Source organism: Falco biarmicus, chromosome 5 (genome assembly GCF_023638135.1).
Source record: "Falco biarmicus isolate bFalBia1 chromosome 5, bFalBia1.pri, whole genome shotgun sequence".
NCBI classification, from domain to species: domain Eukaryota; kingdom Metazoa; phylum Chordata; class Aves; order Falconiformes; family Falconidae; genus Falco; species Falco biarmicus.
Genome location: NC_079292.1, coordinates 82,850,738 through 82,922,543, shown reverse-complemented (window position 1 = coordinate 82,922,543; position 71,806 = coordinate 82,850,738). Strand labels below are relative to the sequence as shown.

The following is a 71,806-nucleotide window of genomic DNA, read 5'->3' as shown; positions in this document are numbered from 1 at the left end:
AGGCTGACACAGCTACAGCTACCTATTTAAGCAGATTAGCCTGATTTTATTTGCATAAGAATTTAAAGCAACAAAACCACTTACCACACCCAGGAAATGATCATTAAAAGTGAATTACTGCACATTCTTTTATTAGCTGTGTGGTTAACTTCTGAATGCTACAGTAAATGCCAAATCCGAAGGGAGATGCCCTGGAATATTTCCCCCTAGGTTTTCTAGGTTCTTGGACGTGCAGAGAAAATGTCTTATTATTCATTCTGGCAAAAAAGGGATCTTTTTGTATAACGTACATATGCATCCTTCAGTGCGCATTCCCTAGCTAAGATGACAAGTAAATCTTTGCGTGCCTTGTGTTACTCATACGTGATTCCAGCCGTTCTGCGTGTCCGGGTTGGCCTGTCGGGAATGCCAGCTGGTACTCTGAGACACCAGGCTAAAGCAGCCCTAAACCGGTGGGGTTTGCTCTGTGCTACAGTCCCCCCTGTCCCGCTGGCAGCAGAGGGGAGCCCTGCAGGAGAGGGGAGCCATGCTATGGGGCAGCCTGCTCCGGAGGGAGGCTGGCTGCAGGGCAGAAGCCATCTCAGCAGCGCCCGTTTCAGCAGGTAAGTGAAAGCAGAGAAGGAGCGACAGCAGAGGGAAAAGAGAACTCGGAAAACTTGTCTCTCTAAATATAAGGTCTCAGCTGCAGGCTGCTCTCCTCGCTGGTGTGTTTTGGTGCCACAGTGGTAGCCAGAGGTCCCTGCCCAGGCCACCGCTCAGCTGGGACGATCTGATTCTCCTTTCCAGCCGCGAAGTCCCCCGCCCGCTCCCGGGGACGATGCTCAGGCTGGCCAGGCAGCTGCAAGCCCCAGGTCCCCAGGCGCGACGGCTGGAGGCCGCCACACCGGCACCCCTCTGCCCTTCGGGCAGCACCGGGGAGCGGAGGTGCGGGGCTCCCGGCACCCCCCGCCCGCGGGACCGAGCGGCTCCGTCCCCCGGCACCGGTGAGCCGCGCCCGCCCTCTGCCGGCACCGGCACCGGCAGCGCCCGGGAGCCGAGCCCCGGGGAAGCTGCTGGGGAGAACAACGGTGACATTTCTAAACGTCAAGCACAGAATCATATTTTTTCTTTCTTGTCAATTTTCCTGCAGAATTTCATTCCAGCCATTCCCGTGTCTGTTGAAATGACCGGTCAGAGTCCCATTCTGAAACCTTTAAAATTTTTCGGTAATAATTTGGAAGATATTTTCCAAAAAAGAAAGGATGCCTGAAAGATATTTCCCCCCGCCAGCCCAAGGGGCAGCAGCGGCATTCCAGCCCAACTCCTAGCAATGACAGAGCAGGGAACAAAATGCACAATGTCCAGAGCAGAGAGGCAGTAAGAGTGACGAGAATGCCTTTTTCTCCCTGGGCTGCATGGCACTTGCATAGCTGTGTCAGAGAAGCACGGCTATGAAGCGCTAGAAGGGAAGTGGCACCTGATGCAGCCCCTGATGACGGTGAATGCACTATGTGTCCATACCTCTGAAATGCATCTTTGCAGTGAATTGTACCTCTGGACCTTCCAGCCTTCCCCAGCCAGGGACTGCGTGCCCAAACTGCAGAGCTGAAAGGAGTGTGACAGCTAAGCACACCTCGGAGAACCAGGGAAGAGGCGCCCCGGGACAAATTCAGACACGGAGCTAGGAATGGGGGCATGAGGGTCCCCGCTCCATCACGGGCTGAGGCGTGCCTGGGCCTGCGGCTCCCTCCCAAGGTGACCTAGTGGTGGTTGCTCTCACCTCTCTTGCCTTGCTACCTGCCAGAGCTAGGGGTTCAGGTTTCTCAGCTGTCCAGGTGTAATCACAGCCTTGCTGCTGGCTGAGCAGTGAAGGCAATGCTTGCAGGGCCTCGGAGCCAAAGGATGCTTACGCTCTGTGATCCCAGGCAGTGGCAGGGAATGGCAAGAGATGGCAGCATGACTTGCACAGTCCAGTTCCCAGGATACTAGCAGGTATATAATCAAACTGCCAATGCATTCAGCATCTCTTCTTGCCACTGTCACAGCAGTTAAGGGACCTAAAAGCAACTAGGTGTCTGACCTGAACAGATTTCCAATGGAGCAAAGCACCAGCATCTGTCTGAATTCTTCAAAAACACATGCCTGAATGGCCCGGGAAGGTAAAACCATTGCCACTGCAGGGAAAAGCTTCCACCCCAAGCCCAGGAAAAAGGAGATTCATCCAAGAAGCATTTCTATTTCTGTTCCCATGTTTACACTTCTTATATGGGGCTAGATGTTTGCCATATATTTACTTCCAATGCTGCCAAATTATTATTTATATGAAGCCTAAAGTCGCTGCAGAAGACTTCTTTGTCAGCTTGAGCTTCTCAGTCTATGTAATGAAAGTGGGAAAACACTTCACAGCGGCAGGCAGAGTGACACTGGAAGACCATCACATGTCCCACTACCACTGAAGCCTGCAAGTGGAAATGGTCTTGTTGCTAGTGATGCTGGCATGGGATGCACTTCTGCTGTTACAAGGAGGACAGACATTCAGGAGTTTAGGGTTCTGTACCTGTCTCGCCAGAACATTCTGCCACAAATTTAGGGAAGTCACTTAACATGAAATCTTGCTCTCACAGTAACTGACAGAAGTCTTGCCATGGAATTCAGTTCTTTAGCAAAAAAAAAAAAAAAAAAAAAAAAAAGTCCTGTTTGACATCAGAGAGAGAGGAAGTGCTTTGGAGCCAAGAGCCAAGAATCATCTTGCTTTTGATGGTTGGTGGCCCTTTAGTCCATCAGTTACACATGAAACAAGGAATAAGAGCTATATAATTGAATGAGAGAGAGAATTTAAGGCTCTGATTATGGGAAAATAGTATTTACCCTTGAAACAACTGGTATGCACCCTCATCTTGCTCAGGATTTTCACACACCATGAGTCAGAAGAAAGAAATAGAAGTGCAGATCCCTGCAAACCAAGGGGCCAGATTGGTGGCAGATAGGGCAGGCTGATTTAATGTTGCAAGGAGGTCAAAACAGAAACTTTAGCATCAAAGAAAGGAGGAGTGCTGCTAAAGCCCAGTGCTCACAAGTAGCACTTACCAGAGGTATCATATAAACTTAACCCTGCTGTCATTATTCCTATTGGAAAGAAAGGAGGTGAAGGCCACGACCTGTGAAGCAGAGGTCAGATGTTACAGACCATCAGACAAAGGAAGTGACAATGGGGCAAGGTTCTTCGCTGAAGCATTACCAGATGGTAGCTAATCTCAGTCAGGGGAGAAGGCATGGCCACCAGATCTACATGGGCTCCCTGAACCTGACACTCTGGCATTATCAAGGGAAAAGACTGTTCTTCCAACTGTTACAAGACAGATTATGCGGTGCAACCCGTGCAGTTAATCACAGTGCTGTGCTGATTTGGGACAGAATTTGCCAAGATCAGAAATATAACACATATTTACATGTTAATTACTTCTACATAAAAGCTGGAATCTGCAATAGTCTGAGAATTTCTGCCTTAATGGAAATTCTTCCTTTTGACTGACACCTCTTCCTTATTTGTGAAAATGACTTTATTTACTGATTTAAAGGACAGCACAGTCAGTCAGATCAAGGTCTGGCATGAGCTGGCATAGCTCTGTGATCTACCCTGGGGTCTGTCCTGGTGACTCCTTTTATGATAGTAGTGGTGGAAATGCTACTGTCCTTGCATTCAGCTGCAAATCTGCTCACATTTACTGAAAAATCTCTGCTAGATGAGCTCAGGTAGGATTCCAGTATATTTCCACACCTGTGACGGGGACGAGGACCACACAAACGGGCATACAGGTGGAGGTGAGCTCAGCAGTCCCAGAGTGGCATCTACTTGAGGCAGCAGGGCACAGACCTGAAAATGGAAACCTAAATGCTTCTTGCAGTGTTCGCCACTACACGGCTTGTATTTAATCTTGTCTGAGTAGCTTATGTTTTCACCATGCTTCTGTTTTCCTGCCTGGGTGAGAAGGAATAGAGCCCTCGTTGTTGTAAGCAGCTGTCACGACAGCCGCGTGCAGAATGCAGAGCTGGGGTGTTGCTGTGCCCAGCGAGAGCCTCAGGTGACAGAGACCATGATCAGGTTTGGGTCTCTTCCAGTCATTTCTTCACCAGGTAGGAACAGTGGGCTCACTAAGACTCTAGGCTAAGTGCTCTTACTCTATCTTTTGGAAACCCCAGTGGTGTGATTTGAGTCCCTCAGTTTGGCAAAGCACTCTAAAGGTTTAAAAAAATAATCCAGCCCACAGAAGGCAATGGCAATTATGCACCTTCATGAAATGCAGTCTGTGCTTAAGGGTTAAGTCTGGTCTTTCTTTGCTGTTGTGGTCAGATCTCCTCAACATTATGCACAGTGAGCAGTATGACACACTTTTCCTGGTTTTTTTCACAACGAGGAAAAGCAGTGAAGACATCATATCTGCTCATTGCCTTAATTCCTGGAACTGTTACGAACTGATTTAAGGTCCTCACTTCTTCTGGTCCTCTTGGAAACAAGACACAAAGCAACATGCACTTAAAACGATCCACTGTGCAATGCCTGTGTCTTTGTATCTACCAGTAATATCATTCTGTATGCTTGCTACATGGGATGTCCAGCTCTGAACCATGGAAGTAAGAGCTGCAACACAGGCCAGAGAGGTGCAGGGATGAAGTTCAAAGCCATGAGGTAACAAAACCCTCCCGATCCCACTGTGGTATATCCCTGAGTGACCCTGCCATGTGCTGGAAGATGTCTTCTCAGCCCGTTTTCTGGGTACCTCAGCCACCCTGTAACAAAGCAAGTTTATGAATGCAGCAGAAAAGCAGATTTTACCCATGATATAAACTGTAAAACCTCTCCGAACTTGTGCTGCTTTTGCTGTTCCTGAGAAGTTTTGCTTCATCTTTTGAGTGCTGCTAATGACATTTCAAACTGTTTTTCCTGTGCTAAATGTGCAGAGCTAACACAGGAAACAGAATAAACACTGCTTGCAAAAAGTCTTGCTCTGCCCAGTGACAGAGTTTACCAATCTTGCAGTTACCTTCAAAATTTGGGTCTGTTGAACCTGGAGCATCTTTCTGGTTTCTTTTAGGCATCTTACTGTTACTGTGTGAGATGGACTTTGCAGGGCAGGCAATCCTTTTAAAGAGAATGGACTATCCTACCCCCAAAACTGGCAGCTATTTATTAGGAAATGGCCATGAAGTGACATTATTGTAGAACTGCAGCAGTAGAGCAGAGCTGGCTGGAACTCAGAGCTTCAGTGAAAACTTTCAGCATGATTTCAGATTTTGTTGGACAACAGAGTTGGAGGTTTTGACTAAAATGTTTCTGAAAATAGCAAAACTCTCACCCACTCAGAGAGCTGAATGTGAAACTTCAAATTTTGATGAGGAGAAAAAAAGTGATGACATTTTCTTTCCAGTTTTGGATCAGCCCCAGCAATAAACTTTGCTTTATATAGGAACCAAATAGACATAATAGGAATTAAACTGTACATAGATCATAAATAGAAAATACAAGAGACTAATACAAGTATCAGCTATGCACAAGGCCGAAAGTTGAAAAACAGCAGAAAAGAAAATGAAATAAAAGGGGAAGGTATGGTTTGTATGTTGTAAAATGAGACCAGAGTAGAGATAGGAGGCACAGAGATGTGAGTTGTTGTGGTGCAGTGGGGAATGCTTTCACCCCAGCAGTGGAGAGCTTGCAGTCATGGACAAGGCAAAGAGCGCGAGGCAGGGACTCTGCACCCTTTCCAGAGTCACATCAGCGTACACGTAAATTAACCACCACGGTGCCCAAAATGCCAGTGCGTGCTCCACAGAAGAGGTTGTGGGGCAAGTGAAAAGGAGGGCCGCTGACACAGAGGGGTGAGATAATGCCAGGGAAGGTGCAGGAGTTGGGAAGGGGGACAAGAGGAGAGCTAGCTGCCAACAGCAGCCACCTGCTCAGCTTGAGTTGGAAAGTCTGATCACACGGTGCAAACTGGTGGCAAATGGCAGCTGGCTTGACCTGGCCAGGAACTGAAGACATGCCCATACTCTCCTTGAGGATGTGGGGGACCCGGCGGCTGCTCTTGACACACAGAAGCTGCTCCTCCAGAAGACTGGTCCTGCTGCAGCCCTTGGGCAGACACCTGCCCTTGCCTGCCTCGGCTCAGGCTGGGGGAATTTCAGGGAGCTGCCAGAGGTGGCTGGCAGCTGCCATGACGAGCCTTGTGCTGCAGCCAACCTCCCGCAGACTTGTCTGCCTGCCAGGCCCCGGGAAGTGCTAACAGGGAGTAGCAGCCACACACTGGAGAGGCAGGAGCTGTTTCGGGAGAGACCGATGAGCCCTTTATCCAACAGAGCCGGCTGGAACCTACAAGCTCCTGGCTCAGTTCCTGGCTCTGCCAGAGGCTTTCTGGGTGCCTTTGGTGCCACTGCCCCTGGGCCTTGCTTCTCTGACTGCAAAATGGAAAGAACAAATATCATCTCCCTCTTGTTTATCTACTCAACCCATTTGCAAGCGGTTCACGGCTTGGGCTGGGTTTTGCTCCCTGTCTCTCTGCGCTTCGTGCAGGGGATGCCGGGGGCACCAGTGCAGGACAAAACAGTGAGAACAACAATAACTGCGCGGTCCTGGCACAGGAGGGGGGAGGATTGTTTTCAGCCTTCGCAGCCCACGGGTGTTGGTACAAATGACAGATACAATCAGGCCTCAGGGTTTATTTTACATTTATATGTCTGGGGAAGGATGTCAGCGGCTGTTCTCAGCCACTCTGCCGAACTGAAGCTAAAGATTTGGGCAGGTGGGGGAGAGAGAGAGAGAAACGCATTGAATTGCCATCGAAAGAAACATGCATAATTCCTAGAAATGCTTTGTGTCAACTTCAAAGATCCTACTGGGAATGCAGCTTATTCTCTGACCAACATGTTTCTTTTGCAAAAGGCAGCAACTGTTTTTTTTTTTTTTTTTTTTTTGGTTAGTCTCCAGCAGCAGTCGGTACCTATGTTTTCTTCATCTGAAATGCCTATAAGTTCAGTCAGCTGAAATGGCTTAAATGCAGTAAGGGATGGGGCAAGTTCACAAGTTGCTGTAATAAGACCTTGAGACAAAATGTGGCCTTACTGATGTAACTGGAAGTTTTGCTTCAGACCTCTGCTTATCTGTGAAGGATGAGGAAGAAAGAAGAAAATAATTCATCCTTCTGGTAGAAAACACCATGGGAAGCACAGAAACTAAGACAATATTCCTCCACAACCCCATTGCAGAGTTGTGGCTACATCTGAATAAAGTTCTTTCTCCTCCCATTGCCTTTACAAGAGTATAAAAATGGCATTTCTGAAATTTTGCTGGTGTTAGACTTGAGGAAAAACAAACAAAAACCCTGCAAGAGTTAAGCACTGTTACTTAACAGAGCTTTAAATGCTAACCAGCATCTAGTGCAAAGGTATCAACTTAAAAACCCCATGTTTTCTCACCATGGTTAAGTCTAAGGTTTAACTTCAACCAGTGTTTTTTTGCTTAGGCCTCGATGTGTTTATGGCACACTGCTTGTGGTGACAATCCTACTTTCAATACTAGTATCGCTGCTTCAAAGCCAGCTCTGTCTTCTCTTTTGACTGAACTCAGCACTCTCCTGAAAAAATTATGTGGATTATAAAGGAAAAAAAAAGAAAAGAAACAGATAAAGAAAAAAGAAGCAGAGTAAGAAAAAAGAAAAAGAAAAAAGAAAAAGAAAAAAAAGAAAAAGAAAAAGAAAAAGAAAAAGAAAAAGAAAAAGAAAAAGAAAAAGAAAAAGAAAAAGAAAAAGAAAAAGAAAAAGAAAAAGAAAAAGAAAAAGAAAAAGAAAAAGAAAAAGAAAAAGAAAAAGAAAAAGAAAAAGAAGAAAAAGGAAAAGGGGTTGTTTTAAAAACAGCCAAGAAACAAACATATTTCTTAACATTTAAATTTTGAAACAGGAGACTATATCTTTTTTTGTATTTATCCTGGCATTATACACACCGGTGTCATCACTTCATGGCCTCTACTGAATCAGACAGGCTGTGAAGTCTAAAGTCTTTATCCAGCTTCTCTTTGATGAACACTCAGTGCCTGTTTTGGGAATTTTGTTTAATTTTTTCATTGAGGGAAATGCTGGCACCATCTGCTGGGATTTCTGTCACTGCGGCCAGTAACATCAGATTTTCAGTGTCTGTATCTATAAACATACCAAATATTCCCAGTCATACCTGTATGGCTACTTCCCCCCCCCCGATACATATTATTTGGGTTTAGGTTTGCATTCCCCAGGCCTCAGCAATTCCCTGAAGTTGTGGGCTCCTGGGTTCCCGGAGGCTCCCTTAGCAGGGATGGGGTGCCCGGGGAGCTGCCCTGCACACCATCCCGGCTCCTGCTGTCCCTCCACCTCACTCCTGCTCCCCCCAGGAGGGCTCAGAACCACTCCTGCTGTTTTTCCACTTCTCCCCTTGCCTAACAGGCTTTGGCGAGCCTGGCACACAAGGTAACGCAGGCGCAGCAGCCCAGCACCTACGGCACAGGGCGTCACAGGCAGCCAGCTACCATCGCTTAATGAGCGCTGAGTAATTAAAGACAAGGAACTGTTTCTCAAGCATTACTGAAGCAAAGACAAAATTCCAGGCAATCAAAAAATCTTCTGTACAGTTTGGTGCTGAGACTAAAAAGATTAATGAAAGTATTTTGTGATTGGAGGCAATAGTTTTAAACTTAAAGAAGGAAGATTCAGACTAGACGTAAGGAAGAAATTCTTTACAATGAGGATGATGAAACACTAGAACAAGTTGCCCAGAGAGATGGTGGTAGATGCCCCATCCCTGGAACCATTCAAGGTCAGGCTGGATGGGGCTCTGAGCAACCTGATCTGGTGGAAGATGTCCCTGCCTATGGCAGGGGCGTTGGACCAGGTGGCCTTTAAAGGCTCCTTCCAACCCAAACCATTCCACGATTCTATTGATTAGCTCTGCAGTGGCCACACAAGAAACCAATATGGCTTGAGTCCTGTTGTCCAGGTCTTGTATAAACAGATTTTATTTGCCCAGGAGGCTACTGAGTTTAAATGGAGAAGACAGAAAAAGAGCGGGATGACAAATAGCAGCAATGAAAGGCAGAAACATTTCTTTAAGTCTGCATAAGATTTGGAGCAGGAAACAGGTATCAGTCTGTGACAACATAACCAAATTCTGTAGACCTCAGAGCAAGATTTTGCTAAGTAAAGGACCGTGGGAACAGGGAATCAGCGGCAAAGAAAGGGCTTTTTTAAACATTTTCAATTTAAAATATAACCTTGTAACTGGAAATTATTGTAGTTATTAGATCTGGAAGTTACTGTAGAAGTTAGATTCACAAGCGTGTAGGGAATGCAAAAGTAGAAGAATGTGTTAAGGACCATCTACATTTGTGACATATCCCTCATATTTTTAGGAAAATAACAAATATTTATTTAAAAAGAATGCACACAAGATTATGTAGAATTCACATAGAATTGTCAGACCTTTGACTCCCAAAGATCATAATACACATATTTTAATAATTCAAAAAGGTTTTGTTAAATATATTTAGTCTGTATTTTATGGCTTGTAATAAATTAAGACATACTTAAATCCTCACGGTAGGTGGCTTATACATTAAAATCTAAATATAAACACCTGTTCTATTTTGAGGACATTTTCCCATTTGAATCTCCAGATTTATCAGGGGTAGGGTGATTTAGTTTTTGTGTGGATCCAAAATGAAATTATTCCCCTTCAGGGTTCAAAAGCAGTTTTAAAGGTGGTATGATGGAAACATCAGAAGAAAATTAATCTAATGAGGTTTTGTGCTCTGGGGTGACAAAGTCACTCCGCTCTGATTTAACATGTCATTTAAAGGAAATGAGCAGAAACTCTTCTACTGCAACTGATCACAATTGCAAGTCTTTCTGATGCTCTGTATTGACTTGAACAGTAGTGATTGCCAATTTCTGCTGAGTATTCCCATTTTAAAGTATTTTCAGGAACTTCTAAAAGGAGGCATAATAGTTGTGTGGTTAAACAAGGTATATAAGATCTTGCTTTTGGAGCTGAATTTCATCACTGATGTAAAAATGTACCCACATTTGGTTGTGGGCAATTCACGTTCAAGCTTTGCCTTCTTGCTCATTTTGTCAGTATTTCGAATGTTGCTTGGGCAAATTTTAAAGCACCAAACCCCTTGATAACAGTTGACAAAATTCAGCATTAATAATTTGAATTATGCCAAACTGAATAGATGCCAGACCTACCTGCATTCAGATCTATGCACTATGAATAGGTCTATTGGAGGGAATGGTGATGGCACCTGCCAGTTATTGGGAAAATGGTCTGGCATTGAATTTGAAGAGCCATTTCTTCAGTGCAGTCTGAGACGCTGCTCAGTGCTTCTTCCAGCCTCATCTTCAATGTACTGTGGAGCACATTGTACTGAGGAATCTGACAGCCCTGGGCAGATGGAGCGGTGATGTCATCGGGCTTTTCCATTCCTACTTCCTATGAACATTTGCCTTATTCTTACATCCCAGCTCTTTCTCGACATGTTTTAGACTAGAAACATTTTTCTTTTTTTTGGGTGCAGAGAAGGAATCAGTTCTTTTTGATTTCAGACAAGATCTGGCAAGTGAACTCTTGTTGCTAGTCAAAGAAAAAGCCTTAAAAAAATTAACACAGAATCTGTGTTTAGCAAAGTGATTTGCATAAGCTGTACACTTGGTTCTTAGAGTTGGAACAGTTCTAACCTATGACAAATTCCTCTGTCTGGGCTGTCTTCCAAAATCATTTTCATCTACCCTGGCAAAAGAACTGAAGTCTGCGTTCTGCACTAATTAACGGCCTTCAGGAGAAGGGCCCCAGTTGAAATGCTGACACACTTTGTACACGCTTTATTTGTGAAAGGGGATACTGAGCCCATTTGATGGCGCCTCCTGCTCCATCATGCCGTGCAAAATTTTAAGTGGGGAAACAAAATGGGTACAGTTATGTCTTGTTAAGATTCTAAGTTACTAAACCACTGCAGTTTTTGCCATTAAAAAGCATGATATTAGGATTTTTTAAATCTTTGAATAACATTAATAAGAAGTAAAAAGATTAAAACTGCAGCATTTCCTTAGTGAATATGAACTGACATTCACAATTTTTATGAAGCATTACAGCTTAACGCAGCTGAGTCTCTGCCTCACTAAATGTCTTCATTTTGGAAACAGCAGAATATGCACTCAATGTCCCTTTTACATAAAACTGGAAACTGCTGAAAAGACAAGGCAGGGAGAAGAGCTGCCCTGGTAACTCTGTGGAGTTCTCCTAGCATGTCTACCCAGTCCCATGAAGAAGCTTTCCATGCTAGATCCATTAAAGGATTCAGAGCTTTCAGGCACCCAAAGCATTCAATGGAATTCAAAGTCCTTGATCAAACAAGGCACTCAGAAAGAGCACATGTGGAGAGTCAGGCATACCAAAACACAGCACCCAAAAACCTAAGGGAGACACCTGTGTAGTCACCAATGAATGAGAGATGGCATAAGGTCAGTCTTCTATAGGAAAGCATCCATCCCTGTTTGGGCTTCCCACCAACGAGCTCAGTTCTGGAGCTTTGTGCTTGAGCCAAGAAAGCTCCTGCTTTGCAAGGTACAGCCTTCTACAAGAGAAGCAGCCTACGCCAGGTTCAGATTCAGCTCCCCCTCTATATGCTATGCTTAGTGCCTTTGAGCTGAACATCCAGCCACAGAGCCATCTGTGGAAGGGAAGGGAAGCTGTCCTAGTCTCCTCTTCTGGAGCGGTTGACCTGAGTGTTCACCATCTGCTTCGGAGATATGAATACACACGTGCTTGGGCTGAAGAGCGATTTGACCCTGGATGTTAACTGTTTCATCCCAGTGCCCAGCATGAGGCAAGGAAAGAAACTCCTTTTCTGACTTCTGTGTGTGGAGCCTCACCTAGGAAGCATGCTCTGAAAACATTGATTAGGCTCAACTCTGCAGCTGAGCTACACGGAGAGCTCCTGTGGAGACTAACAGAGCTTAACTAGGGTTCAATGCACTCACCCTGGTCAGGGAAAGGAGTGAAGTACATCTATCCAGCAGCAGATGTTCAGATGCTTAGTGACCTGTGGGGAAACACTTGGTAGAGGCAAGGGCGTTTAGGCAGCTGCATGGTGTTTGAGGAATTTAAGGAATCCCAGCCCATGTCTTAGACTTTTCTCCTTGCTTCTTTGCGATGAGTGCAGAAAAGAGAATAAGGAAGAACAGGAGGATTTCTCTCTCACTCTCAGATAAACTCGAAGCATTTCTCTCCTCAGGCTTTGCCCTGCTTGCTGCTGCAGCCCTTTAGTAAACGTATTTCATTGTGAAGCAGGAATGCACTGATTCTGAAGCCACTGAGACAGATCCAGGTTTTTTGCTAGCAAATAAACTAGCAAACATAACCAACATTCTTTGTGAATCCTCATCGTTGCCTTAGGAGGAGGAATTTCAAGTCTATTTTCTATGAACCTTAAATGTGAAGTTTCCGCAAGCACAAACGCTCCAATATTTTCCCTTCTTCTTGGGTACAGAGGACAATTCTGTCTTGTTTTTGTCCCTAAAAGTATTGACTGTGTTAAACACTAGGCACGTGCTTTCAAAAGAAAAGCACCATGAATGCTTACATGTCCCTGTATTATCAGCCACGTGCTCCATCACTGGGAGACAAACGGTCCACTGAAATGCGTCTGGCCTGGACGTTCCACATACCAAGCAGATGCAAGCAGAATGCCATAGGGAAAAAAGAAACACATTGTATGTGATTTAAAAGGCTTACAGCTATGGAATATCTTTCTGAAAGCCTAATGAATATCTCCAACACATACGCAATCGAAATACAAAATGCGCCCTGCATCAGAATACAAAACCACGGAACTTCAGATAATCTCTGAGGAGACCCACAAAATAAATCTACTGACAGCAGCACCTATAATCATACAGCCCCAGCATTTGGCTTGTCAAAATGTCTCCAAGCTCAGGATTTTCTGTGGAGAGGAAACCGTCCATGGAGATTCTTTCTTAATTTTATGCCTTCTGTTTGCCACTCAAATAAGCTTGTGTGCTGGGTTTGGGGTTTTTCTTTGGTTTGCTTTCTTAGATGCTAATATGGCCCACACTGACTTTGATAAAGTTACTGATTATAAATGCAGCTTGCTTTCCACAGGACTGGAGAAGGACCATTTAAACAAGCACTTGTTGAAGTGACTGAAAATGCAGGTGGTTTTTTTTTTTACCTGGTGGCTGTTGAAGTGATAATACCCTATGTTTAGATCTAGTGAGGAGAATATATAGGAAAAAGGAGGATGGAGAGGGGAAACCCTCTCAGAATTAGTCTTGTAAAGGTGCTTTTTTTGCCTGGACCTCCCTGGTTATTTCACATATGAGCTCTTGGAAGTACGCCTGCAGTGTTTCCACCAAAAGCTGAGGTGGCAAAGGTGGCAAAGGCAAGGTGAAAGAGGTTAAGAAGATAATTTCATCCTGTATTCTCAAAGGGAAACACAGCTATAAAGAAATTTATTCTAGAAATGTGTTAATGACTGAGTTTTCCCAGTTGCTGTAGTAAGTGGAGGAATGGCTGGTGTTATAGCTGTGCTGTGAGCTGAGAAGCAGGGTTAAGCAGGCCAGGCTTAGGGACTTCTATCCACAAGACTGGTTGTAGCAAGGGCTCAGAGTCTACTCGGTGGTTAAGCAAGCTGAACCCTAGGTATGTAAACAGCATAGACTGTGTTGTTTCTCCTTATACCTGTGTCATATGCCTTACATAAAGGAGCTATGACACAGCTTAAGGAACAGAAAGCATTCAGCCCCCCCCCTCCTCTAGAGAGTGCTAAAAGCTTATGAGCATGCTTGAAAAGCAGTGGAGAAGTTTGGCTTTGAGGACAGCTCAGCCTTGCTCATACAGTGCACCAGGTGTATCAAGGCTTTGGAGCAAAACCAGACACAGCATAGCACTTTTATACGCAAATCCCAGGAGATGCCTCGGCTCTGGGGACAAAGTTCTGGGAAGAGATGTGGGAAGGCAACACCATACAATAATAATGCAAAAACTCTGCCTACCATTTCCTGGGCTGGTCCTGCATGGACAGATGATCAAGACTTCCAGGAACAAAATATGTACTTTCATACACAAAAAGAGGAAGAAAAGTAACAGATGTCATAGACGGGGACTGGGCTGAGACTCAGCAAACCGAGCTGAGAGACTTCAACATTAATTTCTGCTCTGCCACTGACCTGCTGTAGGACCTTGGGAAACTCATTTTGCTTCTCTTTTCTTGCCCACTCATAGTATAAGCTCTTCAGGGTGGGGACTGTCTCTTGCTGTATATTTAAACTGTACAATAGGAACTCAGCCTTAGTTCAGGACCATTGGTGCTACTGCAGTTGAAATAACTGGTAAAGAAATAGATTATAATGAAGAAACAAATCAATTGGTGGAAGTGTGCAGATGTGCATGAAAAAAGATACTGATGAAAGCATATGAAGGAGCAGAAAAGACAGGGAGAAAGAATGGCCTGAAAGGAAGAAAGAGAGAAAAGGCAGTAAGCAAATGGTAGAAGAGAAACCGAACACAGACAGACACTGGTCATTCTGAGATCAGCTGCTGCATGCAGTTTCCCACCATCCAGAGAGGGATTTGGAAGTGGCTCAAACAGAGAAGGGGTGAAGAGGCTAAGCAAAGCTTTCCCTAGATCCCAGTAAGAGAACTAGTGCTAATGCCATCCTGCCCATCACTGACTCTCTGTCAACCCTGGTTCCCAGCCTGTGAACTCCTAAAAAGCATTTAGTAACCTGAACCTGTCACTTGGTTAAAGGCAGCGGAATCTCCCTTTAAAGATCCAGCACAACTATATCCCCAGCACACCCTTATGCCAGCATTTGTTAGTCCTCCAGGGGTCATCTTTGACCTGTGCTAATGCAGTCCTGCTAAAACCCAGTGTGTCTGGGGCCCAACTGTCTTCAGCAACACACCGGTGTGAAATATTTATGGATTAAGATAAAATTAAAATATACTTGTCATGCATTTTTGGAGGAAGTCTTTAACTTTACTTGTGGCTAAGCGACAGACTCTAAAAGGTTACAAGTAACAGCCAAGCGACTCAGAATATTGTGATAGAAGGTAAAGTCTATGGAGACAGCACAAGCTAAAGCTTTTTAAAGTCGACGGAAAGATTTCTCTGTCTCTCTGAGTGTTGAATTGGTCTGCGAGAGACTGGATGAGATCCAATTGAGGCCCATAGTTACGAGAAGTTGCTACCAACCAATGGCTATTCACTGAGTCACATTCAGCGAGCGAGGGTTGTAACGTGCTCGGTGACCAATGGCTGCAGACACAAAATATTCTTCATAGTGCTGTGGGGTCCGAAGACCAGGCAGGAAAGGGCATGAAGGCAATAATAATGAATTTATCAGTCCACGTGTGCTCCCCTCTCCCTGGTCCGAGGTCTGGAGGAACAGTCAGATGAATGCAAACCCCACTTTGTTTTCTGAAAGGTATTTGGTCCAGAGGGTTGCAGGCTGAAGTCACTGTGCCTGTCAGGCTGACTCCCTTTACCAGCAGTGAACTGCTGCTTTAAAATAAAAATCCAACAATTGTCCTACAACCACTACACTGCCAAATACAACTGAGATTTCTTAGAATCTGCTCTCACTGTATCTTTTGTGTAAAATGTTTCCTAAGATGTCTTTGTGTGGCTATTAGCTATCGCAGTTGCTGTGCTGTAAAACTTTCTTAAATGGCAAGTCAAAGCATTTCCTTGAGATCGCTCCTGAAATCCTCTTTTTTTTTTTTTTTTGTGGACCAATCTCAAGCTAAACCTGGCAAACAAACAAACAAAAGGTATAATGAGACTGTTAAGGAATGGGTGACATTCTTTCGTTTCACCCACACCAAAAATTACTCAGAAGCATCCCTTTAAGGAGGCACGGATTTTAGGTCAACCTGAAAGAAGACACTGGAATAAAAACTAGTTAAGACAAAGGATCAAAGTGGTGATTATTCAGCCGTTGCAAGTCTTTCAGGGAAAAGTTAAACTAAACACTGTGACACTTTTTCTGTTGGTAAGGCTGGTTTTAATAGAATAGGACAGAATACATTGCCTAGAGAAATAATGGAATTTTTAATTTTGGAGACTTTTAAGCAGAGACCAGGCAAAATGTTTGCTAGGACCAATGTAGGTAGTGCTGATGCTGTGGTGGAGCAGGGGAATAGATCAGAAGACCTCTTCAGGTCTCCCGTAAATTTATCTTCTTTGATTCTGTGCCTACAAACAGAAAGGAGTGTTAGCCAAGAACATGCTAAACTTGGGAAGGTGTGCAGTAATGTTTTAAATCCATTTATATACAAACTGAAGTTTAAGAAAATATACATGTGAGCTGAAGAACAGCAAATGAAAGATGACAGAGAAATAACACACAGGCATTTGAAATGTGGGCTGAAAATAAAACAGGATTCAGCTTGGAAAATGCTTGCTAACATACTTGGGGAAATATAATCTGAAATAATATCCTCAGTGGGAAAGCGAAACCTGGAAATCATTTACGTTACAAAGGAGTCTTCTGGCTGACTGAGGACAGCAAATTAGATAGATGTGTTTAAAGCACCACTGTAATGGATGGAGCTCAGCTGGGACTTTCAAATTCAGGTTTGCTCCTGCTGCAACTGAGACACACAAATAAATCCCCCAGCACTCACGGTAACAGTCTACCAGCTGATTTATACCTCCACTGAAAATTTGCCTGGAAGTGTTTAGAAACTAATGTTATTTTACAATGTGAAATTAAACTGACCACCTGCCCTGGGAAATGGCTTTGGTGTGGAGTCCCCGAAACTTCACCTGGAGGCCAACAGCCAGCCCTAGAGATACGGCCTGATGACGATCTGGCTGAACACCGTTTTCTAACAGAGTGAGTAACAGGCACCCTTCCACCCCTCCGCAATTTATTTGTAGTAAGGCAATCTGAGCAAGGTCTTGATTCACTATTAGTAAACACTAAAATACCTCTTGCTGGCTTCTATGGACACAGAATTGTATGAACACTGAATAGTCAACATTTCTGAAATTAGCTGGAAGAAAGAACTAGGCAAGTAAATGGGGAAGAATTCAGGTGATGAGATAAATCATAAAGCAGCCTGAAGACTTGGTAAAAACCCCAGAAATGCAGATGTTGACAATCTCATAGCTTTTCAATTCTTGCAAATTATTAGACATAGTCTCTTTTCCTCCTTTGGCTACCAACTGTTTCCTACCTGTCCGTTCACAAAGAGATCTAAAGCTATTGAGGAAAATCCCTTCTCCACCTGATAAGAGCAATCAATTTGAACTCCAGACCCTTGCTTATGCAAGGAACTTTAAAATGTGGGTAGACAGAGATGACAAAAATACTACACTGCACCCAGTGCACTGTTGGCAGCACCTTTTTTACCTAGTTACAGAGAAAAAGAGCATATTCATTTATTTCCTCAGAGTCCAGGAGCAATAATTTTGTTTTAGATGTTTAACACAAAGTTTTCCATTCTGTCAGCGGCACACTCAGCAGCTCCTGCAATAAGCACAAGTCCAAGCACAGTACGACTTCATGAAAAACCTTACATCAGCTGATGGCAGCAACGGGAGTCTGTGTGTGCTCTGTGTGAGACCTATGGACTCCCATAGGGAACCTGCTTGTACTTGCGGGAGTTAGATGTCCCGTCACCAGACATACAATTTACCTTGGTTCCCTTTGCCTCCAATGCTTATTTTGTGATTGTTGTCTCCTTTTTTCAACTACTGCAATTGGTTGTTCCCATGGGCTGACAGCTCTTCCTCGTCCGTTTGGAAGGAAACAGAAGGTAATGTTTCCCAAGGAACTAACCTACAATCTGAGAAATCTGTCTCCTAGCTCTGTTAAGATGATAGCCACAGTGTAAACCAATTCTTCCACTTCTCTCTGCTCTCGATACTATTTCTCCATCCAAAGGAAGCTGTAATTAGACCTCCCTGTTTTAACTACATCATGCACTGAAATGAGATCATCGCTATACTCTGGCAAATGAGGTTGATCTGTGTGGTCCTCCAGCTGTGCAGAGTGCTTTTCTCCATGAAACTTTTCCTGTTCACTGTGAAAGGAATTTTGTTATCTGATCTTTTTTCTTTCTATCACTGTATTTTATGAACACATGGAAAGGGTCTGATGTTGGGCTTCACCAGATTAAGAACAGAGAAGCTGTGTTGGACACAGTAATTTACTCAGTTCATTGTGCAGGAGGATCTCTGAGGGCCTTCGGTGGTGGAAAATACAGCATGAGTATCGGCACAAGCCATGCCAGTAGTTTCCTGCTGAGAAATACTGCGTTGGCAAAATCTGCCTATGCAGGGAGCTGAGCCATCTGGGAAGATACAGCCCAGGTCACCCAAGACTCATGCTGTGTCCTGACTACGGTCCTAGTTCTGTCGCAGGAGCCCTTTAGGGAGCGGAGGGTCAGTTTGTTTACTGAACTCAACAGAGTCATTCCAAATTTAATGCTAGCGCAAACATGATCAATAGGCTGCAAGGAACAGAAACGTGTGCGTTCTCAATTCACTGAACTTCTTTGTAAACTTAATGTATATCTGCTGGCTATGTAAGTGGTCATAAAGTAACACAAATGACTGGCCAGGATCAGCTACGAAGTACACAGTTATAAATCCTGATGAAGGGTAGCGATTACTTACTGGTATTTACTTTACCTCTGTTATTTTAGTTATGCCTTCTAGTACATTTCTAAATAAATTCCCTTCTTGCTTTAATATTTAAAGATCTTTTACACAAGCAGACATCATGTTATATGTCATCTTGTAACTCGTATAGATATATTCAATTCTTAAAAAAATCACATCTTGTAGCCCCTTATAAATGTTCTGTCTTCTAAATTTGCTCCATTATTTCAGTATTTTTGTGTTAGTTTCTTGGACTGGATTTGCTGTTCAAGGAGCAATCTTATGGGGTATATAAGTGATGAATATGGTACCTTTGCACTTTAAGTCAGGCCTTAACGTATTTCCATATAGTCTCTCTGCCTCTGTATAATGTTGTATTGAAAACACATATCACCTGATCTGCGCTGTCACTCCTTGGTCTCTTTTGGTGCTGTTTTCCTGGCTTCTGCTTTCCACTGTGTATTTGTATTTCAGTTCTTTTAACAGCTGCCTTGCATTTTTCTAAATTCTGACTTTCCTGATACTATAAATTATATTATATCATAAATATTATACTATTCTGTTATTCTGTCTCTCCTGTACAATTTTTTTCCTGGGTCATATTAAATGCCCTCAGTGGTACTTTTTGTCTTTTTCTTATTGTCATTATCTAAAAATTTCAATAATACACTATTTACTCTATTTTCCACATTATATAAAATCAGTCTTAGCCTCCAGTCCCTAAATTTGTGTCACAACATGCTCTCCCAGGGAGAATCAAGCTGTATTGCATTCAGTGTATACAGAGGAGAAACAAACCTGGTAATGACTCTGGTCCATCTCTTGGGCTTGACTCTAAGCACAGTGAAAGCTCAAGGTAAAGAGCTTAGGTCCTTCTGCACTGGGCCGAACTCTGCCAGGAGAAAGATACTCAAGAAGGATGGGAAGTCTGGTGGATGCAGCCAAGAGCACACATTTTCTTCAAGGAGGCAGGCAAAGAGTAGTTTTTGTAACCAATATTTTTTCAGACAGATTTCCCCAGCTATTTTGCATGCTTTTTTAATTCATATGTTTGCCAAGCAGGAGTAGTAGAACTAATATCAGCTCCTACAAATCACTGGTGTGTAAATGAGTCTGAGATGATGGAGTTCTGCTGCGTGCTTGGCTGGTATCTGCATGCTGTGCTTTGCTGGCCCAGCATCATGCTCCTGGTGAGGACAGGCAATGGCCCTGCTCACGAACGGAGCAGAGCTGCCTGCAGCCTCACCAGACTGCCTTTCCTTCTTGGACTTCAGCACCACTTGTAAAATTTCTCCTACTTTGTATCCCTTCTGCGCTGCTACCACTGACAGTTTCTGAAGCTGCAGAAAAGCAGAAGTGCAGCAGAAGTGTGTTATACACCAGATATAGGTGTGGTACACCAGACGTATTGATAAGATCAATTGTTTTAAAGGGGAACTGAAGAGACTGTGCACATGCATGTCTGTGTATAGGAGTGAGCACCATGTAGCAGATGCATTTAGTCATCTACTTCCATCCTGCTGTTGGAGGCTTATATCCTCCATGGGTGAATTCTGTGAGAGGCTGCCAAACAGAATGATTCCAAGAGGTGAAGATCTGCTGTCTTCTAGGTCACTAGTAAAGGGAGAAGGCTCCAAACACAACTCAGACTGCTCTTCATTGTCCAAGTTGAAAGAAATATAATAAATACAGAATGAAAAGAATTTGGGATTCTGAATTCTTTGGATACTCAGAATCCATAGCAATTCAGTAATATGGGTAAAAATGTCTGTGACCAACTCATAATGTTTATAAATATAAATATTTCTTTATTAAATGGCATTGCCATTAGAACATTCCTGAATGTAAACATCTTAATTTGCATAACAAATGTTGAACACGAATGTATTTCTTACCTTTAAAATTAGATCCACTGAATCTCTGGGAAACGCAGCATGTAAGATAATTTTGCACCACCTTTGTGCTGAGCTTCAGATACGTATTTTTCTGTACAGCTTTATTTTCTGTTTAATATTTTGTAACAACATAGTAGATTAGTAGTGGCCCACATTGATATTCAGGGAAATAGCTTAAAAAGAGAAATGTTTAGAAAAAGTTTTCTTAAGAAAAAGATTTTTGTTCTTCATAAGGCTGCAAGATTGGGGGAACCAACCAAATAACAAAGTCCAATCTAGTTCTAATTTCTGCCTTGCTTATTTATGAACTCGTTGCCATCTGAGAAGTAGAGTGCAGGCAGAGCTGCCTGAGAGGCAGTCATCATCTGCAGGAGGGCTCAGAGCTGTTACACACGTTTTCAGAAGGATTCTAGTTCACCACTACCACCCTGTGTCCTGATACAGTACCTTTACTGGATCCAACCATGGAGTCAGCAATTCCCATGCCCTTAGAGCCTACGTATTCTCCCTGCTCTCGGAGTCTGCCAGAAGTGACTCAGGGTTGCTGTATTTAACTATCATAAGACACAGCTTTCGCACTGTATCCACCAGACTGCCAGTAAATTGTGCACTGCTGCTGCCTTCTCTGCTCAGATCGAGTAGACCAGTTTTGGGTTTCATGCCAGAGGCTAAACCCTTGCTTAATAATGTGGTTACCCACTGCATCTGCACAGATAATTTCTTTTTCTTTTGGCAATGTTTCAGTCCTTGTTGCTGCAGACCTCAGTTCTGAGCCTTTGCATCTCTTCTTGAACCTGTCTTCACAGAGGCATGTGCTAGATATCTCCTCCAGGTTTTAGCACTGTCAGGGTAGAATGAAAATGATTCAGCATTGCTTGTACAATTTCTTCAGCCTTATGACTGCCTAGGGTGAACAGTGTTGGCTTCACTGAGGCAGCAAAACATGAATTACACAAGAGCTTGCCTCCTATGTCATGTCAGTTTTTCATACAGGAGTCTGTCAGTGCTTCAGTAACAACTTCTCAGCACAACACAAGCTATATTTGAGTCATTTGCCTGACCTTTCATGGTCTTCATAACTGAGACCAACATGACTGAAACTACATTATTTGCATAAATTAGTATCTCTTTGTTTAAATTATTTTCAAATTCATCTTGACCAAAATGTTTTTGTGATGGCATTTTTCCTTCTCCTGTTGTCCTAACCTTCTCTTCTGGAAAAGCTAATTTCTATTTTAAGATTGGTTTATTTCTTTATAAAACATGTCTTCTTCGAAGATGGACTCCCTTCATATGTAGTTTCTTATGTATTGACATGAATAACATTTGCTGATGGATTATTTTTATCTTTATTTGTACACAGTCCAACAGATTTATGACTAGGCTTTCCAAGAACAGCAAAACACGGCTCAGGGCCATCTAACTTTTCATTAATCTCTTTATGTGCCATTGCAATGACAAGGTTAGAGAGTCTGTCAGCATAAAAGGAAACCTCTTCTAATGCTCATTTGCCATCAAGTAGTGGCCTCATCCTCTGCGCCCTTTGGCTTCTTTGGATTTTGAGTGGTTTTCATCTTCAAATGAAAATCTGGTGGCATCCACACCAATCTGTTCACTATAGACACTGATTCCTCCTGGTGATGTACTGCACTCTTGGAAACTGCCTCTCAGCAGATGATTGTCTTGAATTTCCATCACCCTTATGCTTTTCAATGCATCGTCAATGCTGAACACACACTTTCAGGGTGTTTTTGAAACCAACTCAAGATTTTGAGTGGATCAGATTCCTGAATCAGTCTCAGGAATAAAACAAAATGGAAATGCAAAATGATCCATTACCCACACTTTTGTCCCTTGGCACAAAGGCTTTTTCCATGTCAAGAAGCTGTGTGTGAGTACCAGGTGAAATTCTGGTTGGCCTTGGTGGCTACAGAAGAATCAGTATGTGTACTGATCTCAGCAGTATCTTGTCAATGGTGGCAATTATCTCCACCAGTGGCATAAACTATGTGAACACAAATATGAATAAAGGTTATGTGGTTTTGCTATCATGCCACTAAAGCTTGTCTTAGTTTTTTCTGTTGAGGGCTACTGTTGTTCCATAAGTGATGGTTACTCCTATCTGATAGGCTCTATTGCAGCCTCATTACTGAGGACCCTTCTAATTTCAGATTAGACTAAAACCATAGACTCTAAATCACTACTCTTCTGTGGTTTCGTTTCTTACAATCAGTGTATGGTCACCCAGCTACTCCTACTGTATATCTTTCCGTAGAATGAAGGAGACACACATTTAAAAAGAAGAGAGTGATAGGAGAAGCTCAGAACAGGGATGTGGGTTTATGAACAGGTATCTTGGAATACTGGGCATTTTCTGAACTGTCTGGGGATCTGAAACGACTAGTCCTTTTATCTAGCATTGCTCCTCAGTCAGCATCTGCAGCAAGATTCTATGAAAAAAATGTGTACATGTCAGTATAAACAGTGCAGCGAGTACTGGGAAAAACGTGGGGACACAGTATGTGGACATGTCATATGTCCACTGCTCCTTCCATTTCAGCAGACAGCACTAATTCTAGTGGCAGAATTTCCTGGGCTCATCCCCTCTGAATACCTAAATTGGCTCTGGCATAAGAAGGGTTTGCATTTGGAGAACGTTGTTTACACTTAGTACTGACACAAGCATAAGTTTGTGGTAAGCTTCAAAATTGTAGGCATAACTACAGGTATGCTCCTCAAGATAGGCATGAGCTTATTTATGGATTTGTAGCTCAGTTAGGTAATGACAGAATGGCAGGGACCTGATTTAGCCTGCTAGAATTCAGGATAAGTCACTTTATCAGTGGCACTCCCATCCACACAGCCACAGCAGAAATATGAGGCAGCTTACAGCTGTGCCGCTCCTTATTGTCTGAAACCTTCAATTTTATCTGACTGCCATTAAGCAATATTTGAGTCCTTCTGACTGCACTTAAAGGCCTATGTCCGTTAGTTGGAACAGTCAGTATGTTTGGCATCCACTTCAGCAGTCAGCTGCGCCTTCTCAGCTAGATCCATTCCATGCTGCGGCTACGCTACAAATTTTTACTTTCTTCTGCCTCTACCATAGACTATAGATTTATAGGCCTACCTGGCTGTTTGAATGTTGTAGACTTTTTATTTACCCTGGCATGCACCAATGGACATAGGATAAAGAACAGCAATCCTTCACTGTTTCATTTTACTTTCTCATCTTTCCTCTTCTAGTTACTCCCTTGAACAGAGTGATCTCCATGCTCCTGCGTTCCTCAAACTCCATTCAAAGTCCATCACCTTTTCTGTTGTTTGTGAAAGGTGTATATATATTGCAAGCTGAAATACCAGAGATTATAATCAAGGTTCAGTGGAAAATACATGATTTGTCCATGTCAGCTTCTTCTTTCTACCTCTTTTTTCTCTCACCTGTTCTTTCTTCTTGAATTCATACTTAGAAATGGGATTTCCCAGTTATTCTGTGTTGAGTTTCTCTCTAAAGGCATTGCAAACAATCCACAACATAGAGTTTTGCTGTTTTTTTCCTGTAAACCTTTTTATTGGGAAGTTAAACAAAACCTAATCATTCTGTTAAACTCAGGGTATGTGGCTGCATGAATTTGAAGAGACAGAAAGTTAGTACTGTGTCAAAGAATGTTCAGTCCAAATTTTTGATATGTCATGGCTACACAGAGAATGCAGACTGAACTATACAGGCTTCTAGAAATACTCCCTGTTGACATCCAAGTCCTCATATACACAAAATGAACCTTTATAGTTCCTCTAAGAAAGCAGAGCACCTTTGCTGAGTGGTCTGAAAGAGCTAGTCTAGACGTAGCCAGGTCTAGCCTGAACTCAAAATTACTTGCTTCGGATTAACACACTAAATCTTCATTCAAATACTCCTGACTTGTGCCAAGGATAATGTTATTAAGCACTGAGGAACATGGTCTGAAAAAGTATGCAACGGTTTACTTTGGCTGATAAGAAAACATGTATATATCAGATGAGGAATTCTAAGTCTCAGTTCTCTGCATGTACTTACCCAATTTACAGTACAAGAAACTGAAGAATTTTGCTTTCCCTTATTAAGACAACAAATTCCTTACTGCAATGCAGCAGTAACTACTGTATGTAAGCAACAGCGACATTCCTACATTCAAGGGATGACCGTCCTCGAATTAAGCGGTGAGAAGAATCCAAAGTTGTGTTGCACGTGCACAAACATTTGGCAGCAGAGAGTTTCCTTTTATTAGCAAATTTAACAAGGAAAAGGTGTAACTTTCTTAAACATATTTAACTAGACACAATCCTCCTTCTTCCTTTCTTAGGTGCTTTTTCTACATGCCGATGTATATACCAAATAAATAAAAGAAACATTTCTCACTGTCCAGTTCTGTTCTGCCCTACCTCCAGGAATATAATGATCCACCTCACAGAACTCTCTGGCTCTGCAGCCCATCAATATTACCAGAAATCAATGAGAAAAAAAAAACCACCAAAACCTCAAAAAGGCATGGATATGGAAAGAAGTATTTGCAGTTTGTAGCAAATTATGGAAATATGCAGTTTTCGATTTCTCACCAGAGAAAAGTCAGAATTTAATTCAGTAGCTTTGTCCTTTATTTGAATTTATGGACAGACTCACATGGAAACTGGGCTTTTTCAGAGAAAACAAAGATATTCCAAAAATCTATGTCTGAATGAAAAAAAACAAGTATCAAAAATAAAAGAAGCTTTCGTATGCCGAGTTCGTAATGTTTTAAATTCATGCAACTTATTTTATTACACACAGATTTCTAAAGGAGCAAAAAGTTGTAATTTAATGTCTTAGCTCCAGAAATTGCCTCTTGCCTCTTCTGGAGATAAGCTGTATTTAAATGAAGTTTTTGAAATGGCTACCTTTTTGTTCCTACAACAGGCTGGAAGTTGTGATTTTCCTCAGCACTTCTAAGAAAAACTCTTGCAGGCAGCTACATATATGGTCTAAAATGGACAAAAATTGTTTTTAGGATATCTTTGTGAATGGCAACACTAGCGCTCTACTTTTGCTGATTTTTATCTTTACTAGGCATGTCACAATGCATTTGAGAACAACATAAATCAAATGCAGCAACATCATTAGTATTTGGAAGATCTCGTTAGATGCTGAAATAGTAACTGAAGAGTGTGAAAAAGAGAAAGCCAGCAAAACAAGAACCTATCATTTTCTCTCTTGTTCTCATTTGTTAAAAAGTGACAGCTTAGATGTAGATAACCTGTTGGCTTTAACGGGGCTCTCATTTAGTCCAAGGACATGAATTTGCTGAAGCAATATACTCCAGAAGCCTAGCCCTGTGCACACTGAGGCACCCATCTACCTTCCCAGGTGCATACACATGTTGTTTGAAAATAAATTTTTACAGAGAGAGCACCCACTTTGTTAAATATTATGATACTCTTGTACTATGCATAATTCAAATGCCAACTGACTTTCATGCTATATAAAATACTTTTGCCCCAATATTCTATGTTCATCTTTCTCCAAAGGAATTTTATGTTTTCGTTTGGTTTGGATTTTTTCCCCCATTTGCTATATAAACTACTCTGTAACAACTGTAATTCTGGCAAAGTATAAACAAAAATGTAATTAACTGAGCAGATATTATATCACCAGTGTTATTCAACCGTGCTGAGAAAGAGTTGGGCTCCAAAGTTTTAAATGCTCCAGACCCTTCAGAGTCTTATGCAGATGGTTAGCTTTACAATTTTGAAGATTTTCTGTTGATTTCACTGAGCCTGTCAACAAAGGGTACTTTGGTAAATGTTCATGTTTGAAAGAGAATGCTACTGCATTCACATAACACATGCTCTCTTATCCTGCTGCACTTATCTCATTTTTTAAAAATATCACAAAATGTCATAGAAATTCTAATATGAAGCACTACTGCTGCAGAATTTGGATTAATTTTGCTACAACGGCTTGGTTATTGATACAGTGAAGGTTGGCAGCTGCATAGTTGATCTCTTTTCCATGGATGTTTTTCACTTATTTAATATTAAAACCCCCACCTAATATTACTAACAGTAGCCATGACGGGAAATTGAATTCTCTACTAAGAATTTTGTGCATTTGACATAGATTTTGATGGCTTTTTCAATCATATCTTCTCATCCAATTTCCTACTTTGAGTGTTCCATAATGCTAGAGGTGGGACAAAATGCTTACAACTTGGATTACAAAATCCTGATAAGGAAATCTCGAGAATAGAGAACAGATATGATAACTATAATTCTTTTTATTCGTTTTATTTTGGAAATGACTAATTTTCAAGTTTACTGTGTCCTTTTAAATTAGAAAAAAAAAAAACCCCACCACCAAACACCCAAACCCAACCCAAAAAAGAAAGAACAGCTCAATTTAATAATTCAATCCACCCATTTTATGGTGGCATGTAGCCACCCTGCTGGAGAGCAAAAGGGACCAAGAAAAATGGTTCTGTCAGTGCAGTTCAGCAAGAGGATAAATGGGAATGGCAAGCCTCAGGGATGTCTTGCTGTCACTGAACCTAGCTGTAAAGGAAGATTCATTCCCCCCGACCTATCCAGAAAGCAAATCTCTTACCAGATAAGGCAATTGGTGCTGGCTGAAGAAGGGTTGCTGGAAATTAAGATTTATGGATTACAGACAACATTAATAGAAGCATTCTGGTAACTGTTTGAAGAGATGTTTTACACAGGTCCTGGGTGTGACTGATCACTGAACCCCAACAATGGAAAAAGCCACTGAAGAGACAAGCAAGGGCAGCATGGTGATGAAGCTCCGGGACGAACGCATGGAGTGACTGACCACAGCTGTTGCACAGAAACCTGAACTTCCCTTGACACAAAAGGGACCGGAGTGTGGCCTTTGTTCTAGATAAACGGCGACATCAGCTGCAGGAATCAACCAGCTGCAGAACTGCTCATCCCTGATGTGAACAGAACAGCACAAATGTCTTCCTGCTTTAGCCAGACCGGGATGAGGAGCGTACACATGGGAAACCTCTTTGAAATAGTTCTAGACCATTCACTTCTGAGGCTTCTCATGATAGTTTTCCTTGTCCCACGCCTGAGCTGGCTTCAAACCATTTATTACCTCCCAGCAGCAGAGGATGCTCACCATCATGATAGTGAGCATATTACAGAGACCCATGATGAGAAACACGTTTGTATTGTGAGTCACACGTCTACTGCAGTTACTATAGTCTGCCAAGTGTAATTTGTATTTGTATTGTGATTTATGTACGTTGCTGTATCTTTCTGCTAAATCAAAATCCCATGTAATATCAAACAATTTCAGGTAAGTAAAACAGGTATTAAATATTAACCCCCCTCAACTGTGGAATATCTAGAGGCACCTAATTAGAGAGTATTGGACTCTGATACTGGGTCAGATGTACCGAGTGGGATACAGGACAGGACAAATATCAACTACCCCGTAGCTTATATCCAAGATCTACTGGAAAGACAAAGGATGTAGGTGCTCACTGTTTTCCCTGGGGTTACCACTGGAGCAAAAAGTACCCACAATTTCACACTGGTGGTATGAGAAAGCTGTGAGCACCCCCTGCTCCCTCTGCACCTTGTTCTGAGTTCCAGGAGGTTTGGTTGCTTGGGTGCCCTCACCCTCCTCTTCCTATGACACTTCTGTCCCAGAGGTCCCACATGTAGATGTGACGTCAATTTCAGCCGAGGCTGAATTCAAGCTGCTGTAGATTTTAGTTTATTTAAGAACAAGCTTTTATTGTCAGAACTAAAATATTTTGTTTATGTAGGTCTTAATGTGAGATAGTCACATCTGTTTTTCTCATTTATTGTGTACTATGAGAAAGACAATTTGTGAGGAGGCTGGGATACATTAAGATACCACTCTTATGAGGATGAAGAAAACAATCAAGTACTGCAGTACTAAGAAAAGACTTAGGAAAACAAAACAGGTATAAAAGTTATAATTCTATATAAAGAGAGGAAGCTGACAAATTGGGATATTAACATAAAAATGTGCTACTTATAGGAAATAGTTACCCAATAACAATAATATTAATACTTTATTCTAATATAGTGCTTTACATTAGTATAGTTCTAAGTGTCTCACTAAGTAGGCATCATTATTTTACTTTACGGATGATGAAGTTGAGATGTGACAATGTGACATGACTTCTAAATGTCATGGAGCAGACCAGCTGCAAAACTGGGGATACACCCTTGGTCTCCTGTGTGCTAACCCTGCGGCTGATCCACCGGCAATGTTGTGATCCCCTTCTGCCATCTACAGCATGTAGTCTAGCTGTCAAATTTGTAAGTAGCATCACAGGAAATAACTGTCACGCAAAGAACTCTGCAGCATATGCCTGTTTTCTTGCACTCAGAAATGGCTTTCGTTCTGATTCACAAGGTGCCTCAACTGCAGGATGAGAAGTTAACACCTTGGGGAAATTACATAACATCTTACAAATCAAGCACTGCTCAGCGAGTTAGCAAATGGAGCAGATGCAAGGTACCCCGAGGTAGACGCAGCACAGGATGTACAGAACAGAGGTACGTCCTGCCTTCCACCCTGCACCCCTCCTGACTGCTGCCCTAAGTCACCCAGACACCTCGGCGGAGAAACCCAGCAGAAAAGGAAGGAGTTTTCAGAGGAAGAAGAATATCTGCTGCCTGTTCTTCACACACCTCTCCAAAAAGCCACATTAGGGGCAAGGGTGACTATGACGAAGGGAGGTCTCAGAAGTGAACAGTCTACAGATGTTTCTTAAACTGGTGAAACACCTGGATGAACTCAAAGGATGGTGAAATCAGAAAGAAAATGGGGTCTCCAGGCATTACCTCATGTTCTTATTTATCACTTACATGTACTGAATAATCTGAAGCATCGATAGGACTTTCCTACCTCAGCAGCACCGGTGTGTTTGTTGGCCCCAGGGAGCTTTCAAAGGATGGTTTTATAAACTAAGCTGTTTGGTTGTGCTTACCAGACTCTTTGGTCTCCTGCTTATCTTGCTCCAGCCAGAAACCAGAGTGACATCAGTATTTCCATAACAACAGTAAGGCCACAAGGAGATGAATGGTGCAGGATTGTGTGGAAACTGAGGTACGCCATTCATACCTGCCAGCCCTGAAAGCCAGCATTTGCAACTAGCCTGCTGTTCCCCGATCTGGGAGAGCTGAGAGATGCCAGAAACACTCAGTATGGGACTCTTAATAAATCCTCACACATTTTAGGTGGCCAGTGGCCCTCAGGCTGCTTTTAGATGTTTGACTAACTTCCCTGCGATTCAAATATAGTGAGATAGCCCTTAATCAGCAATATGATGTTCCAAATTGTTTTCAAAATCAAATTCAGCTCCCTGTAAATTGCACATTTAACCTAGTTAACTTGTAATTGGAGCTGTAATAACTTGGATGTGTCCATTATCTTACTGCTCTTTTTTTTTTTTAATGATTACATCACTGTAAGACACAAGCATCTCTGGTCAACTAGCACATCTTATCCATACAGTAGCACTGATGAAACAGGAAAATATTCTTTTAAAAACAGAGAATAGAAACCACACAGCTCTGGTTCATCTCTCCTGAAATCAGGGGGTGGCAAGCCTGAAGACACATCTCCTGATTTATAGTCTTTTGCCTTAGCCTTAATTCATCCTTCTCCTTCTGGTCCAAGCTTAGAATATGTTATAAAACCACTTCCCATGGACATTTGTGTCACTGTACAGAACAGTTAAGGGTCAAATCCCCACAGCAAGAGGCTCTGACTTGGATCAAGAACAAGATGGGCATGTGAGATGCAGGAACTGGGGAGACACTTTCATGTAGCTGTGTGCCATTTCTGAAATGAGGCTAGGTACCCAGTTCTGCTTGGTGAGTTCGCACCGCTTTCCACGAGCACCCATTGCATTTGTACTGTATCTAAGCATAACGGCACAAACTGGATTTCCTTAAGTCATTGAGGCAGGCTGGGCCACTCAGAAAAGCTGTGGTGAAACTGTAAGACAGAGCGAGCGGCGGTGGGTAGGTTGTTTGGGGGTGGGAGGTAGAGGAAGCTTGCTGTTGTGGTTCCTGGCTACCAGCAAAAATGGTTGAGCACGTTTAGTTCAGCGTGCATCTGACTTACACATCAAAGAAAAAAAGCCCTTGTGGCTGAGAACTGGATGGCCAGAGTCCATAGAATACCCAGATTTTTGCCCCAAACCCCAAATCACCTGCTATGCCACAGCTCTGGCAGAACTACCATTTGGATTTGCATCAGAAGTTAAAACTTGAGTATTTTGGAATCTGTCCAAATTGCCAGAAATATTCCCCGACTGTTCTGCCTTTCCCTGCACTTATGTTTTAAAAACTTTCTGGTGAATATGAGCACTAACTACAGTGGCGTAAGCCAGGTTACAAAAGAATGGCCATTTGTATTCAACGCAGACCAAAAAGCAATGGGAACCCATGGGAAAACCGAGGCTATAATAGTGCAAGTGGCAGATTTAGAGTGCCCTGTGTGCGATCGCGATGTAACATTCACAGCAGCACTTGCTTAGGGGAAAAAGTCTCAGTGAAACATGGAAGACCTACGATGACAGCAGGAGTTATGAATTTCAGAGCGGTTGCACAACTGTAATCATAGAATTGTTTAATCTCCATGTAAGGCTGATTTAATGAGGCCAGGTAATTCAAGGCCTAAGTTACTAAATGTGTTTTTGATCAGTCCAGCTCAGTAGCAGCCGAAGTTACTGTCATTTCATTGTTGGACTTTGCTCATTTACCACCAGATAAGCACTTAGATGCTGGAGCAAGGAGGACAGCAGTTGCCTTAGTTTAGTTAAGTATTTAAGCCTGGGGCTTTCAGATGCACCTGCAAGCGTTGGGGGTCATTCTCGCTCTGGAACCCCCTTCCTGGGGGCTTCTGAACTTCCCTCCTACCCTCTAGACCTGTGAGCCTACGAACTCGAGGCGCCTTCGCCAGCGGGCCCAGCCCGGCCACCGCAGCCTGGCCCCGGCGCGCACGGCCCGGCAACCCGGCCCCACGGCCCGGGCCGGCTCCAGCCCGGCGGCTGCTCCGCCGCGAGGGACTACGGCTGCCCGCGGCTGCGGTCAGGGCCCGGGAGCGGGGCTCGGCGGGGCCCGAAGGAAGCCCGGTAGCGCACCGGCCCCACTCCAGCGGCGAACCGCCACCGCCCCGCGCCGCCTCCCCTCAGCGCCCCCGCTACCCGCCGCGGGGCTGCGCAGCCGCACTGCCCCGCCCCCCCGCCCCCTCCCGCCCGGCGGGGCGCTTGCGCGCGCAGCGGGGCGGAGGTTTGGCCCTGCCCGCGTGCCGTCCGCCGCGGGGGCTGCTGGGTGAAGCAAGATGGCGGCTGTGGCTCGCTGCTCACGGGCTGCCCGCGGCCTCCTGTCGCCAAGGGCAGGTGAGTGTCACGGCCGCCGAGGGGCAGGTGCCGCGATGCCGCGTCTCCCCGCGGGGGCCCGGGGAGCCAGGCTGGCCTTGCGCTCTCCGCCTGAACCTGCACGGCGCTATGGCAGCTGCCTGCCCGGGGGCCTCCCTGCTCTCACCGCGGCACCCTCGGGGTAGAACGGGGTGAGGGAGCCCGCAGGGCGCCGGCCGAAGAGCAGCGGGCGGAAAGAACTGTTTGCGGCAGAAACGGTCGCTTTCTGCCTTCCTTCTCTTTAGGGGAGCTGGGGCTTGTAACCGAAAGGGCTACGTGGGATTGGCTCCGGCTGCCGGTGTGGCAGTACAGTAGGCTGTGTGGCAGGGACTGTCAGAATGTCAGCGGATGAAATGTAGCTAAAAGTTTGGATACCTTTTGCTCTTTCTTAAGTGACCGTGACGTTCTGGTCATGGTCTATAAGCATGCTTAAGCACCAAAATCATATTTAAAGCTTGTATTTGGGCCTTTGCCACCAAAACAGAACTGGGTTTTAGTTAAGTTGATTTAGTGCGTGCTCCACTGTTGAGTAAACTGGGAGATGGCAACAGATTTTGTTGGTTGAAAAAAATGATGAAGGAATTTAACATACTTTAGATTGGAGCAATGTGTCTTGTCAAGAAAAAGGCCACATCTAGTTTACAGTGGGTATTTGAGGTTCAATTCAAACCAGTGTTCGTAAATCACTTTAAATATGGATTGTAAAAGTAAACTTCCAGTGACAAATCCATTCTGGTTAGTGAAGAAGATGAAATTCTGCTGTTCTGGGAAGGAATCTCTGTGCAAGTCTGTGTTACACAGGAGCACAGAGCTTTAAGTAGTGCTGCTTCAGCCTGGAGATACTAACATGAGCTGTGAAAGCTGGATGGGTCTATTAAATTATGTTGTCCTGATTTACTGAATGTTGCATTTTGATTGGTCTCCACACTGTGTGTAAGGTCCTTTACTGGTTCTGAATCAGTGTGAGGATGTCTAGCCTGCTTTCTTTGAGTCTTATAAACTTTTTTTTTTTTTATTAAGATATAGTAGTAATTGATAATTTGTGACAGATCTGGTACAGTTACAGAACAAGAAAAGATGTACAGCACTAAAGACCTTATAGTGTAAAGGCAGGCAACCATGCACAAGGTGAGAGAATACAAGACAGTAATAGGATGTTATTCTTAGTGTGACAGTGATAGCATCATGAAGAGCCTGTCATCAGTAATATTTTTAGAAATAACAGCAAAAAAGGCACAAAGTAGCTGAAAAACATGTATAATTTCTTTTTCAGATTAATTTTTTGCATTTCTTATATGGGCTGATCTGTTTAGTAATACTTTTTTCAAGTGATGCTCACAGTGGGCTGAAATCTTGTTGCTTTTAGGTTTTATATTGTAAGGGCTGAAATGTATTCCTTCCTAAAAGTAGCAAAGATAGTGTTAATTCTGTAAATACAAATATTATGTAATTTTTTTTTTACAAACCTTTAGAAAGGGAAGTGTATGTATAAAAAAATAAAATACTGAGGAACATGTGTCATCAAGCTTTCTCTTTCGTCATCTCAGCATATCATGTAGCTTTTTTGCACACTAGAAGAAATCCTACTGGTTAGAAAGAACCCAGTCATTTTTCTGTGAGTCTGCCTACCTAAAAAATAAATAACGAAACCCTAGTTATTAGAGCACTGCAAGAATGAAGGTACCAAGATCATCCAACTGTCTCTCTCGATTTACCCTTTACACTTGCAATTGTACTGAGCTTGGTTAATCTCCACTCTCCTGGTACCCATTACATAGCTACAGGCTTTATTCTGTACAGAATATTCAGTATACACTACTGATTTAATTTACAAGTTTGTTCTTTTGTAATTTAAAAGAATAAAGAAAAAGGCAACACCCCTCTTCAAGAGTTTTGGATGTAGAAACCTAGGGTATGGGCTGTGTGTTTGTGTAGTCTGTGTCAGCCAACATTGTAAGGGTGGCATAGTAATGTGTTTTAAGGTGTGCTGTATTGGAAATCCATTGAAATGACTGTCTTCAGCTTCACTGTAATTCCACAGAAGTGTACACAAAGATTTTAGAGAGCAATGGGAAATTAACTGGATGATAGAAAAAGCAGAACATAAAAATAAGTGGTGAATATGGCAGTGATGAGTTGCCGTGTTCCTTAAATTTGTTTGAGGTATTATGAAGTTTAATATGAACATACTGTGTCACTTCTATAACTGCATGTCAGGTTTTTAGACATTAATTGAATGCCACAGGAGTGTGTACTTCTGTTAAACTCCAGCAGATCTTTGACAAATGATGTCATTTTTTTGTGTGTGTTTTTGTTTGGTTGGGGTTTGTTGTGTGTGTATTGTGTGGTTTTGGTGTTTTGTGGTTTTTTTTAAGGGTGCTTATCGTGGAGTGTATTTTCCTTCTTTCTTATAATTAGTTTCAAGGTCTCTACTTCAGTAATGGAGAGGCCCTGCATATCTGCCACTTTTAAGACAGATACCATGCCCAATTTAACTGTTCCTGAGCTTGGACCTGTTTTGTAGCAGAGCTGCTTTTTAGGCACTTAAATACCTGCTTGAAGTTTGTGTAGGTAGTATCTTACTTTGTCCTGTTTCTATCAGCCAATTGGAGTATAGTTTCTAGGCACAGCATATTAATTTGATAAGTACAAGTGTATATGTGTGATTGTTTTATTTAGTTAAGTGTCAAACTACCTTTCAGGACAAAATTGGAGATATGGTATTGTTTATTACTCCACTTTGTGGGGTATGGAGAGAGGAGGGATAGGCAAACTTTTGGGTAGAGAAACACCTCCTTCAGGCACTGAAATCTTGCTGGATTTTCTGGTTTGAATTCTATCAGCTGATCTAACAAAATGTAATTTATGTTGAAACATACCCTGTCCTTTTGATATTCTTGTTGGCTACAACATCAGTGCCACTGTGTAACTGGCAATACCTAACAGTGTCAGGATAAAATGTACTCCTTCAGTGTACAAGTGGGATTTTTTTTTTTGTTCTTTCTTAATGCGTCCATCATTCTGATATCAAACACTAATCTTGTTTTCATTATGATTCTTGCTACTTAGATTTATATGGGGAAGATTCTTACCCAGAAAATGCTTATGGCCATGACTTTCTAAAAGTTGGAAGGTCAGTTACTGGATTTCTGTTACATGCTCAAATTAGTTTTCCAATGACAGCTTTTACGGTCTGCTTTTGTCCACAGTCAGATGCCTGTAGTGCGTTTATGTACTCTATATTTCATCTGTTCCTTTCTTCTTATGAGCATTGACATGTAGTAACACTAAACACTTCTAATTTCAAAAATGTCTTACAAGGGATTTATTTCTTGAGTTTGGCTGACTTGGTTGGAGAGGACATACGTTTCTTCTTTCCAGACTCCCAGCTGGAGCTGCCTTGTCAGTTTATGTCAATATCCTAGTGATGTCCTATTTCCATGGCTTTCAAGTTTCTGTATCTCCTTAAGAAAAGGAACAGCTTTGAGGCAGTAATACATCATGAATCTGGCTCTTAGCATCTCTTCATTTCCCTTCACTCCAGAGCTATGATATTGAAGGACTGCTGCCTCTTGCAACATTTGCCTGCTATGTTTAGACTGAGGTGAAAAGTATGGTTAACTGCATCTAGAGTGATTCTGAGGTCTTTTTCCCGCAGTTCCCAGATCTGGAGGCAGGATGTGGATGTACTCAGGTGGGACCTGCCTCTAGCAAGTATTCTTTGCCTAACCTCTGTGCTTCACCTTATACATAGATGCTAGCCATTTAAGCTTTACTTACTGTTTAGGAACCGATAACCTTTCATGGCTTCGTTTGGTCTTTGACTTTTATCAACCACTGCCTCAAGCCTGCTGTCCTCTGACCTATACAGATGTCTTTGGAATAGCCTGTCAGGGGTCTTGACGTGGGAAATTTTGCTGAGGGAGATTAAAGAAAATGGATCTGTAATGAGAAGAATAACATTAACTGTGGTTTGACACTGCTAACTTTTAGCTTGTATCGCATGCTCTCTCCTGTTTTATGTTGTAGGCCCTGGCATTTCTGTGCTAGCTGCAGCACCATCTGTGTTGCAGCCGCGCCGCCGAGTTCATCATGCAGCGATCCCTCGTGGAAGAAGTGGACGATCCTCTGTTAGTGGCATTGTGGCCACTGTCTTTGGGGCTACAGGTTTCCTAGGACGATATGTTGTCAACCGTTTAGGTAATGTTCCCTAGGAGTACTAATTAAAAAAAAAAAATATCCGTTTAATGAAACTCTAGTTTTTATTCAGATTGCAGGATAGTCTAGAAACTTCTGGCATTTTGGATCTTAAAAGTGATTTTTTTTTTGTGATACTTTCATAGTGTTTGGTCTGCCAGAGTGCCAAGATGTGACAATTAGTAAAAACTGTTTTAATTTCGAAGGTTTTTAAGATTGTTAAAATCATTAAAGTAAGCCATTCTCCTTCAAATACTGTTTTTCAGTCTGTAAAATGCAAATCTGAGGAGAGGTACAACACATATTTGATTCTTCTGGTTTTGGCCTTGTTAGAACATTTTACTAAATTTTTTGCAGGAATTTGATTTACATTCTTTAAAATTGCCCTTTGGAATTTAAGTTTTAGAAAATAACTCTTCCTTTTTTGTTTTTTCCCTTCCTTCTCCTTTCCATGCAGCTTAAAAAATGCAAATATTCTTGATATGACACATTTTTAGGTATTGTACTGTGTTTATAGTACACATTTTAATTGGGTTTTTTTGTTCTTGTTTGTTAACAAGCTTCTTGAGAGATTCTGTTTTGTCTTACAAGCCCAAATACTCAAGTATGTCCCTGTTTAAGAATTCCAATGATGTAGGTTCGAAAACTTATTTCTGTTCTACTTCTAGTTTTGCAGATAGCTGTTCAAGATATCCTATGTGTATTTGTTGTGTTTTAATACCAGGAAAAAAAGGAAGTTTTGTACATTCAGAAGTTCAGCTACTTAAAGTTATGTAGTAGTCTGAGATAAACAGAACTTCTGTTTTTTTGAATGCTTAGGTCGCATTGGATCTCAAGTAATCATACCCTATCGCTGTGATCAGTATGACCTCATGTATCTGCGGCCGATGGGTGACCTGGGGCAACTTCTCTTCTTAGTAAGTCTTTTGCTTTGGCTTTAGATCAAATACAATACCATTGCTATACAAGGAAGTCTGTTAATCATTCTCAAAGTCAGAACTTCAGCTATTGTTTAGCCTCTAAATGGCAATGGTGTGAAAGAGCTTTCTTTGATTGTGCCTATTTACACATTATCTCATCTTTTTCCCATTTGATGTTCTGGTTACAGGAGTGGGACTGTAAGGACAAAGACTCTATCCGAAGAGCCATGGAACACAGCAATGTGGTCATTAATCTTGTTGGAAAGGAATGGGAAACAAGGTAATTTTTCTCCCCACCCCCCATTTTCTCTGTATAGATAGATTTACACCAGGTATTGGACATTGTAGCAACGTTTTACAGCATGTGTACAGTATGCAGTGACATTGACATTATTCTTGGCTTCTATGAAAAGGCAAAACTGAGATTTTGCTTGTAAAAGTTCTTCCATTTCTTTAAATGGCTAACTAGAGTCCTGGTTATGATCTGGTCTTCAAAAGTGCATTCTTTCTATGATTTCCTAGTGTGTAGCTTTTGTTCTGTCAGAGAGTTTAATGTGCTGCTTTCACACACCTTACAGATGTCTCATGGGTGCCTTCCTGTAGCTGACAGAGGCTCACCCGTTTCTGTGAGCTCATATTTACATCATTACAGAAGGCTTTTGTCCTGTCACTTCAGCATAGTGATGAATTGTAGCCTACTAGAATAAGCTATGATCAAGTTTTTCCTATTCTCTTGTGAATATTAATAAACAGGAGTAGCTAATGGAGAGTCCCTAAGATTGTGATTAATAACATCATTCCTTGACAGAATTTTGGCACAGACAGTATTGGCTACATAAGCATTTTTTTGGTAATAATTTTAAAAAATAGTTCCTTTTTGAAATCCATTTAAAAAAAAAATCCCATATTGATTTTTTGGTTAAAAATACCTGTCATAGCCTCTTTATTTTTTTTTTTTCATGCCAATTATGTCCACTTTATTTAAAGCCTTGTGCAGAACTGCCAGACAAAACCTCATTAGTTGTGTGATTTGCCTTTATACAGTACATAACTTTGCTATCATAGTAGACAGAAACAAATGCAGATATCAGTTTCATCTGTGTTTATAAGCATAATGTCTTTGTTGCTCTTTTTTTGTGAACAGCCATTTGATGTTCAAATTGTAGAATTAGTAGTCAAATTACTAGTCTCAGATTGCAGAATTATTTTTCCTAAAATAGGTGCTTGCCAACAGATATACAATTTCAGCTGTTTTTTGTTTAGTGAAATATCGTGCATAACTTCTGGGAGATGCTTTGATTTCACATTCAAACTTGTAGAGGTACTTTCTTTTTCTGTTAGTCACTTAGCTCCTTGTCCCACTGTTGGAGTCTATAACATAGTTTATTTGGGGAAAAGCCTACCAAACCTAAATTAGCTTTGATCTTGTGCATCTGACAAGGTTTTTGGTTCTTTTTGTATGTTCTTCAGGTAAAAATACATAGACCAGCCTGATGAGATTGTTCTGTGCTTTTACTAAATTATGAAAGATTTTAAATGCTTATTGTCAAATTAGAAGAAATTTCTTTGTGGGAATGAAGGAAGAAAAGAAAGTCTGTACGGGTGGCCCAAGGGAAATGTAATCTCTGTTTCTCTTTCAGATATGTATTTCATGTGTACTTCCCCCTTTAAAATATCTGGACTGGTGTAAAAATTGGTGTAAGGGAGTATTTCTTTGTTATTGAAAGGAAGTGTGAGGACAACCACAAAAGGTTTCATTCTAGTTTAAAAACCTCCAAACCTTGTCACTCTGGTCAATTTCAACAGATTCAAAAGCAGCGCAGTCTTTGTACATGTTAGAGACTTGTATATTCCAAAACTTACCACTGTATTGCACAAATGTTCTTGGGTATTTTATACGTGTTGGTATTAATTGTGGTGCTGGAACCCTGAGATGAAATTCTGTGGTCTGTTAAACATGAGGTCAGACTAACCATCATAATCATCCCAAACTCTACAAAAAACTTCAGCACAAAAAAAAAAAAAGTAAGATTAGAAGCAGAGATCAGTCAAGAAAAGCAAAGCCTGCCATTACATACTTTTCTTCTTGCCTAGTATTAGTGTACAGTCTCATCTGTGTGTACTATGTTGTTTGAAAACTCCATAGTTACAGGAGCAATGTTGTTCGTTCTTGTGTGTTTCTAAAATCTATTTTTGTGAGTAGAACAGGAGTGATGGTTCCCAGGATCAGATTAGTTGTTGAAGGGTCAAAAATAACTTTTTATTTTTAAGGCTTTCTTTAGGCTCCAGTGGGATCTGAAGAGCTGTGGGAGTAGATAAGGACAGAGAGAGAGACATTTGGACAAGATGTTTGTTGCCCAAAGCAGATGGAAAAGATGGAGCGGGGTGCTTATAAGGATAGTATAATGACATGAGAAGCCAATTCTTTCTTGCAGTCTTGGGATAGTTGGAAAGAATTTTGGGACTGTTGCCAGCCTATAGTGTCAGTTGTGCTTGGAGACAGAGCTTCTGTATTGTTCTTGATCAGATGCCAAACCAGATTACAATTGAACCCCCTAATTTAGGCCCCTTGAATGCCCTAAAGTGAGTGTAGCTGTTCTTTCTGCATGCTTCTCCTTGAGGTCCCTTACAGCTGCTCTGAAATGGTTCTGACTCCTCTGTCAATGTAAGATTTTCCATTTGCATAAGCACCTGTCTGTTCCTTGGTCTGTTTTTGTCCACTTCACCAGTGCCTAGCATCTGCCCTGACTTAGGCTGCTCACAAGTTTTGAGCTCCTTTGTAGTGTAATTGAGTGCATCAAATCAACTGAAATTTTGGACAGGTGTTGTAAAAAGGCAGCTTTGTTCAGATTTCAAGATGCAGCACCTAAAAAAAAATAATATCTGTTTTCACTTGGGAAGACTTTTCTGTTTGTCACAGACAAGTCTGCAAGAGGATTTTTTCATACTGATTTAATCTTAACAGATGAAAAAGCAGAGCACTAAAACCGTAAGTGAAGCTTACTGTTGCACATCACTTTCCTCTAGTTTTTATTATATGAAGAGTCCCTCATGAAAGGGAACTTTGTTTTTAACAAAGTCCATCAAGATGGATTTGTAAAATATATTCAAGTAATACATAATTGCTGTTTGGTTGTTAGGCAGCCACTGTTGATTGCTCTGAAAGTAAAATTTGTTTTTCGCCTTGTTTTAGAAACTTCAGTTTTGAAGATGAATTTGTAAATATTCCTACAAGTATTGCACAGATAGCTAGGGAAGCTGGTGTGGAAACACTCGTTCATATCTCTCACCTGAATGCTAACATGAGAAGTCCTTCCAAATACCTCAGGAATAAAGTAAGTCTGGAATCCTTTTGAATGTGTTTTCAGAGAGCCTACTTTCTTTTTGTATTTTTTATTATTTTTTATTTTCCTCCCCCCCAAACTGTTTGAAGGAAATCATTGTATGAATTTACTATGGAATGTTTTCTGCAGCTGAGGAATTTTTCAGTTACTGTGCTTATTGGAGCTAGAAATCCTCCTTAGTACTTCATGTGCCATGAAGGGAAATAGAACTTATATTCCTGAAAACTCTTCCTTCCTTTTATCCTTGAATATCTTTGCAACTAAAATTACTGTCATTAAGAAAGAGGAACTAGTTTGATGGTTTGGGATCTGATTTCAGGCCTAACAGATAAGGCTGGAATGACCTAGCAAAGTAGTTAGCAGTTGATGCCAAAATGAATGGTGCAGAGGGACTTCAGGCATTTGGAGTGGGATTGTTACCTGCTCTTGTAAAAAAATAAATAAATCTGGGTTTGGTGTCCTATTTTTTTCCTTATTAGGAATTACAATTTTCTATTGCTGATTTTCTCTTTTTAATGCAGCTATTGTCCCAGGTTTCAGCTATTTTTGTTTTGTTTGAGTTCACTGTACTCTGCCTTGTCTTTAGTATAAAAATTTTTGAAAGCCAGGGTTAAAATTTGGTAGCTTTCCATGTGTAACAGCTCCATAGGATAGTTAGGCCTTACCATATTGGCCAGTCCCATGTGAAAAGTAGCTAACTGCCACTGAAATTTCAAATTGTACTTAAGCAGTTCTTGGAGTGGTCTGATAATGCTGTATGGGTTATGTAAACCTGTTTTCTTCCAAGCTCTGGTCTGACATAAGCAAGAGAAGTACTTAGCTTAGGCTTCTTCCTTTTTGAACCTTGTCACTTTAAATTTGTGTCCCTTCACTAGTGAGACTATTGTATCTCAAACAGAAGAAATGATCTACATGTTTATGGGACTTCTGGGACATTCTGTGAGGCCTTTATCTTAGCATAGCATCTCAAAGATCAAATGGCTCAGATATAAATAATTTTGTGCTACTGATGGTGTAATTTCTTTCAGTGCTGTAGTCAGGGTGCATTACTTTCTGAAAAGGCATGCTCTTCTGGTCTGTTCAAGAATGGATCTAATGAATGTGTTCATTTTAATTGAATGATAGGCTGTTGGAGAGAAGGCAGTGAGGGAAGAATTTCCAGATGCTATAATTTTGAAGCCCTCGGAGATGTTTGGGAGAGAGGACCGATTTCTCAATCATTATGCCAGTATGTACACTTGAAATAATAAACCCATCTATGATTTGGATACTTGACTATAGAGAACAGAGAGAAAATGTGATTTGCTTTTGAAAAACAGAGAGGTATGTTTTTATCAGAAATTTACAATATTTGGTTAGCTGAAGGTGTATGATACGAAACAATACATTTTCATCTCATGACTGAACTGTTTCTGAATCTAGTTAGTTTGCTGTTTGGTTTGATTTTTTCTTCCCTTTTTTTTTCCTCTTTTAAGGGGGGATGTTTACTATTTATTTTATTTTATTTAGATTGTTCTGAGCTAAGGTCTGGTCATCTTAACCCTCGAAGTAATTTAACCTGAAGGTAGTTTTTCAAATTGGTAACGCTTGAATGTAAAAATCGACTTGAGTTGCTCTGGGCTCGGAAGCAACAGTAATGAATCTGATGTATCGCCAACAAAATTGCTAGGCAGGATAGGGTGGAATCTGTTTCTGTCTTGCAAAGTTGACATATCTCTGAACCACTCTAAGTAAACAGTAAATACAGCCTTCCTATCATTGTTAATAAGAAAACCAAATATGCATTGAAAACAGTGCTACTGGAATTGGATGGTAATTCTTCCCAATTTTTTTTTTGTTTGTTATTTTTTGTTAGTTAAGTCAGTTTTCAGAAGAGATCCACATTCAGTGTACTGCAAAATGTATTGGTTGTTTGCTTACTGAAAAGATTCAAAGATTTTGTTCTCAAATTGTGTATGTGTTTTTTTTATCAGACATGCGCTGGTTCGGTGGTGTGCCTCTTATTTCTCTGGGCAAGAAAACAGTGAAGCAACCAGTATATGTAAGTTTTCAATAAAACAAGACAATCCCAAATCCTCTGTGTGTGTGTGTGTTGTGTTTTTCTTTTCCCCCTGTAAATCACTTCTGAAAGGGGAGTGTGCATGCATTCCTGTTTTCTATTAGTAATTGTCTGAATTTGTTTCTCACAGGTGGTTGATGTAGCAAAAGCAATTATTAATGTAATTAAGGATCCTGATGCTAAAGGAAAAACATACGCCTTGGCTGGGTAGGTTACTTTTCTGATTCTAATTAACTGAAGTACTTGTTCTTGGTGTCATTTTTTGGCATGCTGTACAGTACATTTAATTTCTCATCCATGCACACAGTTTGAGCTGCAATAAATTCCACCTCCTTTTTGGGAGGAAAAATGACTCAAGCTGTTATTGTGAGTACTCTGAAAATCCTAGTTTGGGCCTCATTGCATTTAATGTTATGTTTGTGCACACAAAGAAATAGGCAGTCTTGGGAATCATGCTAAACAACACAGATTTGAAGAAAATTCTGCTAAAGCTGTGTGGAAACCACTTGGAATTAGAATGGATAGAGACAGTGGATCTTTTGGAATAATTTGTGTACAAAAGCCCCAAGTCAGAATAGGTCATTAGTATTAAGAAGAAACAATGTGGCAAATGCCAAGGTAACGGGTCCATGGTTTGGTACTGAAACATAGTACCGGAACTGGTCTTCACCCAGTATATGCGGTAAAAGGAACACGAGATTCATTGATAGAGAAAATAGTGGCTAATAAGTCAAGATACAAATTATGCTGAACAGGTCCCTTTTTTTCTATAATGTGCATATTTCTATCTTCCCTCCATATACATTAAAATGTTTATAATTATCAGGATTTTGCAGAAAGCTTATCTGAGATTACATTGATTTTCCCACATACATTTTGTGACGCTGCTGCGGTGACAGCTCTTTATTCCCATAGTGCAGAGATCGGTCGTTGCTGGTTGAGGTTTTACTCATGTCATGCCACTTTCTTCAGTGCTGTAACTGTTGAGGAGGATGTTACTCCAGGCAGCTAGGCTAGGTTGTGCTGTATGCTGGTGTTCTGGAAAAGGCAGCAAGCAGGTCTTCAACTGCTTTTCGACCATACTGAGGGATTTCTGCTCAAAACCTATCAAAATAAGAAGCTAACAATGGTCTGAAAAGACTGCTAACAGCAACAATAAGGTTATTAAGTAACTTCAGGTTGCTTTCAAATCACTGGGATGATACAAAGTGTCACACTAAAGAGCAAGTGTAAACAAATGCTAGACAGCCATTCAAACCCAGGTTGGTTTTTTTTTTTTTTTAATGAGAGAATAGGTTATATAGGTGTCAGATGGACACAACTAATGCAAAAACCAAAATGTGACAAAATTAACCATTTGAGTGACTATTTTATCTCATGGGGACAAAACTTGAAAATGGGTCAACATGTATCCAAAGCTGCTTGCTGAAAAAGGAAGGAGAGGTGCCTGGTTTTAGGTTTGTCACTGTCTCAGCAGCAGCAACTGCCCTAATTGCAGGAGAAACTGAGAATTACACACTTAACAGAACACTATTTGCAGCCAAATGGAAAGGCAATTGGCTAAACTTTGAATGTGTTCTTACAGTTTGAAAGTCTCATTTTTTGGCAATTTACAGAAGGTCAGGAGTTCAGTGCCCAGGTTTCAGAGACAGGAATTCAAGCAAGGATGCCAGGCTGTCACTGCAAGGAACACACTTTCAGGCACATAACAATGACTGAAAAGACTTTGGATAAATGATGGTTTAAACTGAAGATCCAAATCAGTGTTGGAAGACCAAAGGAACTCTGCAGCATAACCCTTGACTGAAGCTGTATGAGACACTTCTTTATTTTTTTAGAGTTACCAGTTTAAGTTTAAAATAGTAATTCTGTAAAAGAGCATTCTATTTCTGTGGGTTTGGGTTGTTGTGGTTTTTTTTCTTTCTTTCTTCTTTTCTCCTTCCAACTAAATGGTGGGATAGAGTTTTAACTATGACAGTGTCATTGCTGTTTCTGAATGATGGAAGATCTCGTATGGTTTTTTACCTGTGCCCCTCTTTCCCCCATGGCATTGGTTTTGCTTCATCCACTTGTTAAATCTGTCTTGAATGCTAATGCTCTAGAGCTTGCTGTTTACTAGCGTTGTGACTAATGTAGTGACACTTCAGTGTGATTCTGTTGGTGAAATTGTATTAACGTTTGGTAATTTATAAAGGAACAAACAGTATTTATTTTTGTTTTCACATTTTGAAGTTGTTAACCCTATCCTTACATGATCCTTACAGATCAGGATAAAAGTGAAATTGACTTATACTACCTTTAGATAGGCATGAGGATGTTAAAGTGTAAGGGCAAAAAATATAGTGTGTTGTGTGTCCCCTCCCCTTTAATAATTAATAAGTAATGAAAACTAAGATTTGGTTGTTTGGGGTTTTTTTTTTCCCCTCATTGAGTAAGTAAATTTGACATTACCACTTTCTGCTGTGTTTCTCTTGTAAATTCTAGCAACAGAAGAAAACTCACTATTCTGTTTTTGATGATAGTTCTTTAGTGTAACTTCATAAATGCAGATTGATCTCAGGTTCTATAATCCAGCCACCTGGATGAAGTTGATATGGAGTGTCAGGTGTTGAATTCCATTAAAATGTTTTGCCCCAATTCGCTTTTACAAACTAAAGTAGTAGTAATGTGGGGCTGTGTCTTTTTTCCAGCATTTGTCAACAAATTTTGTTTGTGGTTGTTAGCATTGCTGTTCTTTCAAAAGAACACGTCAGTTGAAGGCTTGATTTTCATGTGTGCAACCTCAGACCTTGACATCTTTGAGATCTTGGGTTTATCAAACTGAAATTCGTGTTCTTTGTATCATACACCTGAATTTTTGGACTGTGTGATGTTTAAGTATGCAGAACTGTCTTACTCTAGCATGGTTTCATTTTTGTGGGGATTTAGATTCCAACAGTAATTCAGTGTCTCCTATGAAGTTAGAATATTAAAATGCGAAGGCAAAGTCTGAACAAGAAAGGAATGGGAACTCCCAGTGGTGTAGGTTTCTCTTAAACTATTGCAGGTGTGCAGGAGATGGACTGCTTCCTTCCCTCCATCTTGAGAGGGGGAATGCGTTCTTCTGGGGGAATTTACCTCGGTTTCTTTCACTTGCTTTTGAAGAGAACAGTATGCTTTTAGTTGAGCAAAGGCAAGTGAATCAATTTCCTTGCATCTATTTGCTACCAAAGATGGGATAACTTTTGTTAACAAGCCTTTCTTAATTTTACCATTTGCCTTCTGGCTTCCTTCTGTTACGCACTGCCAATTGGGCTTGTACAAATTCAGTCCTGTCTTGGTGATGGAAACCTTGTATTCAGAATTTGAGTTGGCATGGAGGAAGCACATTAAAGGTGTGCTTTAAAAGTACATGGAACATGCTTCGTTCAGTGTGGTTGTGGTGGGTTAGCCTTGGCCAGCAGCCAGACACTCACCCAGCTGCTCACTCTCCCTCCTCAACAGGGCAGCAGAAGAAAACAGTATGAAATGCTTATGGGTTGAGATAAAGGCAGGGAGATTGCCTACCAGTTACTGTCATAGGCCAAAAAGACTTGACTTGGGAAAAATTAATTTAATTTACTGTCAATTAAAATAGATTTGAATAGTGTGAAATAAAGACGAATAAAGCAACACTCTCTCTCCTTTACCGTTTTCCCAAGCTCAGTTTCAGTCCTTCAGGTTCAGCTGAGCAGCGCAGGGAGATGGGGAGCAGTGGGTTATGGAGGCAGTCCATAACAGTTCATTTCTGCCTCTCCTTTCTCTTCACGCTTTTGCCCAGCTCCGGCATGGGCCCTTCCGTGGGCTGCAGTCCTTCAGGATAAATCAGCTCCACTATGGGCTCTCCATGAGCCACAGGAATCTCTGCTCGAGTGCCTGGGCTTTTTTCCTCAGTCCTCTGTGCCTGTGTGACATTTTTGCCCCTCTTTAAGAGTGTTTTACCAGTGGCACCACCACCTTGTTTGAGGGGCTCAGCTGTGCCTTGCGGTGGGTCTGTTGGAGCTGTCTGTGCCTGGCACAGGGCAGTCCTGACCTCTCCACACAGGCTGCGCCTGCAGCCACCCCTGCCAGCACCTGGGCACTGGCACCCAATGCAGTGATAAAACAATTCAGCAGTTTGTGACTTACACTGTTACCATTGCTGATGTCAGATGATATGTTTTTCTAACTTAATCCCTCTTTATTTTGAACAGTACAGAATCTGGAGAGCCAAAATTAGTTCCCCCTCTTGTGAGGAAAACGACAAATCTGGTAAATCATTTAGAGTGAACAAAACAGGCCCTTGGTAGGCTTCAGGGTGGAGGGTTTTAAATTTTTTGTTCTTGCTGCAAATATTTAAGTATACCTAACTTACCTAGAATGTTTATTGTTTTTTCTTTCAGACCTAACCGATACCTCCTGCATGACATGGTAGAATACATCTATGCAGTTTGCTTTCGAACCTTTCTTCCCTATCCACTTCCACGTCCTCTCTACCAGTAAGTGGGACCCTTCCTTCAGTAGGATCTTGGGATCCACCAGGTGGCACAGAAGCATAAATAACTGTGGCACTGGTTATTTAATATTATCAGTTGTTATTTAACATGCTGGGACTGTAGAAAGTGGCTTTCCCTAGGTAGTCGTTAAATGGCTTTGAGTCTTCTGCTCAGGCACAGGCCAGCATTTGATGAGCTAGTGTATGAAAAGTGTACTTCTAATAAACTTACTAGAGTCACTGAATGGCTTTGCTGAGTCAAGAAGTAGCAGAAGGTCCTAAGTAGAGACATTCAGTAGCAAACTAAATGAACTTTTATACAGTACTACAGGGTAAATCTGTGTGTATGTTGTGGACTGTAGGTGCTGACAGATTTTTCTGCAGCAGCTTAAGGTATTGCTACTGTCAGCTGTGCTTCCAGTCTAGTGAGCGCTGCCACCCTGGAAGCAGAGTTGGGGTAAGGGTGGGTATGGGTGTTGATTGACTTTCTATTTAAGTCCTTTGTATTGATCTCAGCCAGTGTTGGAGGTAAGTTTGTGTTGAGATCTTGACCTGGGAATTTGAGCAGTGCAGTTATGAGCAAGCATTTCTTTGCCTGAGATATAAGGGCAGTAACGTCTTTAGAAGATGCTAATAAATTGGGAGATAAGAAGGGAAAGGTGTAGCATCACACCAGTTGACTGCAGTGGATGGACTGCAAGGGCTCTGTTTGCATGCCCTGAGCTGCTTCTGCAGCTCTGTGTTCTGGCCTCAAGGTGTACTGGGGATAGAAGGTGACTTGCTGAATTGCAGCTACTGAGGAATAGTGCATGAAAAAGTGCAGTATAAATCTGAGCCTGGGCCCAGTCCTTCAGGCATAATCAAATCCTTTTGAAGAACTGTCTCAAACAGTAAATGCTGTTTCAGAAGTTGCCCTTAGCATAGTTGAGATGTGTTAATATTTGGGGTGCTGGTTCTCCTCAGTTTTAGTATAATGCAAACTAATAAGTGAAAAAAGTCACTGATACTAGAATCCTCCTACCAGTCTGCTAGTAATAGAACTCGAACACTGGATTCGTGTAACTGATGATGAATAATGCTAGAACATTTTAAACGGTTGTGTGTGTTTCTTAATTGGCTGTAGAGGCATGAGGTTAACATGGCTCAGCTGACACAGAGAAGCTTTTTGAAAAAGTAGCTGTGTGGGTGCTTATTAGTTTTATTCGCATTTGCTGCAGTCCATGTTATGCTTCTTTTTTTATGGGCTAAAGTAAGTGATATTCCATATTTTTGAGACAAGAATGCATCTAAAAGGTGATTAAGCCTCGTTCTGTGTATGTGCAGCAACTTAGTAACACCCTAATCTGCAGGTGAGCGCTTCAGTAAGAGATTCTACCTTGCATACTGTTGGTTCCAAGACACTGAGCAAGAGCTGTAGTGTTATTTTCTTTTCTTTGACAGATTTTCTTTCCTTCAAGGGAAACTTAATTTCTGAAAACTGCAAATATACTAATCCTCATCCTTTTTATAGATGCAGATTGCTCCAGATTCCATCGTCTTGTTTGTACGGCTGTTAACTCATTTAGTTGTCAGCAAGCGTGTTTTCTCATGGAGGCACTGAATCAAACTTCATGACTAATTGGACTACTGCCTACACTACTAGGGAACAGAGCTTGGAGGAGAGGCAGGGGCAAGACTGAACCCTCTGGTGTGTGGGGAACTGGATGTGGAGGTTTACTTTCCTCACCCACTAATGCTCATTTTTACTCCTAGATATCTGCTCCTCCATTCTCTTCCAAAGTAAAAGAATAGGAGATCGAATAATTCAGTAGCCAACAGTTAAAGTTACCAGAAACACAGCTAAGAACTTGCTGGCTGACATGTTCACTGCTTTAATGAATTCATAGCATGCAAGAACGGCTACAGTACCAGCTCTCTCACACTGTCAGTGTGAAATATTTATACCAGTTCTTGTGTTCTTCTGTGCATCTGAATAACAACTATATTTTTGCAATACTCTTTCTGATTACAGTTTAGTTGCAAGATTCTTTGAGATTAATCCATTTGAGCCATGGTTAACACGAGACAAAGTGGACCGGGTAAGTGTAGGATAATCCACAAATTCTTCTTGGGAAATGTTTCATTGTCTATTTGTAACTTGCACTTGTAGTTTTGCATTAAAGGAGCACCGAAATGTGTGTGCATCATGTGGTGTAGTATTTCAGTCAGTTCAATGGCTAGAATTTGATTATAAAGAATCGCTTTCAGACTATTTGCATAGTACAAAATTTTAATTTTTTTAAGGTGTTTGTATATAACCTTCCTCGAATATGGTGATGGTTCCTGCCATACAATTGCTGCAGCTGTTGTTGTGCAGTCTCACTCTGATTTGTCCAGACCTGTTACGGTGCCAAGGGGATACACTGTCAAAGCAGTTCCAAGATTCATCTGATGTAGTCTTACAAAAACTAGTAAGAGAGAGACGCTAACAGAAGTGGGTTTTTTAAAAGGCATCTTAATGATGTAGTCTTTCCACTAGCCTTGGTGAAGGAAGAATAGTTAACATATTGCTCTGAATACATTTAAGAAAGTGGTTGAAACAATTGGTGAGAGGGTTACATAACAAGAAGTAACATGATGAGGTGGGGAAAGGGCCCAACCTTCGTGAAGTGTTAAAAGTGGTCAAGTCTCATGCTTGCTTCTCTTGTGTCCCTCCCCCCCACCCCCAAAACATGCTATTGAAAATGACAGCCAAAGTAGAGATTGGATGTGCAGTGTGCAGCTAAGAGAGGGGTGTGTGTGTTCTCCCCTCTTTTAGGTAACTAGTGAATTTTATGTACCTCTAGATGCATTAAAGTCACTTATAACACCCAGATAATGGTGTTTTTAACAACTCAAGTTGAACTGGCAGCACTGGATACAGCCCAAAATCTCGCTTGACATTAGAGTGCATTTTTTATGTACAGGTTGCAACTTCATGTTTATTCCTAACTTCTCAGAATGTCTAAGTGGGAGTGGAGAAATACTTTGCAAAAAACCCCAACTGCAAGCGAGGAAAAAGTAGGATTTAGCAAGTATTAGTAGCAAAACTGTTGGCGTATGTGTAGGTTAGCAAAGATAGTCATGTACTCTGACAGTCTCTGAGCTTGCTGTTCTCTGAGGGTTGTAGGTACTCTCCCAGCTATTTTGCAGAGTTGGAGTTCCAATGACTTTTGTTATGATGCTGTCTCTATAGCCTATTTTGACCTGATTGTTCCAGAATTAATTTGAGCTAGGGTACTACCATGAATCTGGGAGACCTGGGTTGTATACTTAGAGCAGCTTACTGAATAGCTGCAAGCAATTAATTTCTATGTTTACATTTCTCCATCTGTGAAATAAACTTTTCTTATTCTGTTTGGAAATAATTGTGAAAAACTGTGGACGGTATGTGTAATGAAGGAGGTAACCTTATTTATGGTCCAGTGCAAGACTTTTTTTTTTTTTTTTTTTATTTTCCCCAAACAACTGACTTGTACCCCATACTGGAGAGGGTTGGCATTGTAGTTGTATTGGCTGTATTGACCCAGGTCCCATCTCCTGAAAACCTAACTTCTAGCCACCTTTGTCGTTTATAGAGTAACATTTCATAAAATAAGCCTGCACCAAATCACTAAAACTACTGCAATTCAGCTATAGCATGAGTAGTGCAAGAGGGCAGTTTCTCCATGTCACTTGTGTGTCTGATTGTTCCTCTTCCCAGCTTTTCATCCTTAAGTAATCTACATAAAATTAGATCCAATTGAATTAAAAACCTTTCAAGCAATAATAGCATAAGAGAAATCCCCGTTTTCTAAGATACAGGTCATATGTGTTGCAAATATGGTAGTAGAATTAAATATTTGCCCTGTACAGGACCCTGTTCTAGACCATGATCAGCGACAAATAACCTACCAAAGGTGACAATTCAACATAGTTTTCTTGACAAAGCAGAATGTATGTAATTGCCGTTCAATATGCCCTTTGTTTGGCCTAATTTTATGGTTGCAATGCAGTAATCTTCCTGTAATGTATACCTGATGGAGAGAAAATGAAGACACTTTTCTGCACGTTTCACTGCTGTTTATTCCTGAATGTAAATCTGAAGCCTGAAGGGCTTTTTTGCCAAATGCAAACCATCTGAATCTCCTGTCAAAGTACACTGGGTACGCAATACCTTGTGTAATGACGCCATAGTTCTGTAGGGCCAAGTCGAATGTTTTTCTCCTCCCAGGGGAAAACGCTGCCAAAATCAGCCAAGGAACTGGGACTGACACACAGTTGGCTGAGTCCACATTTATGTTTGGATAGGTCTTCAGATCTACAAGGTGCAGCAGTGTATTGTATTGTGGGGTTCTTTATCAGGGGAAACAGTCTTACATCAGCAGCCTTGAAATTGTAGTAGACTGTCCTGAGAGCTGCCATTTTGTTAAAAATTATTTTGAGATACATTAAAATGTTTCTAGTACTATGGAAACTAATTAGCATACATCCATAAAACTAAAAAAAGTACTCTGTACTTATATATGAGGTCACCTTTTTTCTATGTGAATGATGGGCGTAATGCTGTTCATTCTATCAAGTGAATTCCCTCTTTTTGTTTGTTTGGTTTTTTTTTTTGTTTTCTTCCCCCCACCCCTTCTTTTTAAAGTTTCACACAACAGACATGAAGTTTCCTGACCTTCCTGGTTTGGAAGACCTGGGTATTCAACCAACACCTCTAGAACAAAAAGCAATTGAAGTTCTGCGCCGTCACCGCAGATACCGCTGGCTGGATGCTGAGCTGGAGGAAGCAAAACCAGCTAAGACATATCCCATGTAACAGTTGATAAGGTGGTTACGTAACACTTCTTAAACTGCCTTTGTATGACCCAATTTGTTTGAAGAACTGTGTATATACTGAGTAAAATACATTAATCGTGTAAACTGTATTTCCGCAGTGTTGTCTTTTCAGTTATGGAAGCCCGTCATTGAAAAGCAATTTGTCTCTTTAAAAGGTCATGGAAGCAAATTCAGTTTGTTGCTTAGTTGGTAAGCATGAAAATATTTTGTAAGTTTGGGACTAGAGGGAATGTGTCTTAACACTAATCAGTTTCTCCCTGGGCTCTCAAAGCAAGCATATCGCGACGAGTTTTACTCAGTGGTCAAGTGATTTGTAGGACGTTGCATTTCAGGACTATGTTGCCTAGAACGTGTCCTTTCCAATAGGGACTGCTGGTACTGCCATCTATTCAGATTATAAGGTCACATAAAGACCTGTTTTTAAGTTCTTGACTCTTCTGAGCTTTGTTTTCTGCCCTGAGCACAGCTGTTACAAAATATGCCAACCAGAATGGCACAAGCTATTTGTAAGGTCAAGGAGTGTCAATTAGACACATAAACAAGTTGCTTCATGTTGTCTGACCTCTTGTGATAATTGTGTGTGCTGTGGCTCCTAGACATGAGGAAATGTGTCATTTGTACCATTTTTGAATTAGAAAGTCTACTTTTTAGATGCTCAAATCTTTTATGTGCTAGGGCATCGTCTTTCTTTTTGTAAGAGAGATAAGCTTTACTTCAAGATTACATATTTTTAGTTGTTCTCAGATCAAAGAAAGATCCCTGCCTGAATTTGATCAGGAACTGTGCTTTCTGTTTCCATATCCAAAAAGAGTTGCTGGAGGCTCTTGGTTAAATTTTGGCAGGGGCATTGCTAAAGGTGCAGGTTGGAGCTGAGTAAGTGTGCACGGAAGTGAGAGCTGAGATTGGGATCTCCTATATGCAGTACACTGTTTTGATGGCTTCAAGGTGTGAAAGAAGATATTGAATCAAGGAGTGAGCTTCTAGTTCTGGGAGTAGGACAAATCACGTTAACAAGGATGAGTTGAGATTGGTGGGGAAACTGGTTTTAAACTGGGGCTGAGAGGAGATAAAATAAGTGACAGAACATCTTGTTTTCTCACCTCCAAGCTTCCTACTGCTTGTCTTTGTTAGATGTGAAACTGGAGGGAAGGAACTGGAACTGGGCAAATGGGTATCAATGGTAGAAGCCTAATGGAGGGGACATCTGAAGTGGAGAATGGGATGGAATAGGTGATAAAAAAGGAGAGTAGGAAAGAGAGAATAGACAGATCGAAAGAACAAGGTCAAGGTTAGGGAAAACATGGAAGACATGATTAAATCACACTGATTGCTGGAACCAAAGATCAGAATCTCACTATTTCTGTATTCTTGCCAAACTACTGGGAAACTCCTGGGCAAAGACCAGGTTGGATGGGTCTTTAAGCAACCTGGTCTAGTGGAAGATGATGTCCCTGCCCTGGGCAGGGGGTTTGGAACTGGATGATCTTTAAGATCCCTTCCAACCCAAACCATTTTATGATTCTATAAAGTCTTAATTTTCAACATCTTCCACATTTTCCACTTCCAATAAAACCTACTGCTCCTAATGTTTACTCTGTTAGGAAGAAGAGGTGGGCTTTTGTAATACGGATTTTTTTTATTCTGCCTACTAGGTATTCAATTTGGCTCTCAGGGATTGTTTATTTTGGTAACGTAAGTTCAGTTGTTCTAAACTAATTACCAATTCAAACATTGAAAAATTAGGATAAACTGAAAGTGAAGTGCATATTGTTAATAATTAGATCCTTAATTTTTATTATTTTTCTGACTGCAAGCTTTTTTTCCGTAAGACCCTAACTGTAAATAAGTAGCCTCATTAGTGCTCATTTAATATGTGTGGCCCTAATCTCGATTTATTGCGTGTTATTCACATCCTGCTGTGAAAACAGTATTAGTTCTGAACTGCTTCATAAGTGCATATAGAGTGCACAAAGAGATACACAATTATCATGATAGTCCTGCGTGGCTAAAAAGCAATTTCCATTTTCAGATGGCAAACTGAGACAGAAAGAACTGTCAAAGGTAATGCCAATTCTGGGAATGCTTACCATAATGCAGTGATTTTTACTTTTGGTGTTTGGGTTTTTTTTCCCATTCAAAGCACAGCTTTTCCAGTGGCTTCAGTTGTACCACAGATTGCTCCTACAAGATCTTACTAATTCATACAACCGTTAGACAGAGAACATGTAGGTGATGAACACCCATGAAAGTTTGCTTTAAGCAGCCAGCTTCGCATCAGGTAAGGATACTGGTAAAGCAGAATATCACATTAGTGCTCAGCTGGTGCAAGTTTCATTTTCCACAATACTTTGCCTTACATAACACTTCGGCTTCCTACCTTGTAGAAACTACAGTGTGATTTCTTAATATTTATCCTTCCAAAACCAATTTCTTTAGGGGTTTTGAATGTAAAAGAAATAAAAAATTTAAAAAAAGTAAAAAAGTCACTTACTTTGTAGTACAAAATTACTATAATTCAGTTCCATCAGTGATTTTTATCACTACTTATTTATCAATGAGAGGATCTTCCTTCTTTTCCTACGCCTGTTTTCTCAGCTTAAAATTGTTTTTCAGCCGATCTGCAATTTGCAAAGTACTGAAGGTCCTTGAAATGTGTGGACTTGAGGCCGGTGCTTAACACCTTTGCCTGGGGTGTTGCTCCAAGCGGTTTGGAAAGAGGGGGCTGTTGTTTTCCACCCTCCCCACAAGAGGTCACTGGCAGAGCAGAACGTGGCAATGGTGTTTGAGCGCTCTGGGTGCGTCTGCATTTTGCAGCCTGTCTCCTGCTCAAGCTTTGCTATTTCTTATCTCAGTTCTTTGCCTGCACGCAGCCAGAAGCTGTCCGGAAAGGGATTTTCAGGTCAGGCCCAAAACTGCATCGACAGATTTAGGTACAGTGGCGTGATAATACACGGCACCGGCACCGTCTCTGGCTGAAAGGGAACCTGCTTTGGTCCTTTCCCAGCACATAGTCTAATAATCTAACCTGTAGCCCACCTTCAGCCTGCTGTAGAGGGTCTTGTGAGAAAGTAGACACTTGGCAGCACCTGTTTATGGACTAGATTAATTATTTGCATGGATGTGTGTGTGTGTGCACTTAGGAGTCAGATTGTTAAGGACCAGTAAGGGCTGAAGAGTTGGTGAAGGCAATCACACTGGCAATTGTGTTAGATATGCGTATATGTGTATAATGCATGTACATGTATGTATACACGCCTCACCCAACCTTGGACAGTCTAATGAAAAATATATGCATTTCCCTGGGACTGAGAAGAAAAAAGGAAACGGTGTGTAGGTGTCACTAAAACATGACTTCTCACTTTTGGCGCTCAGGTAGCCTGAAAGGAAAAAGTGACGTTTCTGCTCAATGTAGTTAATTTGGTTCATATGCTGCCTTGGGGCACCAGTGTATCTTGGCTGATGTGAAGAGAATTGTAAGGAGCAGGAGAATATTGTGAGAGATTGTTCTAATGGTAATGGTCATCTTCATATAATTTAGGGCACCTCTCTATATTTTGAGTTTGTGTGGGAAATACTGATAGCCTTCATCCATTGTTGGGAAGGTAACTGCTAGTGTAATTTTTCAGTATGAAAGGAGGTAGGTATGGAGGAAGGAGAAGGAGGTAGCAAAAGCAAAATCTTAACTAACTTTGCTTTTCCAGATCCCCCTGCAAGTAGGACTGGAAGATACTTTTGTTTTAGGAGCACCCTGTGTGGGTGGGAGCAGTGCCTGCATCTGAGGGTGAACAGAAGGATTTGGACCTTATGTTTCTTCAAAGACTATGTATCATAAACAGTTAGGACTCTGGTTTGGACTTACTGCTAATTATGTGCATATTTATGCTGAAAATGTCGTAGAATCACAGAATGGTTTAGGTTGGAAGGGACCTTAAAGGTCCTGTCATTCCAACCCCACTGCGATGGGCAGGGACACCTTCCACTAGACCAGGTTGCTCCAAGCCCCATCCAACCTGGCCTTGAACACTTCCAGGGATGGGGCACCCACAGCTTCTCTCGGCACTGTTCCAGTGCCTCACCACTTTCATATTGAAGAATTTCTTCCTTATTTCTAATATAAATCTACCTTCTTTTGGTTTAAAGCTGTTACCCCCTGTCCTGTTGCTACATACCCTTGTAAAAAGTCTGTGTGGTTCAACCCCAGCTGGCAACTAAGTACTATGCAGCTGCTCGCTTACCGCCCCCTTCCCTCCCCAAGGGATGGGAAGGAGATTTGACAAAAAGATGAAACTCATGGGTTAAGATAAGAACAATTTAATAATTAAAATAAAATATAATTACAATAAATAATAACAGCAATAGTAATGAGGAGGAGGGAGAGAGGAATAAAATCTGAAAGGGAAAAAAAACCAAAACCCAAGTGATGCACAATACAACTGCTCCCCACCTGCTGAGAGACGCCCAGCCAGTCCCAGAGCAGCAATGGGCAGGCCCTGGCCATCTCCCCCTGATTTTTATACTCACATGACGCTCAGTGGTATGGAACACCCCTTTGGCTAGTTCGGGTCAGCTGTCCTGGCTGTGCCCTCTCCCAATTTTTTGTGCCCCTGCAGCCTTCTTGCTGGTAGGGCCTAAGAAATTGAAGAGTCCTTAATGTGAATATTACTTAGCAACAATTAAAACCATCAGTGTGTTATTCTCACGCTAAACCCAAAATGCAGCATTGTACCAGCTACTAAGAAGAAAATTAATTCTATCCCAGCTGAAACCACGACACAGTCGTCCTTCAGCTTTTTTGTAGGCCCACTTTAGGTACTGGAAGGCTGTTACAATGTCTCCTTGGAACCTTCTCCAGGCTGAACAACCCCAGCTTTCTCAGCCTGTCTTCATAGGAGACGTGCTCCAGCTCTCTGATCGTCTTCGTGACCCTCCTCTGGACTCATTTCAACAGGTCCATGTCCTTATGTTGGGGGCCCGAGAGCCGAATGCAGCACTCCAGGTGGGGCCTCACAGAGTAGAGGAGGAGGACCACGTCCCTCAACCTGCTTGCCATGCTTCTTTTGGTGCATCCCAGGATACAGCTGGCTTTCTGAGCTGCAAATGCACATTGCTGGGTCATGTTGAGCTTCTTGTCAGCCAACACCCCCAAGTCTTTTCTTACAGCTGCTCTCAATCCATTCTCTACCCAGCCTGTGTTTGTGCTTGGGATTCCCCAGTCCCTATGGAAGACCTTGCACATGGCATTGTTGCACTTCATGAGGTTCACACAGGCCCACTTCGCAAGCCTGTCAAGGTCCCTCTGGATATTGTCCTTTCCCTCCATTGTGTCCATCACACCACACAGCTTGGTGTCATCAGCAAACTTGCTGAGGGTGCACTCAGTCCCGCTGTCCATGTTGCTGACAAAGATGTTAAACAGCGCCAGTCCCAATACCGAGCCCTCAGGAATGGCAGTCAGTGCTGGTCTTCACTTGGACATTGAGCCACTGATGGCATTATCCACAGAGGGGTCCATCTGTCATATCCATGTCTCTCTCCATTTTAGAGACAAGGTTGTCATGAGTGTCAAATGCTTTGCACAACCCCAGGTAGATTATATCAGTTGCTCTTTTCTTATCCACCAGTGCTGTAACCCTGCCATAGAAGGCCACCAGATCTGTCAAATTTGTTCGTAGTTTATTATTCCAAGTTGGAACAGGTGATTTACAAAGAATGAAGCCTTTCTGTCGGCCAGCTGCTTTATTATTACCTCTCAATTTTTCTTTCTTTACTTACTTGGGAAGCCTTAAAGCTTTCTTCATTTACTTAGAGGGCAGATGGTTAGCGACTGAGAAGAGCATTCACAGTGGCAGTAATTATTCTGTAGTTGCCTCTCTCTCCCTGCTGTTTTCTCTTCTTCCTTTCCCTCTGCCCTAAGTGATATGCATGGATATGCGTTCTATGAAATGAGGAGATCAGAGAACTGCTATATTTAAAGTTGTTCAAAGTGTTGTAAGAACTCATGAGTAATTTTTGATAGTGTTACTGTAGCCTCTTTGAGGTATGGAGGCAGAAGGTGAAGGACACTGACGAAATGGCAAAGGAAAACTGGTGCAGAGCTGAGAACAGAGTGACTATGTGCTGCTAAGGCTTCTTTCTGTCCTTTTGATGACTAGTTACAGCCTGGGATTCACCCTAAACAGCATTCTTTCTTGTAGAAAGTGGCAAAGGTGGTAGCATCAACATTTTTATAATAAACAATTGAGACCTTTTGGAGAAAATTCTGAATGAAGCTAGTTCTGGGTTCCTGTGAATCTCTACTTTTGCTTTCCTTTGTGCTTTCTTAGGTCTGTTTTGATGCACGTTTCCATTTTGGCTTTTAAGTAAATCAGCAACAATAAATCACAACTAATCTACTTCCAAGATTTTGAAGAGTGGTTTTAATGTTAATGGGCAAAGATTGTTTGATTGTGGGTTTTGTGGTTTGTTGTTTGTTTTTTTTTTTTCTTGGGGCCAGGGGGTGGGGTGGGTAAAAACTAGAAAATGGAAATTTCCTTTCTCGTCGCTAGGGAATCATAACCAGATCCCAGAGATTTTGTTGTTGGGATTCTGATTTGGAGCAGGGCATAGAGCGCCCAGTTTGAGAAACTTGCAACGCGTGTGCATTGGTTTACTCTGCATTGCCACAGTCTGGATTAGAATTAAATTGGCCAGTACCCAGAGCTCCTGCTTAGAAAATGCTTTTCTGTAACTTTCTTGGCCAAACTTTATCCCCTGGGCTGATAAAACTGATTTAAAAGGTCTTAAATACTTTCCTTCAAAATTTTCTGCTTCGTGTGTATATATGATAGGATTTTTTAATACTTCAGCTTTCCTGGTGCAGTACAAGAAATTATAACTCAAAAGGAAGAAGGAAGGAGATGGCTTCGGCAGAATGGTTAGAAAAATAGGAAAGTAATTTTTTCAAATAAGGTTTATCATGGCTGTATTTCTGCTCTGTTGTTCATCTTCCTATGCCACTACTTTTTCCTCTACATGGAGAGGAAAAAACCCCCAACTCTGAGGAATCACAGAACAGTTTGAAATGGAAAGGACCTTTAAAGACCATGTAGTCCAGCCCTGCTGCCATGGGCAGGAACATCTACCACTAGATCAGGTTGCTCAGAGCCCCATCCAGCCTGACCGTGGACACTTCCAATGATGGGGCATCCACAGCTTCTCTGGGCAACCTGCTCCAGTGTCTTACCACCCTCACTGAAATGTTTTTTTTCCTTATGTTTGATCTAAACCTACCCTTTTCCAGTTTAAAACCGTTGCTTCTTGTCCTCTCGGTAGAGGGCCTGCTAAAATGTCTCTCTCTGTATTTCTTACAAGCCCCCAAGCCCCTTTGAAGTTTTGAAAGGGTGCAATAAGGCCTCCCTGGAGCCTTCGGTTCTCCACACTGAAGAACCCCAACTCTCTCAGCATTCACAGGAGAGATGTTCCAGCCCTCTGATCATTTTCGTGGCCCTGCTCTGGGTGTGCTTTAACAGGTCCATGTCATTTTTGTACCGGGGCCCCCAAAGCTGGATGCAGCACTCCAGATAGGGTCCCACGAGAGCTGAGTAGAGGTTACACTTTTTATGCAGCCCAGGATATGTTGAGACTCATATATGGTACAGCTTTTTATGCAACCCAGGACCCACATATTTTTATTCCAGTTGAAAAGTTTTCTTTCATAAAAGCAGTTAAATAAGTTTTTTTGAATCAGCTCTGGTGAAAGCTGTATGGTTGGGAAATAAGCTGGAAACTACATTGTTCAATCTTTAGCTATGGAGACCAACTCAATTAAATTTTAGCAATTTTCAGTTTGTATTACTTTAAAACCTGGGTGTATAAATACAGATAATTATGAAAAGCAAGATAAAGGAACCTCAATGAATGCAGAACATTTGGGGAATACATATGTCAATACCCTCAAATTTAGTTACAAAATGAGTGGATCCTGGCGGTGTTCCATCTTCTTGTCTCCAGGACATCTGTATGTATTCCTTCCAACAGGAAAAAGTGATTCAGATTGATGGGGGGTTAAATGTTAATGTGGATTTCAATGCAGCTGCAGAACCTTAAGGACTATGGAACAAATACAGCAATGGCAACAGGCTGCACATCCATAGTGTGGTGATTTAAAGAGAAGGAACCCCTGGCAGAGTTCTGCATTTGCCTTAGTGCAGTTTTTCCCTATGATTTGCAAGAGGAGTCAGGTAATGCATTAAGGACACTGGTAAATGTTTCTAGATTGGAAAGTTTGGCAAATACCTGTGAAGATAAAAGCATGTGAACGGACATTGGAGATACTATAAACGTGGGCAGGAAAGAATAAAAATAGGTCAGGCAGGAAGAAATACAGCCCAGTGCATTTTCAGGAGGAAAGTCATCAGAAGGGAGCTTTTTGAAAAGAAATATGCTGGAGAGCTCTGAAGGTTGTAGTGTGTGGTGCACACAGGACTGTTTTTACAGAATAAAAATTGGAAACATCTTGGGATAGTGATGAAGGGCATATTTCTGTTTATGTCAGTTCATGATCTTTCCTCCAGTTCCCATTCCTGAAACCTATGGGTTCAAATAATTTCAAAACCAATAGGAATTTAAAGAGTGATTCACAACATCCCTTCTTGACTAGTGCAGGAGTTTTCCTTGGTGTGGACCATCTCTTTCTACTCCAGTTCCAATGCACTGTCCTTCCTTGTACTGGAAGGTGACTGGTGTCCCTAGGAGCCTGCTCTGGGCAGTGCTGTTTCTACCACAGAGGGTAAGAATTCTTGGGTTTGGCAAAAATGCCACCAACCTCAGCTAGTATGGGACTTCTGCTCAGTGTTCCCTTGTTAGCTGTGGAGGGCGCTCAGTGTGCTTACCAGCAACTGTAGGAATTCTGCATCTTTGAAACTGGTTCCCCTCCTTCCTTTCTTCGGTGTATTGGTGAATTCTGGTGGTATCTTTGCTGTGACATGAGACCAGTGAAGGAACTTTCTTTGGTCCTGAAAGTGAGTGGAATGCCACAGCTCTTGTAGGCAGGCTTCTCTCCTCTCTCCTATTCACCCCAGTGTACCCAAACCATGCCAAAAATGTCCCTATTGCCAAAGTAATATTTTGTTGGTACTTCTAACCAAACATTGAGTATTTAAAAAAAATTTTTAAATGTACAGTATTTAAATACTATTGTACTACACTTGTACTATTAAGGTATTCCTATGTATTTATAGTGTATAGTGCAGATCTTGTGGTTTAACCGGGACGTGCACAGTACAAGGTGCTCTTCGCTCCCTCCAGTTCTCTCTTTCTGTATTTTTTTTTTTGGCTCTAAACCAGGTTGTGCAATAATCTCATCGTAATATTTCAAATATGGCCCGTGCAGAGTTTACACCAACAGATTTACCTTGCTGCGTGTGGTGGCGTGTGAATCCTGAACTGCCCTACCTTTTCTTCTTAGCATTTCACACTGTAGTTAATTTGATGGCAGTTGTTCATTTCCTGTTACACCGTTTACTGGGTTTCACAGTGCAATCTGCTATGTTCTTGCTAGCTTATTTTTTCTTTCCCATGATGAATCTCATTCTGTCATTTTTTTCTAGCCTTGTTTCTGCGCAGAGATCCTTTATTTTTCTCTTTCCTGGGTTTCCATAAAAGTTCAACAAAAGCATAATCTGTATATTTTGTGAGAATACTTTTGTATATTCTAAATGTTCATGAAAAAAGTGAAATTATTTTTTTTTTTCAAAACAGCCAACTTAATGTGATACTGGGATTTATCTTTTTATTCTGTTCCCTTGCTCCACCCTCTCCCCCCACCTGAAAGAAAGCAAAAAAGGGTTCTGAAAGTCTAAAAGAAGCAGAAGTATCTTAGCACAGGTAAGCACACTTTCTTTTGTGCATCAGGAAAAAAAAAATCAAATCAGTTACCGTTATTCCTTTCCATTTGATGGTCACCTTTGTAACATTTATGAATCAAACAACCTACTAGCACATCTAGTTGTATATTCTTGGAGCTGTCAAAAACCTAACCAAAACAAACTATCCCTTTGCATATGCTTTCCATGGTTCTTTTGAATTGTTAATGAAATACAGAGCATCTGATTTTCTGGCTTGGCCAGTGTCATTGAAGAGAAAGAGGTGCAGTGTTTCATGTATGGAGTTACCTCTATGTTATCATGGAAGACCAGCTGAAGGGATTGTTCTTGGGCCTTAGAAGTAAGTGAAAGGGCAGAGCCGTTGGTGGCACGCTGTACTGGTTTTGTGTGGTAAGGTTTTGGTAGCGGGGTGGAGGGTACAGGAGTGGCTTCCCCGAGAAGCTGCTTGTTAAAGAAGTATCCGTAAAAGATAAAAGAAGTATCTTGTACTCTGCATGGTGTTGCATGCTATGGAATATCCTTTTAGCTGGTTCTGATCAGCTGTCCTGGCTGTGTCCCCTCCCAATTCCCCGTGCCCCTCCAGCCCTCTCCTGGCAGGACCTGAGAAACTGAAGTCCTCGACTGAGTATAAACATCACCCAGCAACAACCAAAAACATCAGTGTCCTGTCAACATTGTTCTCACACCAAATCCAAACCACAGCACTGCACCAGCTACTAAGAAGAAAATTAACTCTATCCCAGCTGAAACCAGGACACTACTATATGTCCTTGGTGATCTAATTGAGTTTCCCACATAGCAAAATTCTCAAGTCCTTATAGTTCCCCAAGGGTTTCAAGGTCCCCTGCCTCCTGTCATTGTGAGCTGTTATTTACTCAGGATAACTCTTTGTATCAGTAGTTCCCTTCTGTAGACAGACTTTGTGGTCGAAGGGGACATTCCTGCTGTACATGCCCTAAATTCCCACCACAATAACACTCTTTCCCTTTGCTTCCCCTGTGTTTCCTGGCCTCAGCCTGAATCCCGGGCTTGGCCTTCCTCTTCTTTGGCCTCTACCTTTCACTTGCAAGTTTCTTGCTAAAGCCGCCACCAGTAAATTAGCTTCTTGTTCTTTTGCTCTCTTTCTTTCTTTCACTTGCTCAGCTTTGTGTTTCTCCTCTTGCCCATCATACACAAATACTGCTACACTTAAAATTTTCTGTAAAGTTTCCCCTTGCCAGCCTGGCATATGTTCTTTGAAATATTTCCATACCTCTGGGGCTGCTTAATCCACAAACCCACTAATTGTTAGCATGTCATTAAAATTATGTGGGGTCATTCCCCCATATTTTAACAAAGCTTATCAAAGCCATCCCCAAAAATTCACTGGGGTTTCATCTAGGCACTGTCTGCATTCTTGCACTTTTGTTCAATTTACTCCTAACTCACCACGTGCCCTCATGGCTTCTACTAAGTTCTGGAGTGCTGCTTGGCATGTGGCTCCATCTCCTGTATTATTATAATCCTGATATGGATTGTTTGCCAGCCAGGGATTTCTTTGTCCTCCAGCTTCTTGTGCTAGTTCTACATCCTCATTGTTCTATCTGGCTCATCTGGCCAGAACAATTCCCTCAAGTATCTGGGTGTCCACTCCACTTTGGGTTATATCCAGTGCCTATATTAGAAAAAAGTTGAGCACGTCTCTCAGCATCTTCCCTTAGTCTCAGCATTTTACTTCCCCATAAAGCTAAATCACTGGGGTTCCAGGGCTGGTTAGCAAACACATGTAACACCAGGGGAGGAGTGTTGCCTCCACCCACCCCTCCTTGCTGTGGTGTGGCGGGATTAGGCAAAACATTAGAAATCATAGGATAGAGTCCAGCAGCCGGTAAAGTAGAGGCAGGTGGTGAAGAAAGAGACCAAATGACAGATGTCTCAGTTGGCATATAGAGTGGGGCAGACTCTTTTGGGGCGTTGTTTGAGGCACTGACATTTGCTAAAGCAAATGTTACCTTCAGCAGCGTTTCCCTCCTCCCATGCCATCAGGCTGGATGTTTCTGCTCCTAAACCCAGTTATCCCACACATACCAATAATCTGTTTGTGGTGGAAACCTGTCTTCCAGATGATACCACAAAAAGGTTAATTTCTGCTGGTCAGAAGTCCCCCACGGTGGCCACCATTGTGCTGGACTACCAGCTTTTGTAATGAATGGCCAATCTTCCTGACAGTGTAACTGCGTGATTTTTTGACAAATTGACTGTACCACCAATCTTTTTCCAATTACCCAGTACTGTGGCTAAAGGAATCCCTTTCGCTATGCCAGCTGTGTCCTCTATGCCAGGTGTGTTCCCTTTTGTGTTTTCATCTACTAAGAGGGACTTGAACCCCCTTCTATGTGTGCTTAGCTGATCAGGCTGCACCCCTGTAAGCAAGCTGCAGCAGGGGAGGGACTCAAGCCCACCCTGATGCTGAAAGGGAATGGACCCACCACAGTATTTTCACCACATCTGCTCAGGGAATTTTAACACTCACCCTTCGATGCCTCCTGCTCCAAAGATCCCAGGTGAACTCACCCACTGATGGCAGTTGGATGTTTGGAGATGAGATGATCCGATGGTGGTGGCCTGGGGTCTCATCTGGGTCACCAATTGTTAAAGAAGTTTCTCCACCCTGGGTATCCTGTAGCAGACTCCCAGGCTTTAAGTCCAGTAAGGTAATTTATTTGAGTGGTACAGTGGCAGAAACCGCTCAAGCTGGGTGCCTCCGGGGAGGGAGCCTGAACAAAGAAATCCCTGGGCAATCACACCCTTACAATCTCAGCTCCCCACCCTTCTCGTGACAATTCCAACCAGTAGTAACTTTAGGGTCTGGGGTCTTCCCGTTCCTCATTGGGTCCCTTTGTTGCCTCTAGGCAGGCCATTCCTTATCTCAAAGTTGCAGCTTCTGCTGACGAGTGTAGCAGCCTTCCTTGCTTCCTGGTCCTCCAGCTCGAACCGGCACTTGATGCCCTCTTTCATGGAATTGGGTAGAAGTTCAACACGTCTGGGTGGAAGTTCACAGCTTGGGCCCTAAGCCTTCAGCAAATTTACCTGCTAATGCTAAGTGGTTAACTCCAGACGGTTTCAGTCCAATTTTCCTTAACACTCTGCCAGCTGCCCCCATGTCCAACAGAGCCGATGCCTGTTGGCTCCAGGCTGGGCCCGCCACTGGCCAAGGCCGAGCCCATCAGCAACGGTGGCTGCACCTCTGGGAGAACGTATTTAAGAAGGAGAAAAAACCTGCTGTGCAACAGCAGCTGGGAGAGAGGAGTGGGAATATGTGAGAGCAACAGCCCTGCAGGCACCCCGGTCAGTGAGGCAGGAGGAGGAGGGGGTGCTCCAGGTACCAGAACAGAGATTCATTCCACCAGAGGTTCATTCCCCGGCAGCCTGTGGTGAAGCCCATGGCAAGGCAGGCTGTGCCCCTGCAGCCCATGGTGGTTTGGAGCAGATCCCCACCTTGGACAACTCCGCGCTGGAGCAGGTGGATGCCTGAAGGAGGCTGTGACCCCATGGAGAGCCCGTGCTGGAGCGGGCTCCTGGCAGGACCTGTGAACATGTGAAGAGAGGAACCCAAGCTGGAGCAGGACATGGACCTGTTGGAGTGAGTACAGAGGAGGGCTATGAGATGATCAGAGGGCTGGAGCACCTCTCTGATGAAGGCAGGTTGAGAGAGTTGGGGTTGGTCAGCCTGGAGAAGAGAAGGCTCTGGGAAGACCTTCTAGCAGCCTGCCAGTGCCTAAAGGGGCCTACAAGAAAGCTGGAGAGGGACTTTTTTGCAAGGGCATGTAGTGATAGGGAAAAGTAATGGGTTTAGGCTGAAAGAAGGTAGATTTAGTTCAGATATAAGGAAGAAATTCTTGACTACAAAAGTGGTGAGGGACTGGAACAGAGAAGCTGCGAATGCCCCATCCCTGGAAGTGTTCAAGGCCAGGTTGGATGTGGCTTTGAGCAACCTGGTCTAGTGGAAGGTGTCCCTGCCCATGGCAGGGGAGTTGGAACTAGATGATCTTTAACGTCTTTTCCAACTCAAACCATTCTGTGTTTCTATGGTTTTGGCAATAGAGGGGGTGTGTTCCTTGCTTTAAAACTGTTAAGTTCACTTGTCTGAAGATTATTCCTGAACCTGGCTATTGCAAACTGACCCTGCTTGGGGAAGATGCCCCTCAGCTTCTGGTCCCTGGTCAAAGCAGTTTGTACCGTCAAATAGAGAATCCAGACCTGTCAGAGCAGAAACCCAGTGCTGTGATTGGCTTGATTTGTCCAACTGCCTGCAGCTGAGGAGCCTTTCAAGTGTGGTCAGATGTGGCTGTCAGGGAAGTTGAGGCAAAAGTGACTACAAGCTACTTAGAGAAACCCTACTTGGTGGTGAGGGAGTCAGATGTGTGGAGGAGAGTCAGTTTGGCTCTCTGGGAATACAGTGTTGGGGGCTCTGTAAAACTACTATCACCCTGTGTTTGCAAACTATTCCTGGAGCTCCTGCATCCCTCCAGCCAACTGCACATAGTAAGTCAGTCCTCTGATTTTTTGCTATATAAAAAAGGTCATGTACCGTGGATCTTACAGAATCATGAAGGTTGTCCAAGCTTCCTTGGCCTGGAGTGTTTTGTTAACAGGAGCTTCAGTAAGCAGCTGAAGGATGCTCACCTAAAGAAGTCTAGTTGCTTCTGGACTTGTGTCTTGTGTTTGGTTTCTCAAGTGTCTAACAGGGCATCAACACTTCATTTCATCCTAGTTATTGTGTTTGTGATGTCTCTCCACCTTTGAATGAACTAGTGTGTAAGGCTTAAACTTATGCTGCAGTCTTTCTGCAAGTGGGTAAATGGCAGGATCTCTTCTCTGTGAAGTTGCCTACTGCCTTTGGCCAACAGGATTGGGACTTGTTAGGGGAAGGACAGATAGACAGGAACACGTACACATTCCATAGATACAACTTTCTTAGGAGCTCCACCTCAAACTGATATTGCTGTCACTTAAAGTAAAGCTGAGGCTGCCACTGCATTTGGTGAGGTTCTGGAGGTTGAGACCATCCTGGGCAAAGTACAGGGTTGTGTTCCAGGAAAGTGGTAAACACAGCAGTGGCCTGGTGTGACAGAACAATGAAAATGAAAACAAAAGGTGTTTGCCTGTTTCCAGTTTTGCTGGCATGATCCTTACCTGTTTCTCATATGTGCACTCCTATGCTTTATAGCCTTAATTTGGTTTTGGATAGAAAAGAGATTTAGCTATCAGCGTGTGATAAACTCCAGGTCACTGGTTTCATTGTCAAGACTTTTTATTTCACTCACTCTGGTCACTCCAGTTGCTGGCACCAGAGGCACACAGTCCCTCTGATGTGTAATCTCCAGTTGCTGGCACTTGGATCTCCAAGCACACAAATGCACACAGAATAGAAAGTCCCTCACCCAGCAACATGCTTAGAAATGGAGTTTAATAAGTAGACAGAAGAGCTCAAGTGCAGAGCATGACTGGACAAGCATACTGACCAGCCACTCATTCTTCCATGTTTGTTCATCCCCAAGCCATGTTGTTACCCTCTTTTTCCTGCCTTTAGTTCCTATCCTAAGCATCCCATAGTATGTCTTGTACAATCCCCAGATGTGCTTCCTAGTATTGTATAATATGTCCCATACCACTAGGAAGTAACCAACCTGCGACTCAGACTTCAGGAAACACTTGCTGTGAGGGTGACTCTTCACTGGCCCAAGTTGCCCAGTGATGCGGTATAGTCTCCATCCTTGGAGATGTCCAAAAGCCACCTGGACGTGCTGTTGGGCAACCAGCTCTAAGTGGCCCTGCTTGGGCAGGGGCACTGGACATGATGACCTCCAGAGGTGCCTTTTGACTTCAGCCTTTCTATGACTCTTGGCAGGTGGGCTTGCCACGTGAATAGTGGCACTGCCTAGGAGCATTTGCAATAGCCAGGTCTTGGGAGGATGTGGAAGGAGAAAGAAATGCGGGTGAATAGCAAGGAGAGCCACAGACCCATCTATCCTGCCCTTTATTGCTTGAGGAAGGAAAGGAAGGCTCTCCCACTGCCCCTAAATTCTCCCTACTCCCATTTTTTTTTGCTTCTGTCAGCAATTAACATAGTACAGGGGTCTCAGCATACATGACTGATTTGTTTTTCAGTAGTCTTGGTTCTTCTCTTTTCATATGAAGCAGGCCAAAGTTTGATTTTTTTTTTTTTAATTATTTATTTTTTTAAACGGGCGTTGGGGAATAAGGATTATACACTGGTGATGTGAATTTGAAGTGATGTTTACAGCACTGTTTACCTGGCATAACTCTTAAGGTTTCTGTAGCAGGAGCCATGGGGCTACCAATATACATAAGAAAAAGCATCAGCCCTTAAGGCAGGAGCCCCCCCAGAGGGGGCTGCTGAGGAGGAGGCATGGGGCTGTCAATGCACTCTTGGAAGCAGACACTTCAGAAGGGACTGTGGCCTATGAAGGGGACATGCTGGGGCAGGGACAGCCCTGAGGGACTATGGCCAGCAGAAGACCCACACTGGGACAGAAATGCTGGGAAGTGTGTAGAAGCTGGATGTTTTTATGGAAAGGGAAGCTCCATATGCTAGTTATTGTTGTGAGCACTACTCAAATTTACACAAGTGTACTAGGCATAACAGGCAGAGTTTTGGTAGAGGTGAGCTGCAGGAGTAGCCTGTGTGGGAGAGGACCACAAAGTGCCCCTAATTGCTTTCAGCCAGCTCAAAAACTGATGTCAAATCCATTTTAACGTATTTTCACATTTTTTTATTAGATTCACAGTTCCCCAGCTGCTAATGCCCAGGAAACACAGAACTGGCTTGCTGTTTATTTCAACTGTATTCATGTGCTGTGTTGCATGACAGGCTTTCTGACATCTGCCCAACAGCCTCACACTTCCTACAGCATCACCCCAGGTGCTTACTCACTTCATGTGACTCACTGCACAAGCCAGTGACAGTTGTGTGTTTTCCCTGACACTGATAACTTGTACAGACACAAGTAAGCATGCCAGTGAAAACACCTGCAAGCCGTACCTTATCATCATCGCTTCTATGACTCGTTGGACTCTGTTGCGTCATCTGAGCAGTCTTGCCTCTTAGTCAAGTAGAGGCAAAACAGTGCATTTGGAAAAACGACTCAGTGCGGACCCAGAACCACAGGCAAACTGCAACCAGCAGCAGAACGCTGGGTTTCTTCAAGCTTATGATGGCACCCTGGAACAGACTACGTAAATTTGCGCTGCTAATCGTGAACACAGGTTTTGTGTGTTATCTTGTGCACTTACTGCAAAATCAAAGAAAGGCAACACTTAATTCTTTGGAAGTTAATCCTCGATTTCTGAATCAAGAAAAAAACATCCTTCAGAGACTGGACCATTTGGACTGGAGCGTTCATAACCTCTGTAAGTAAAATGCCATGCTGCTTAACTTTTTGAGGGTTAGATATCTAGATATCCTGAAGGATAGAATAAATAGATAGCAGTGATAATGTTTGTTTGAGTTTCCCTGAACACCTGTGAGTAGGGTTTTTTTGTTGGACTTCCCCCCCCCCCCCTTTTTTCTTGTAATCTCGAAAAAGATTTAATAGTTTCTCTACTTACACATAAAACAATAATGCCTTTCACAGTCATCATGGTGGGTGTTTTGCATAACATGCAAAACAAGCCTGGACAGCTTCTGACCCTGAACTTCTAGAAGCGTTAAGCAATTTTAAGGTGATTGTACCAGTGTACTAATATCAGGCAGCTATTATTATTTTGTTTGCCATATCATTATTTTGTTTGACATGAAAAGCTATTTTTGAGAGGAACGGGAAATGTCCCATTTCCTCAGCCGCTGCTGTGTGGGTGAGCAACAAGGGGAACTGTATCTCACTCTGTCTTTTTCCTCTGTGTGCCTTGATCACAAACACAACAGAGTTGCTGTGGGGAAAAGACAATGAACTCTGCACCACCTGCTCAACTGGAGTGTGTTCCTAAGCAGTATTAGCTGAAATCTGTTAGCAGGGCTGTTTCTCTCATCCCTTGACAGTGAAAGACCAACAGCATCCCAGCAGATGTACTTGTATATGAGCCATATTAATTTAGAAAGAGCTTTTCCTTTCTCACAGGGAGGTTTGTGGATTTTTACCTTGTTTTCAGGTATCTGTTGTAGATTGGATTGTTGGGAAGTGGGCACAACAGAGCCATCTGAATAAGGGCTGAAGAATCCACTTCTCTGTTTCCTTTGTACCCCTTCATTTCTCTCTTTTTCATGTTGTTTGAACCTCATCACCTCACAGCAGTCGTAGGAGGGCTACAGCAGCCAGAACTCTGCTGGCTGACATTGATTTGACCGTCACGTTGTCCACATCTCACATTACAGCTGCTATGTAGAACGGAAGAAGCCTGAAACTAGGTGTTTGAAATGGCACTTAGGGCACCCTTGAATGTGGTGATCAATCTTCCCTATGCAGCTTGGTCAAGTTTAATATCCCATATCCCAAGCACCAATATCCCATAATGTCACTGTTATTGCTGACAACGTCTTCAGTGGCAGCTGCTCTCACGGACATCAATAGTGAGACACTTTTTAAAGTTATTGTAGAGCCATTTGAAAGAAAGCTGAAGTCTTCACTTCAATACTTAGTCACAGAATCACATAATAGTTGAGGTTGGAAGGTACCTCTGGAGATGGTCCGTCTTACTAATTCCCCTGCTTGAAGCATGATTAGCTAGAGCAGGTTGTCCAGGACATCATCCGGTTGAGGTCTGAATATCTCTAGGGATGGAGAGTTAACAACCTATCTGGTTTACCTGTTCCAGTTTTATGTCACTCCAGCAGTTAAAAAAGAAAATTAAAAAAATCTTATGTTTAAACGGAATTCCCTGTATTTCAGTTTGTGCCCACTGCCTCTTGTCCTTTCACTGGACACCAGGAAGAGATTCTTCTGTCTTTGGTAGCCCTCCTTGTAAGATATTTATATGCATCAATAGTACACACACATCCCTCCTAGGTCTTCTCAGGTTCTTTCAGTTTCTCCTTGTAAAATAGATGCTCTAGCCTCATGGTCATCTTAGTGGCTCTTTGTAGGATTTGCTCTAGTACGTCCATGTCTCTCTTGTACTGGGGAGCCCAGAAGTGGACACAGTACTCCAGGTGTGGCCTCACCAGTGCTGAGCAGAGGGGAAGGATCACCTTTCTTGACCTGCTGGAAACGCTCTTAATGCAGCCCAGGGTACTGTTGGCTCATGTTCAGCTTGGTGTCCACCCACCAGGACCCCCAGGTCCTTTTCAGCAAAGCTGCTTTTCATCTGGTGCTGGTCCATGGGGTCCTGCCCATTTTGAACTTCATGAGGTTCCTGTTGGCCTATTTTCTCCAGCCTCCTCAGATCCCTCTGAATGGCAGCAGGACTTTCTGGTGTGTCAGCCATTCCTTGCAGTTTGGTATCATACACAGACTAAATGTGGGTGCACTTTGCCCCATTTTAGAGGTCATCATGACCATATTAAAATAGTAATGAAACCAGTATTGACTCCTGGGGTACACCACTAGTGACTGGTCTCTGTCTTGACTTTGTGCCACTGGTCACAACCTTTTGATTTTGGAAGTTCAGTTCCCCTTGCTATCTGCTTGCTATCTACTTGCAAGTCGTGTACTCCCTCATCTTGTGCGTGAGGATGTTGTGAGGCAGTGTCAGAAGTCCTCCTTGAGTTTAAACAATATCCAGTCCTCACCCCTCATTCACCAACACAGTAATTTAATTGTAGAAAGCTTTAACTCACACAGGTTTTCTGTGCCTTTTTTATATGGCACAGTCCAATACTGTGAACTTAACAAGAGCTTGAGAAATTAGGATTCACCCTGTTCAAAGCTTTCTGGCAGAGCAGAAGTCAAAACTGAAAACAAGCTTTTCAGAAGGTGCTACGAAGGACTCATTTATTGTATGATAAGAGCAACATGTCCTAAACAATCTCACAAAGGCTATCTGACACAATATTGTGAGAGATTAGGGTTCACACTGTTCAAATCTTTCTGAGAAGAAATCAAAAGATTCCTGTAAGCTTATCAAAGG

The 71,806-nt window shown here is 42.2% G+C and overlaps 2 protein-coding genes across 2 annotated transcripts in view; both read left to right on the top strand.

The window, feature by feature from the left end:
* Window positions 1–31,870: 31,870 nt before the first annotated feature.
* NDUFA9 (NADH:ubiquinone oxidoreductase subunit A9) lies at window positions 31,871–51,967 on the top strand. Its single transcript, XM_056340403.1, has 11 exons — window positions 31,871–32,009; window positions 36,057–36,227; window positions 37,044–37,141; window positions 37,333–37,424; window positions 40,338–40,479; window positions 41,614–41,716; window positions 42,462–42,529; window positions 42,678–42,754; window positions 46,948–47,043; window positions 49,051–49,117; window positions 51,688–51,967. The coding sequence occupies exons 1-11, from the start codon at window positions 31,952–31,954 to the stop codon at window positions 51,856–51,858; spliced, it is 1,143 nt and encodes a 380-aa protein (XP_056196378.1). The 5' UTR covers window positions 31,871–31,951; the 3' UTR covers window positions 51,859–51,967.
* An 18,285-nt stretch (window positions 51,968–70,252) lies between these two features.
* The window catches only part of GALNT8 (polypeptide N-acetylgalactosaminyltransferase 8), a 20,072-nt gene continuing 18,518 nt past the window's right edge, over window positions 70,253–71,806 (top strand). The window contains exon 1 of the mRNA XM_056340813.1: window positions 70,253–70,310. Within this exon, the coding sequence (XP_056196788.1) occupies window positions 70,253–70,310 (58 nt within the window). The remainder of the gene's footprint in view (window positions 70,311–71,806) is intronic.

Excerpts from the sequence above, each read along its gene's own strand:
- NDUFA9 (XM_056340403.1), top strand. The coding sequence starts at position 31,952 with ATGGCGGCTGTGGCTCGCTGCTCACGGGCTGCCCGCGGCCTCCTGTCG. Across the intron at positions 36,228-37,043 it reads ATATGTTGTCAACCGTTTAG|GTCGCATTGGATCTCAAGTA; the intron begins GTAATGTTCCCT and ends TTGAATGCTTAG. Across the intron at positions 37,142-37,332 it reads TGGGGCAACTTCTCTTCTTA|GAGTGGGACTGTAAGGACAA; the intron begins GTAAGTCTTTTG and ends TTCTGGTTACAG.